At 45.5% G+C, this 72,089-nt stretch overlaps 1 protein-coding gene across 1 annotated transcript; it reads right to left on the bottom strand.

Moving 5' to 3' along the window:
- Positions 1 to 16,563: 16,563 nt before the first annotated feature.
- Positions 16,564 to 61,652, bottom strand: GEM (GTP binding protein overexpressed in skeletal muscle). The gene is made up of 5 exons (XM_078687032.1): positions 61,530 to 61,652; positions 50,270 to 50,596; positions 38,245 to 38,321; positions 25,619 to 25,823; positions 16,564 to 17,854 (listed from the first exon to the last, which is right to left on the bottom strand). Exons 2-5 carry the CDS (start codon positions 50,586 to 50,588, stop codon positions 17,577 to 17,579), a joined length of 879 nt encoding a protein of 292 aa, XP_078543158.1. The 5' UTR covers positions 50,589 to 50,596; positions 61,530 to 61,652; the 3' UTR covers positions 16,564 to 17,576.
- Positions 61,653 to 72,089: the final 10,437 nt, after the last annotated feature.

Below are 72,089 nucleotides of genomic sequence, written 5' to 3'. Positions count from 1 at the left end.
TCCAAATTAATACGGTCAATTTCCCGTATGTTTTCTGCTGTCTCAATTTGAGCTACTTTCCAAGCTTCATTGTAAGCTGCATATATAGAGGCCGCTATGAAATGTTTTTGACGCTGTTTGCGTGGTCCCATAATGAAATCACGCAAGTCAGCACCTTCTTGAAGTAAAGTTAGGTGTTGCTTAATTTCTGCCAGTGTGGATGTTTGTAGCCATTGAAGGCAGAGCTTGCCCACACTGTAAGTAGTTACTATCCCTGGATGTTGTCTTTGGGAATATCTAGGGTCTGGCCTGGTCAATTTGAACCCCTGTATTTTGTTCAGGAATCTGTCTTGACAGTTATTTGTGTCTGTGGGCCAGATCAACCATTGTTTCCAATCAGGATGTGTTCTGTTTTGGTTTAAAATATGGTTCACGTCTATCTCAACATCTATAGAGCTATTACTGTTCGTTGTTGGCTTTGGAATAGACGGTTTGTTTAAGTCTTTGATTTTGGCTAAGCCAAGACAGGTAGTTTGTTGAATAGTGTCATTCAAAAATATAATTTGTTCTGGGATCATACAGGCTCTGAACAATGATTCTATACCTTGTACTTGCCAATCTTTTGTACCCCAAACAGTTTTTGTTTCAATGTTATTGTTCCAGAAATCAAAACCAAATGTATTCATTTGCTCAAAAAATGAATCTGAATATATCAATTTCGTGTTTGTAAGCATGGTTTTCATACCTGTCTTATTCGACAATTTGAAATAAAATGTTTCTGCATTACTTGTGTTAAACCCTGAAAAATATGAATATTTATCATAAAATGTTTTAGAACTACCCTTTGGAGGAGTAGCACAATGTTCCCATTGGTTATAATTTAAAACATTTCTAGTTTGTGCAGATTTATGGAGCTAATGGTTACCATAGTGGTTGTAGCAGAACATTTGATCATAATTAGACGAACCCTGCAAATAATCATGTTCTGTAAATTTAGCAGACATTACTAGGTCAGACATCATATCATTTATACTTTCAAAGTCCCAATCATCAGCAAATGTGCTTGGTTTTACAAAGTCACTTAACGAGATCTTAAATTGATGTGGATACTTCAGGATTTCAACGGGGCCATAGATTTCATAATCAGTATTGTCCCATGCTACACCGCCTGGTATAGGATTGGCTGTGAAGTTCACTGAAGAAAGTTCTCTTTTCTTGACGTGTGAAGATATGTGTGGTTTAAGGATCAAGTTGATTTTCTGGCTTGCTGTGTCCATTTTAGCATATTTTCCCTCAATGAAATGTCCCAAGCATAGTACCATGATGAGCCAAAGTATGAGGATAAATGCACCTAATGTCACCCAAATTTCAATCCATGGAGAAGTCAGATAGGTTCCCTTTAGTTGATGAAAAAGTTCCTTTGCTTTGTCTTTAAAAGTTTTTGTTGATGGCTGTACTTCTGGTTCACTTGGATCTTCTGAAAAATCATCGAAGTTGATGAAGTAGCCGGATGCCGTTCTGTCAATTGTTCCAATTGCTTCTGGATTACTTTTTGCTTTTGGATTTTGCTTTGTTTCATTAGCAAAGTCTGTAGTTACATCATCGTAGGTTGTTGTTCCTTGATGAAAAGCTTTTATTTGGGTTATAAGAGGTTCAAGTTCCATTGCTTTGTTGCATAGTCCTTGTTGTTTCACTGTAGATTGTCCAAATGTGATCAGTCTTTCGGTTTGAACCTCTGTGGATGTAGCAAACTTTGGTGTTCTGCTACTTCTTGGGAGTCCACTTGGCCTACTATTTGTTATCGGCCACATGATTGTGGTTTAACCAGGTCGATGGATATGACTCGGTTCTCCTTTTTACCAGCAAGGGGCGGTAGTACTACTGATCTTGTCCCGTTGATAGACAAGACAGGAACTGCTTTTCTGTAAGAAGGCCCAAATTCCTTCTTTACCGCGATCTTCTCTCTGACCAGATCCCCGACTTTTGGAATCCAGACAGGCCTTGCTGGGACAGGTGGTTTTTCTTCAGTGGTTGTTGGCTGCTCTTTCAACTTTATGTTGCTCAGGTCTTTTCTTGTTTCATTTAAGTCCTGTAAAATAGCCAAGCGATCTTTGATATCAAAGCATTTTTCTTTAACCACTGAAGTCTGACTATCTAAGTCCTGGATTAACATTCTAGCCCCAAACAATAGTTCGTACGGACTGAGTCCTTTCAGAGAATTTCTTGGCAGGTTATTTAGACTACGTTGGACACTTATTAAATGTTTGACCCACCCAACTCCTGAACCTAATATCTTTGCTGTTATAGATTGCTTTATGCCTTGGTTTTTTCTTTACACCATCCCGTTTCACTCAGGAAGGAAGTGAGAAGAGTCCCGCAATGCAATGTTCATTCTGGCCAGGCACCCCCCATAAGCTGTTTTAGAGCCAAAGGAAAGATTTTGGTCAGAACGTAACATGCTTCTAGCGTATATGCCATTATAGACTCGCAAATCTTTGTATAACAGTTTCGACGTCAGCCGAAAGTTGGGGTCTACTATATAAGTGAAAATAGTCTTTACATGTTAATGTGACGCATTATTCATACTGGGTTTTTATTTTTTTGTTGATTTGATACATTCTGGAGTGAAACGCCATGGTATTAAACCGTTTCTCTCGCCACTGCAATCTCTATTGCAGTCTGGGCAGTTTTTTACAAAAATGTGATGATGCAGGCTCATGCCTGGCCACCAGTACACTGATTGTAATTCTTCCAGAGAATCTTTTAGCTTAAGGTGTCTGAGACCCTCACCCATATGTGAGTTTTTGGTAGTTCTTTCTGTAAAAGAACTACTTGTTCCCAAAGCACTTTTTGCTTTATTGTTGCACCTGTGTCATCTTTGTAACCGTTTTGAATCCATTTCTGTAAATCGTTATTGTATGATTTGACGCAGTAATACGAATCGCACACTATAAGTGTCGGGAATTCGCGATCGGCATTATCTAGCGCCATTTTTAACGCTATTATTTCAGTTTGTTGTTCTGAATTATTTTCCACTGAGTGTGTTTTTGTAAGTAGAGGTCTTAATTTACCTCCGCGCCACACTTCTTTTACAATTTCGCATGTGGCGTTGTAAGCCAGCTCTCCCCAAACTGAGGGTTGAGCATGACCGTCTGTATATATTACACAGGCGTACTGTCGTAAAGGCAGAATGTCGATTGGCAGAGGGTATTCTCTCTCATATTCTAGATATTTTAATTCTTTCATTTCCGGGTCAAACTAGTATTTTACTTTGTCTGTAGCAACAGAATTTACCCATTGTATCCATTCTGGATTCAGTGCAGTTATCGGTAAATTACATGGTGTTGTTAATGCCTCAAAAGCTGATTCTGCTGTTCTGACTGTAACCTGTCTACCGTCGGCTTGGTATTTTTCTTTTGCTACAGCTGTTTGAACCGCAAGAACAATGTTTTCCTTAATGCTGAACCTTTTTTCAGCTTCTGTGTACAAATTTGATTTGTATGCTATTGGTACCTTCTCTCCTTCATTAGAGGTCAGGTATGTGAATCCGCATCTTCCTGGGATGACTCGAATCACAAGGTTGCGTGTGTTGTCACGTGTTTGTAATTTTGTTTTAACTAACATATCTGTTTGTAAAGATCTCAAAATTTCTGACGATATGAATTGTCTGGTTTGGAGACAGGAAACAAAGGATTATTCATTTGTGAGGTGCAAGTTTCAATCACCCCCTGGTATTCAAGTTGATCTAGGATCTCTTTTACCCGTTTTCTAGCTTCTTGCTTAATTGGGTACTACCTCTGAGCAGTAGGTTGTGATTTTAACTGGATTTTGTGAGGAGGAGAGTCCTCATCCCATCCCACATGGTTTTTATATAATGCAGGAGCTTGGGCTACTGCCCACTGTCTTGCAAGTGTATATTTTTTATGAATTGGAATATGATTTGAGAAGGCAGGCATAATTATTTCTTCGCCATGAGGGCACTCCCTGACAAACTCTGGTGGCCAGTCTCTTTCAGCTAGAAGGATATCATAGCCCTTGGAGAGATTATCCCAAAAGAGACCCCTTATTTTCCTAGTCTTATCCCCCTCTATACGCAATGTTATTTCATATATTTTATGAGGTTTGCTAACTCTGGTATCTGCAGTTTCCACCTGAATGTATTCATTCGTGTCCACTGTCTCCAGATGATTCATAAGGATCTTGCGAGCTATGCTCACTTCTGCTGCGCTGTCTAGCATTGTCTGAGCCCATTCTCCGTTTTTCAGCTGTGTCCTCAGTATTCTCGGCATGGTTGATTACTTTAATACTGGCTACCTTCTTTTTTGGAAACTGTAATTTTTTATTTTGATGAGCAGGTTCCTTGTCTTTGGACTTGACGTGCTCTTCCCTGTGTTCTGATCGTCCTATTCTTTCCGATTTCTGCAAGGAAGTCTGAAAAGATTGAGAGGGACATGTATCAATATCTTGATATCTATCAGGTTTCTTTAGATTATCCCTATTTCTAAGGTTGTATTTTTTCTCAGAGGGCTCCCTCTGGGGAGACTTGTTTCCTTGGTCCGGAGATCTTTCTCTCCGCCGAGGAGACCTTCCTCTGGACTGGAATCTTTTTTCTTTAGTATTGGATTGTTTATTTCCATCCCAGCTCTTTTTTTGAGTGTTTAGATTATTTTTAATAAATACTTTTTCAGGTTTTTCAATAAGTTGGGGTTTCACCGGTTTTCTACCCAAACTATCTCTTCCTAGTTCTTCATAGGATTTTTCTATGATTCTGGCAATTTCAAATGGTTGGTCTGCTATATCTGTCTCTTTCAACCTCTGGCGGATCGCCACATTTGCTGCTTCTCCCTTTATATTGGCTAATAATATTGCCGAGACCTGCTTGAAGTCTTTTAGTAATTTCATACCAAGAGTTAAAGCAGGTTCTGGATCGTATTCATCTCGAATTTGTTTTAGCACATCTGGTATTACTGACATGGATGGAACACCATGTGTTTTTGTGTAAATGGAAGCAAAGACTGTACCCCAAGTGTCACAGTCCTCCACATGTGGTGCGATTCCCATTGGAAGACAGATAGTCAGAATCCTGTGTTTCTCAACCGGGGTGGTATCTGGAAATACCGCCTCTATTTGAGTGATTTTTTGTGCTAACCAGAATGGAATTTGTTCCCGTTTTGCGGGTACTTTACCTAGACAGGACTGTATGTTCTGTGGTGTAATTTTATTTGTGTTCCCCTGGTGAGGGATCAGCTGTGGAATTTTAATAGTTGGTTGGACTGTTGAAGTCCGCATTACATATTGGACTAATTGTCTATGTATTTTAATTAATTGTTTTAGCTGTGCTAAATGTTCTGGTGCAGACATTTCTTCAATGTCTGGATGTGGTGTGTATCCGGCTAGGACCGGCCACGTTGCTCCTGGTCTACCTAGTGGACCGAGCCTGGTGATGTGATTATTATGTTTTAGGGCGCCATTAAACCAGAGCAGGTGCTCTTGGTATTTGAGTGGTATTTCCACCTCCTCGAAAGGAGTGTACTCATTAGGAGTTTCCTCTATTTTGTAATAGTGGAAGTCCTTTATTACAGCGTTTGCTGCTGGAAAGTTTATCCATGAATAGAATACCTCTGTCTGCCGATATTCGTGTGCCTCAATTACGAATATGACTGTACCACCTCTTGGTGTCAGCCCATTTTCTATAAGTTTTAAAGTTATAGATTTCCTTATGTTGACCGGGATGAGTATTGCCTCCGGGTCTTGCTGTAGGAGACTATTGTCAGCCGCTAGGAGTTGAGCTGCTATTCTAGCTGTCTCCCTTTCTTCTTCAGCTTGTGACATTCTAATGTCAAGAAAGTTATTTTATTTATTTGCAGATCAGGTTTCTATGGAAACAAAGATTAGATGCACAATATTTTGGAACAGTGTATCCTTCAACGTTGAATAAACCAAGAACCATACATAGGAGTCTCCTCCTACTAAGTTTGGCGGATTTAACCTTTCACCCACTCCAGACGTCTTTGGAGTATTATGGGGAAAAGGGGTCTGTGTGAAAAAGCACGACTGAGTTACTCTAATGTCTTACGTTAGATTTATCGCCTATCCAAACAGTTGGGCGCCATATAGTGTAGTTCCTATTATCCCAATAGGCTCTGCGCATTGGAATAATATCTTCAATAGTATAGACGTAGGACAGAGGTTAACTAGGTCTTCTACTGATGATATTAGACTTAAAGTTTTGTGTTTGCCAGCTAGCTCAGAGTTCACTAGAAACTTTCTCGAATAGACAAGGAGGAGTTTAACCTCCCTGGATAGACAAGAAGGGATTTAGTTTCTGACAACCATAGAACATGACAACTTTGCTCTCCCCTAATCAAGAGTGTATCTCTAGAGTCGTGTGAAAACAAAAGACAACTTATTTTACTCAGTCAGTTCAGTGCATTCTTAGTTTCACCAGATTGTAGAGAAAAGGAAGAGACGGGCGTGTTCAATAAAAGATGTTATTTATTGATCAGTCTCTTTTCTCATACAAGAGAAATGAATCGCTATTATTGCAATACTTATCGTTAAGTAAAGTGCATACAGTAATAACAGAATTATAAAATAATACTGTAAAAGCATTGATATGGTTTCTTAGCCATATGATACTTAAAATGGATAAAATAGATACATACATATATACATTGACTAATCGTACTCAACTGGTGCTTCTAACTACGCCTACCCCAATGTACCTGACCTAAGCCTAATACGTGGGCGGGAGTAGATAAGTAGCAGTTTAAGTTAAGTTTGCTTTGCCAAGGGTCTGCTTCAAGAATTCTCTGCAAGGGGTTATTCAGTTCAGTACCTGGGATTTAGAAGGCTGGAGGGCTGGTATCTCTATCTCAGGGCTTGATATCCCAGCTGCCTGCAAGGGCGGCTGGAAGCGCCGGAGCTGGATTTCTCGGCAGGAGAAAAGGCAGCGTCTCTCTCTCAGCGCGTCAGAAAGGAGGGGCAGCATCTGTGGGCTTCGCTGTCAGCTGGGCTCCTCGGCAAGTCTCGCTGCTCCAATCTTGTCACCACCTCGTGTGTTTGCTTAAGGCAATGTCGGTATTATTTATACCTAAAAGGTGCCGAGATTGACGTAAGGATGGACATAAATACGTCAATAAGGATGTCATACGAACTGGTCGTTCGCACATTCTTTACTGAAGTTCTCGGCTAAATCAAAACAATGGCTGTGGGGATTTCCCAGGTCGTGGTAGGTTTGATTTGTTTAGAGAACACCGTATGCCTATTAGGGGGCTGGAGAAATAGTGCTTGCCTAATGAGATGGCATGCGCTATGACCTAATCAGATAACGGGCTTCTGTGCCGTTGTGTGGCTAATCAGATAACGGGTTTCTGTGCAGTTGAATGGCTGCTAGTTAATTATTAACCAGACAAGGGTCAGAAATAGGGGGATTGATACAGTACCCATAGTAAATACATCACACTTTAGCACTGGTTAGCAGTGGTAAAGTGCCCAGAATCCTAAAGCCAGCAAAAAGGAATTCAGCAAAAATGGGAGGAGGAAGTCAAAATGTTTGGGGGGTGACCCTGCAAAAAGGGCCATTTCCAACAAGTACCAGTGGTGCGATTAAGAGGAGCATGCCCTTAGTCCTTTGGGTATATTGTGGTGGGTAAGAGGAGAATGTCATTTTCTTCTGGTACACTGGGTTGGGTAAGCGGAGAGCATCATTGTCCTTTGAATACCATTAGTTTGGGGAAGCAGAGAACACGTTTGTCCTTTGGGTACATTGGGTTGGATAAGACACGAACAAGCTTGTCAGATTTTCACTCGACGCCATTGTTCCCTGTAGCATGTGCGCGTGCGCATCTTGGGCCTTATTTATGAAAAGTGACGCATCACTGCGTGAAAACAGCGATGCGTCACTTTTCACTGCGCTCTCCCTGCGACATGATTGATGCGTCATATTTATAATATGATGCATCATGTCGCAAGGAGTTACAGATACGTCAGTATTTCTGACGTATCTGTAGGCGCAAAAGTGACGCATTGCTGGAGTGTGTCACAAAAGTGACGCAACTCCAGCAATGCGTCCTTTCACATGGGGAAAGCCCCATGTGAAAGGGCTTGCGTCAGTCTTACGCCTGCTGTGAGGCAGGCGCAAGATTTTGACGCAACAGCGTCCTAAAAGTGACGCAGTGAAATCTCATAGATTTCACTGCGTCACTATTACGAGGCTTCTTGCGGGGGAACGCCCCCTCTGCATACATTATACCTGACGCAGGTATAATGTAGCGCAGGGGTTTACAAAGTGACGCATCTGCTTAGTTGCGTCACTTTGTAAATAGTGCGCAACAGGACGCATGTTTTACGCCGCAGATGCGTCACAAAAAGTGACGCATCGGAAACGCAAAACTGCGCAAGGCCTCATAAATGAGGCCCCTTGTCTTTTCCCAGCGCGGACTCACTCTCACAAAGCGCGTACATCACAGCTTCACGTGGGACCATTTAACAGCGCGCGGCTTCAAATCATGAGTGGCACAAAACATAAATGTCTTTTTCTTACAGTTGAATGTCGGGCGAAGAGCAGACCACTGTGCAAGGACTTGTAACAGGTCTCGTTTTCATTTGCCGCAGCTTTTGTACTTTGATGCACATCGCAGACCGCTGTTCAGGCGGCCGCTACACTGCTACACATGCTGCTTGCTCTCTATTAGTGTCGGAGGTGCGGACCTGCAAGGTGTGCAGCAGCAGCTTCCGGCCATGACGCATGAATGGGGCCTGTATTGGTGGTAGTGACACGGATCCTCACCTAGGATACCACAATATTTTGTATTTTACACTCATTTGAGGTTTATTGTCACGTTTAAGGGCCTGCTCAGCTGTTTATTAGGCCTGTTAGATGCAGATCCCCACTGTATTTTCGGGAGCTGGGCTCCAAATCCACGCACTGGCTGCTCGCATTCTTGTGAATCCCAACAATGTTAAGAAAAAAACATGTAATGTAGTCAAAGCTGTCAAGGTTTCAGATTGCCATGTGTGACATTTTCATAATTTTAGATTAATTATGAGTGACATTTCAACAACTATGAGTGACACTTTATTTTGAGAAAAATAAAGCAAGCAAGAAAAGAGAAATCTATATAAATATCAGAAACTACACCGATTTGTGCAACAAGAAACGCTAAAAAATATTTTGTAACTGCTTTAACGCACTAGAAATTAAAGAGCACTTGTACCCTGGTCATACTGTTAAAAGAATGTGTAACCATGATATTAAACATTAAACAAGTATTTTATTAAAGCTCTGTGCACATATGGTAGACACACACACAGATTGGGCAGGAGCACAGCCTGAGGCAGGAAAACATCAGAGCTGGGCGGCCAAAGCCTGGTTGGACGCATTGATGTGTCGTTGGAAGGATCGACAGAAAAGCTATTTAACAACAGATTGCCGTAGCCAGGCTATACCGACTAGGCCTCTGACTCCTCCCTGGCTATTAATGGTGCGCAGTTGCAGACCATCACAGTGTGGACTCCAGGGCCGCTCTGTCCCACCTGGGACCCGGCCCAAACAGGATGCGAGGCCCCAACAACATTCTCATCAGCCTTCCGTAGTGTTGCCGGGTGGGCTGGCAGAAAAACAAATTGATTTCTACCATAGCCAGCCTTTGCCCACTGGGCCCCTTGGATCCCCTCTAGGAATCAATTAAATCCAATAGGTCTCTCTTTTAGGCCTATTGGCGCTACCAAAGTTGAGGAAAATGCTTTTTAAAGTATAAAATTAAAAACAAATAATTAAACCTGGGGGGTGGGGCCAATGAAGGTGCAGTAGTGGGTGGGATGGGATGGGACGGGGGAGGGGAAAGAAAAGCAGCACACAAGGGAGAGAAATACTGAGAAGCATATAAATGAATGAGAGAAACACAGAGCGTGAGTGACAGATCACTGACTAAATATCGACAACAAAAATATAGAATGGACAGAATATCAACACCAATATATCGAAGAGCAGAATATCGACTCCCTATCTACAAACAAGTAAGTACAAAAATATCGAAGACAAAACATCGTTGTTTAAAATATAGTTTGTAAAAAATATCTAATTTTTTTAATATGTTAAAAGTAATATTAACTTAATTAAATAATCAATATAATTAAATAAAACATACTTAAAATTATTTATATATGTAATCTCTAAAAATAAATTTGCATCAGTGTTGGATAGCGGGAGGGTAAAATTTACTATTCCCACTCCAACAAGTGTAACAGTAGGGAAATTGTTGGATAGCGGTCGGGTAAAAATTACTATTCCCACTCCAGTGAGTGCAACAGTAGGGAAAGCATTGGATAGCGGTAGGGTAAAAATTACTATTCCCACTCCAGTGAGTGCAACAGTAGGGAAAGCATTGGATAGCGGGAGGGTAAAAATTACTATTCCCACTTTAGAGAGTGCAACAGTAGGGAAAGCGATGGATAGCAGGAGGGTAAAAATTACTATTCCCACTTCAGTGAGTGCAACAGTAGGGAAACCGTTGGATAGCGTAGGGGTAAACATGACTATTCCCACTCCGGAGAGTGCAACAGTAGGGAAAGCGTTGGATAGTGTAGGGGTGAAAATTACTATTCCCACTCCAGAGAGTGCAACAGTAGGGAAAGCGTTGGATAGCGTAGGGGTAAAAATTACTATTCCCACGCCAATGAGTGCAACAGTAGGGAAAGTAATGATTTGTTGTTTAAATAAAGATAAATTAACTATCAATACCAATAATACATTAATTAAAATGAATTACCAATTACAACATGTTTAATAAGCAATTAATTATAAATACAAATAAATATTATTTATTAAAAATGAATTACCTATTAATAATTAATAAACAACCACTTAATTTTTAATACCAAAAATGTAATAAGTAATAAAAAAAATACCAATTAATAATTAATTAGCCAATACTTAATTATCAATACACAAAAATAATTTCAATTATTACGTAAATACAATTCAATTACTTCTTACCCTATTCCCCTATAAACCCACAACCCGCACTGAATAATACATTATTAAAATTAACATACTCATCATGTAATCAATAAAAGTGTATTACCAATTAATAAAAATTAATTACCTCTTGATAATTAATTAACAATACATTAATGATCAATTACAATAAATAAAAATAAATATTTACTTAATTACAATTAAATCACTTCCCACCCTATTCCCCTATAAACCCACAACCCGCTACAGAACTAAAACGCAAAATTAAATTAAAAATAATTTAAAAAATCCTAAAAATTTATATTCAATATCCTATATTTAAATTACTTCCCACCCTATTTCCCTATAAACCCACAACCTGCTACGGAAGTAAAATACGCATAAGTTATTTTACATAAATTTCTTAACTTTAAAAAAAATTAAACATACATTACAAAAATAATATACACTTTAATATACTAACATACAAAACACTTAAAAATAATCGATATTATTAAAAATTCGATATATTTTAATGCCTATATTATGTACTTCGATATTTTGGCAGTTGATATTACTTACCTGCATTTCGATATTATTAACCACTATATTATGTCCATTCTATATTTTCAATTCGATATTCTGTCCATTCTATATTTTTGATTCGATATTGTGTCTAGTTACCGTGGGAGACGAAGAGAAGCTCTCAGGTGAGAGACAGCAACATGAAGCAGCTCCCATGCTATAGATTTGTATGCACAAGGATTATCAGTGCACGCTGCAAAATTGTGATACTTCCGTCAAGGAAGGTGGTGGTTTATTTGCAAGGAAGCTTGAATGGCACCTAAACATGTTGCATCTCTTCTATGGGAAACAGAGTTTTCAACGTTCCTAATTCCATGCAAGTGTGCATGCTCAACCAGTTGAGTTTTGTTTTTGTTTTTTCTAGTTGTGAATTTGTGTAAGGGGAAATATAGAACTACAATTCAAAGAAAAAAAATAAAGAGGAATTGGCGATGTGAGGCCACCCCAACCACACGGAACTCGTAATTTTAATTACGCACTGCAGCTGAGAAGACCAAGAGTTTTCTAAGCTGCAGCGCGTAATTAAAATTATGATTCAACAAAGTCATCTGACTCGACGCATATCCGCTGTCCGGCACTGGGCACTGGGCAAGGCAGAGGCACTCACAGTGACATAGGTGCGTCATGAATGTGCCCATGGAAAGCGCTTCAATACCTTCGGGTCGAGTTTGCGCTATAAAACTCTGCAAAAAAAAAAAAATCATTGCTACGAAGCGGTCGCGATCGGCCCACCGCTACCTTGCCAGCCCCGCAGGCATTGCAGCTAGCGGCACAGATGAGCTTAGCTCTCAGCTGCCTAACGTAGTATACAGTCAACACCCAACAGTCAGTACTAACCTTGCTGACTCGACAGCCGCCCCTCAGGGCATTGATAACACAAGCCTCATGCTGCTGAGGACTACAACAGGCAGCAGCAGGCGCCGTCGTTATTTCTGAAAGCGTTGGGCGGCTCATCGCTTATACTACACAGCCAAGACCTGTCCAGAGTCTCACTGTGTGTGTCTGACTCAAGAACTTTACTTTAGCTGTGTAACACAGCAGGGCAGGCTGAGTCAGAGCGATGCAGCGGGTGCGACCGCGCTCTAATATAAACCAAATGCATTTTATCAGAGTCATTGAGAATGATTAGACTATATGTCCGACACTCACAGTCACTTACTTATTTGCAGCTGCCTCCAGTCCTACCTGTAAAGACTCATCCCGCTGTGGCAAACCGAGCTGCCCGTGAAATAGCAACTTATACACAACTAAAGGCAACCTTTCCCATACTACGAAAAGCCACATATCAATCTAGGCCTTGTCCTTTTTTATGTTTTATGGCCTTTTGTATTAGCTTCCTATATAAAATTCACAATCATTCATTCCTCCCCCCAACCAGAATTACATTTTTTTGCCATTCAAACCCAAATTTACTTCGGCATTTTGGATGACTGAAGAACATGTTGTTGTGGTGTAGCGTTTTCACTGCACAATAAACTCTCTTCATCACAAGTGCATCCTTTGCCTCATGCAACAGAACCGGTTTGTTGATGATCCTCCTTTCAAAAGACTCCACCTTCCGGGGAACATCCTTTACGACGCAGATGTTATCCCGCGCTACCATTACAACGCGTCTCTTACAACGCAAGTCGTAACCACGACTTGCGCTGGAGGGCGCTCAAGGACAAGGAATAGTTAATTTACTATTCCAACACCTTCCCTACTTTCCACGGGGACTGGTGTTGGAATAGTAAATTAAACTATTTCTAATCTTGTGTTCTTACCTTTTAAGTGTTCCTCTCCATGTCTCGGTTTGTAAAATTGCTTTGAATATAAGTATTTGCTTTGAAAAGGGAGTATAATCTACAGGTATCTCCATAATGTTTATTTTCAACAGCTGTGCCCTGTATTACTTCATTAGCAGTGCAATGTCCTTGTCTTGATAAAACTTGAAGAACCATATAGCTCCTTGTCATTACTCAAAGCTTAGGCAATAAATATTCCTCTTCACTAACACTCAGCAATTCGATGATCACTCACAACAATGCCTCCTTACACCCACAGCTATACATCTCATCTACACCAAACCAGTGAGTTTTCACCTCTAATGAACTCTCAATCACTTTGGCTGTGTGGGCTCAATCTTTCATGAAATGTCCACACCACTGACTATTTTCATTCTCACAACCCCCACTCCATATCTGTGCCATCAAGAAATCTGGGTCAATTACAAGGATTCAGTCACAGTTACCAATATGAATAGAAACCTTGCCACATCAACAACTGCAAAGGTGGAGGAGTTGTATCCTCCTCAGTTTGATTCTTAAAACCTTCCCCTCTCTTCCAACCAAAACTTCCCATCTGCCTTTAAATATCATTCTATATTTTATTTCTAAGCACACATTATACATACCCGTCAGCATTCCCTTTCCCAGCACAATTCTATAAAATTCTCCATCTTGTCAAGTTCAATATTACACTCAATAATCAACTGCAATATAGCAATTTTTCATAACTTATCGCTGACCACTTGCTCATTAACTCTCACTAATGTTTTCCTGGAGAAACATCAATATCCCATACTGGTATCAATATGTGTGAAATACACCTGTTTTAACTCATGTTTTGAGTGGTAATTGGCACTGGTTTAGCTGAGCGCTGTGCTCACATTCATGATTAGTTCATTGGTGCACACGGCCTTTGCAGCAGCCCACAGAGATCTTTCACTGCCGCACACAAAGAAAAAAAATAGAGGCAACATTGCATGGCGCTGCAAAAACACATCCAAGTGATTATATTAAACATGATGTCGACGTTTTGGCCCATCTGTGGTAATCATTTCAGGATGAAGCAGGGTCTACTTTTTACCATATAGTGCCCCAGGCCCATTCTGTCCACATCTGAAGCATAAGAGTCTCAATTGCCCCTGCCAGCCCACAGACAGGGTTGTGTTAAAATTGTCCACACTGCCTTGAGCGTCTACAGAGGCAGTAGGCCCCATGCCCTCCTGTATACTCAGATGTATCTCTCCTATGACCTCTTCATGTACATCTTTCTGAACATCAAGTTGTAGCAATAATAGGATGCGTCTGTCATTTAGAACACAATTGGCTAAGAGTAAGAAGTGGGGGCCAACTGGGACTTTCCACAGCTTTAGAAATTACAAGTGACCTCTAACCTTTTATATTCTTCTGCTGTCCTATAAAACATTTCAGAGAAGTGACGCAAATCATTTTCGATAAATGTTCAATTTCATTATGATTTACGGTCAAACATCAAGTGACCTTTTGGTAAACGTTTGTAATGTAGTGTCACTTCTTTGTTCCTAATATTTCCAAGAAGTGGCCAAAGGTCTGCGGTCAATAGTTCCTCATTAAAAGAGTATAAAAGATCTGCTCTTCAGTCCATTCGACGGACTGCCTCGCACAAGTGATCCCATGGGTCATGACGCGTGCGTATTCCCCATTAGCCATCCTATCCAGCATCTTTGGCTGAGGCTGCAATGTATTTTGAAATTAATTTTCTCTCTCTTTCTCTTACTTTCCTTTGCATTGCTATAATTTGGAACTTACTAGGTAGCATGTTTGTACTCTTCATCTAAAATGAGTTTTGACACTTGTTACTTACTAAACTGCTTAGAGTTATTTTGATGGGTCTTTTTATTGTTTAAATTGTTTCTGAAATAAACGGTGCCACTCTGACTCAATTCCTGCATCTCACACATGTGTTTCCTTATTTTAGATAGCGAACCGTTGCTCAAATTATGGTGGTTAGCACCACCCTAAAATCACCCTCCAACCAGGGCCAATATCCTGAATGCACCCGAGGCAATTTGTATCACCAAATCACTGTGGTAATTGATGTAGAAAGTCATCCCCCAAACATGTAGTCAATATTTGACTGTATCTGCGTCATTGTAATGGCAAGTGTGGGCTGTAGTGTTGCCCAAGATGCAGCTAGGAAGCATCAGGGTCATCGATCCCCCACAGTACTCCTGCAAAGTGCAATCAGAAATGAATTGTGCTGAATCCAACAGTGAAGCATTGGGCAAAATGCTTTTTTGTGTATTACAAATTTGGGTAAAAATACTGAATATTGATGTAGATTTCTGTGTATATTAGATGCACCAAGCAGGACTGTTGCCATTTTCACATACATATATTTCTATCCCGTCACCATTTTTCACCTTTCACTTGAGCACTGCACCATACAACAGTGGCGGCTTGCATACGGCGTGCTGCAGGGCGGTGCGGCGGGACGGATAGGGGCAGGCTGGGGGTAGGTAACTCAGAAATACGACGGAACGGAATACTTTCCTCCGTTCTGTCATATGTCCGAGTTTACTATCCCCCCATCCTGGGCCTCCCTGTCCCGCCCCACCTCACCGCCCCGCAGCACGCCCTATGCGAGCCGCCTCTGCTGTGCAGATAGGACTTGCCTATGCCAAGCACCTGAACACTCTTTCTGATAAAAAGCAACCACTCAGCAGCATGTCTGCATCCTGACTGGGTCTACTCCTGCAATTGCCTTGCATCCAGTTATCTTGACAGTTCACATAATAGGCAGGTTCTCCAGCTGAGTGGTGGGAAAACCCTCCAATGCATGCCCTTCCTTCCTGCAAGGACCCAGGGAAGCTTAAAGCAGCGATTGGTGCATCCCGACTGAGGCTCTGCCTTCTCCCTCCAGTGGCCAGCTCCCGCCAGGCCACTAGCATGTTATGGAATGTTTGGCTCATTATGCCATGGATGATGGGGTGGCTGCCTCACCTGCTGTCCCTGATCATCTTTGGGAAGGCTTTTTCAGGGAAAGATGAATTTGTATTGTGATGCTCCCTGTAAACAACTGTGTCCCAAACTCGAAGAAGATTTTGTATGAGCTTCAGAAGTCGCCAGGTCAAACCACAGGCTCAAATTGTAATACAGCGACTTAAATACTGGGCTCTATCATAGGATAACTGCCTGGAATGGTGTATCAGTCAGAATGTTTCCAATTATTCTGTGGGGAAGTCTAATAACATAGGCTCTATTTAAAAGATGTAAGACAGGTTGACAAATTAGTTATCAAAGAGTTTTATGTGCTTTAAATAAAGCAAATATTTTATTCAAAGTTTTACAAGATATGAAAGTACAAACCTGCATAGTCTGAAAAAGATGTAAATTCAAAAATGTACATCACACTTTTTAACATATTTCAAAGTTGAAACTTTCTCAGCAGGAAACTTCTCTTTTCTCACATTTTGGCTTATGCAATGGGTTTCCCAAACATATAAATTACATTTTCAAATTGGTTGATTGTTTCCCCACTTAAAGTTGTAGTCTTCTTGGCAGACATTGGTCGACTGACAGACAGATTCACAGCTTTATAAGAAACTAAAAACTTATAGAGCAAATAGAAAGAAAAGACAACCAAGAGACCAAATGAGAAACAATGGTTTAGGAAAAACAGTATGCATGAAATATATATTCTTACAAAACGTTAGCCAAACAGCACCCAAGAGTGAGACTGCATGTAGACGTTTTACCAAGAGAGGCAACAATCCCTTCAAAGAGCGAGGGTGCATATGGTGAATATGATGGTCGTTCAAGAGTAGATAAAAAGAAAAATGGAGGAGTAAATTATCTGTCCTAAAAGGACTGAACATTCTGAGCTTGGATCTTTTGGTGACGTAAAATTGCCAACAACAAGTTGTTCCACGCTTGTCTCAATTTTCTCGATTTTGCCCAATGCTTTAGAAACTCTCTCATTTTCTGTTAGGAGATACAGATCATCTAGTTCATATAGTAATATTCAAAGAAATGAAACAATAGTTCCTTAAACGTCACTAGGAAGTATGCTTTAGGCATCCTGGTTTGGAAATTATACAGTTTGTCCCTCGACAAATAAATATTTACATTTAAAAGATTGTCCAAACATAAAAAGTATGCTTCTGGTCCTCTCTAATCACAACCATAAATGTAAAAAAAAGTAGACGCTGGTAGTACTCCAATCTAATATAGATTGATGATCAGTCATGAATCAGTCTCAAATGCCCAAATTGAGAATATCTCCTGGGGTTTTGTGATGGTCGACGCTTCTACAGAACGGAGAGATCATGACAGGACTTGGATTTGAGCTTGAACGCCATATTTTTGTTGTTTCTAGCCGCTATTTTGCCCCAGAACCTCCTTGCTTTCTTCGGGATGCTCTCTCTCCGTTTCTGGTGAGCCATCCTTTCCTCGTTCTTTTCCTTGCTGTCCCTCCTCAGACGGACCTGTCGAACAATCCCTTCGAACAGCTCTGTCACATTGTGCTGGACCGCGGCAGATGTCTCAATCAACTTACAGTCAAACACGACTGCGCATGCTCTGCCTTCTGCAAAAGAAACAATGACAACCATGGGTGAGTCTAAGGCTAGTTGTAAATAATACTGCATGATAAATTATAAAGTAACTTTGGAATTATGCACTAGTTTCAAAGTGCTCATAACATAAAAGTGAGATTGAAGCAAACGATAATTCGACCTTCATTGGATAGAAATGTACTTCTTCGCACGTGCAAGGAATCTTTGCACATATTTTATCGCTTTGGATGCCACAATAATAAATGAATGAATGAAAAGGCATTTCTAGAGCGCATGGCTACCCTAGGGCATCCCAGCGCTGCAGCTTCAGCTCCGAACAGTTTTTAGGGAAACAGATATGTTTTTCATTGTTTACGAAAAGTCAGGTAATTTGGCTTGAGGCGGATACGAAGGGGAAGGAGGTTCCACAACTTTGCTGAAATAGAGGTAAGAAGGCTCAGTGAGCACAATATTTGTCGCCCACATCTGTAGTGATCTCCACATTTTGACAAGGTCCTCTCAGTTTCCATCCCAGCAAGGTTGGTAAAGCAATTACCATTAAATTGGACAATGGTGAAACCTGTTTTTGACAGCAGAGGCGTTTTATGAAGGATGCGGAACACAATCAAGTATTCATTGCTGATACTAGAAGTAGTAGTAGCAGATGGAGTAGTAGCAGTAGTAGTGTTGTTGTTGTTATTATTGTTCTGTCAGTACATTTACATTATTTGTTCAGTAAACATAATCAAAGACCCAGTAGTTGTATTTCGCTCTCACCTCAGCACTAAGGGCCTGATTGAGATCTGGGCAGATGGGATAGTCCGTCACAAACGTTACGGACATCCCGTCCGCCGTATTACACATACATTCCAACACAGTGCACACATTTCCCAGAGCCAGTGTGTGAATGTGTTTCTGCTCAATCCAGTGCTTGATTGTTCAGTAGTTGAGGGCATTAATAGGATGTGTCTACAATAGCATTTTGCATACTTGTTGCTGTTGTGTGTATTAACATTAGGTTCTTTTTAATATATCTCAATAATCACAATCACTAGAAGAGCTCTTGTTTAAAATGTATTCCTCTGAGTAAGAACACTTTCACCTGGGCCTTTACGTTTTGTAAAAAAAACTGGAGCGGCATGTGCAGGTAAGAGCGGTGGGGCCGGGTTGAGGGGGGATTCGACAGACGACCAAGAGGGAAAATGAAATAAATAATTCATTTACCCTCGTCGTCATCTGTTGAAATCCTCCCCCACCCCGCTTCACCGCTCTTACCTGCACGGCCGCAGATAAAAAAAACAATACAAGAGGAAAAAGACTCCCATTCTTGTAACTTTTTGTGGTGCATCCAACTGGCTTGACTCTGTTAATATATATGCTGTAACTGTGTGTCATTACAGGCCTGAAGAAGTCATCCTGCTGCAACACGTTGGTTGCATCGGCTGTGTTCATTGTGATCACAAAATATTATCAAGTCCTGACGTGATAACAAGCAGCCTATCTTTGGAAAGCTTTAACACATGCTATCTCTGTTTTTTTATGTTGTTCTCTAGGTAGGACAAAAGTTGTTATGCTGTTGTCAAAGTTATTGTACTTTTAAATGTGTTCCATTCATTAAATACCGAGTGTGAGGACATTCACTTGATGTGGTGCTGTAATTTTTATTCTGGTATTAGAATAAAAACCTCTTATATTTATCCAACTATATATACAATATCTTTTTTTTTTTTTAAACTGATGTGGTTCCGGACTATCTGGGAGATATATATACATCTCAAACACAACAAAATGATGGCTGGAGTGCTGAAACGTTTCAAACACTCACCCCCAGTCAAGAGATCTGGGTTAAATCCATAATTTATTTGTCTGCCATGCCACTCTAGTTTGGACCCAGTCATATGCAAATCAGCCTTGACCCTGCTCTCCATGGGGAACAGTCCATCTCGAACTGCCATGCCCTCCCTGTCCGCTATCCACGCGGACTTCAGCAGGCGCAGACCTCTTTCCCCCACAAACAAATCCAAAGTCTCAGTAAGACGCCATCACACCAAAATCGTGTCAGCAGTGGTAGAAAGTTTATTCAGCAATCATGGAGCGAGTGCTCTCCTCGACGCGTTTCGCTCCGCGAACGGAGCTTAGTCACATGACGCGCCAGAAGCAGGTGAACCAATTTAAAGTGTGCTAAAAGACCTATCACCCCAAGAAAAAGGGATGAAAGGTTGACAGTGAAAGAAAGGCATTGTAGCGCAAAATATAACGATTGCAGGGGGATATATAAAAAACACATTATAAAAGTGTATTTTGAACAATGAGAGCATAGTGCTCCTATCCCCAACTGATATTGTGGCCAAAAGATATCTTAACAAATGATGGCAAGTGCCTCATACTTATGAAATTCAGCAATATAATCATAAATGAATAACTAATAGCAGTACACATGAAATATAAAGAATAAAGTGCTAATGCAATATTCCATAGGAGTATAAATCAGGTACGCTAAAAACAGAATACATTTTGTGAAGTGCTGATACATTAAATATGGCTACAAAATATCCTACAAGTACATCGTTTCAATCCAAAGTGATAAATTAATTTTTAAATCACAATCAGCTGCATGCCATATCCTCTAAAGTGCTGGTGCTTAATAAGTGAAAGAGTAAACTAAATATAAGAAAAAACGACGGTTTCTGGGGCTCAAAATTACTATCCTACACAATAAAAAAGGTCAAATGGACTCTCATGAAAGTAATTTCTAAAGACATAGATGACTTTAAATAAGCAGTTGAAGGACCAACACTACAGAAACAGATTAATAAATACAAAAATGCCATATTTACAAAACGTTATGCAATTCATCAATGATGTTTAACCCATTTGGTGCTCTTGTATCTAACAGTAGAATGAAATAAGTCTCTCTTTGCCTAAGCAATTTTTCACGGTCACCCCCCCCGTCCGGGGTTAGGGACCGAACCCAAAAGCGTGTATTGCAAATTTTTGAGTTTGTTATCATGGACAGCTTTAAAGTGGCGAGCCACTGGATAATTACTATCCGAGTTTACTATGGCTTGCACGTCTTGCAGGATGCGTTGGTTCGTCGGCAATTTAGTGCTGCCGATGTAAGAAAGATTGCATGTACAAGATAGTTGATAGATAAACTCACTGCGACAGGTCAAATACTCTTTGATGGCAATAGGTTTTTCGCTAAAAGCTGATTTATAATGTGTGCCGTTCTTAGCGAAAATGCATGTGCGATATGACTTGCACTTAAAAAAACCTGTTTTGGACAGCCAATTGCGTTTGGGTGTTAACTCAGGCAAAGTTCTATCCAGTGCATCTTTCATGGAGCGTGACCTCCTGAAGGTTATGGCCGGTAATTTGGGTATTATGGGGCCTAGAATGATATCCGTAAGAACAATTGGCCATTCTGCATTGATGATCCGTCTAATTTTTCGTTCCTGTGAACAAAAAGTGGTGATAAGACGGACAGGGCCAATAGAGGTCAAGTCAGTAATGTCCCTACTTTTGGGTACTAGCAATTCTTCTCTCGATCGCAATGAAGCTTTCGAGAGAGCACAGTTCAATAGATCTAGCTTGTAACCGCGCAGAAGAAACCTCTGAACTGACTCAGCTAGGCACTGCTTAGAAGTGGTTGTGTCACTGCAGATTCTTTTGATGCGAATAAATTCGCCAAAAGTTATGCTTTTAATGGTGTGGGCCGGGTGAGCACTGCGGGCGTGGAGAATAGAATCCTATGGAGCTTGGTGTGCAACTTGCCTTGCTCAATATATTAATACACATCTAAAAACTCAGCCGAGCTAGATGTGATTGAGGCAGTGAATCTTAAGTTGCGATTGTTGATATTAATTTCATCCACAAAAGCTTGTGCCTGTTCCTGCGAACCTTTCCAAATGACAAAAATGTCGTCTATGAAGCGCCAGTAGTAAGCTAAATGTGGTAACCAGTGCCGATGGACTTTGTGCAGCACGTGCTCCTCCCACCAGCCAACATGTAAACATCAATAGCTAGGGGAGAAGCACGAGCCCATAGCGACACCTCGTTGTCGATTGTAAATGTCATTTTGGAATTGGAATGATTGTTGGTTAAACAAATGTTTATCATTTCTAGCAGCATGATGTTGTGGTCTCGCAGGACTGCATCACGAGTATCTAAAAAGTGTTTAGTGGCCTCTAGACCCTGGCAGTGATGAATACTTGTGTATAAAGATTCAATGTCCATCACCAAAAAACAACAAGCATTTACAATGCAATAGGTCTCGCAGCATTAAAGTTTGAGTTATTGGCATTGTGTATGACAATGCCAATAGTTATAACTTTCGTAAATATGACACCTATTGCATTTGGACTGCAATATGTGTTGAGAGTGAGTGAGTCAGTGAGTGAGAATGAGTGGGCGAGTTAGTTAGTGAGTGAGAGAGTCAGTTAGTGAGTGAGAGAGAGTGGGTGAGTCGGTCAGTGAGAGTCTGGACAGTGAGTGAGTGAGTTAGTGAGTGGGAGAGTCAGTCAGTGAGAGTCTGGTAATGACAGTGAGTGAGTGGGAGAGTCTGTCAGTGATAGTGAGTGTGAGTGAGTCAGTGTGAGTGAGAGAGTCAGTGTCAGTGAGAGTTAGTGTAAGTGAGTGTCAGTGAGAGTTTGTGAGAGTGTTAGAGAGAGTGTGAGAGTGGGAGAGTCTGTGAGAGTGTGATAGTTAGTCAGTACCTAATTGAAGTTCTGGGTAGAAAGTGTATTCTAAATTGAGAAAGTCAACTAGACAGAACTTTGTTTATGAGAACTGTATGAGGGAAGCACAAAATGGAGTTTTCAAGGACATTAGCGCCTGTTGATGGTGCATACCCTGGATAGAAAATCCCAGGATGGTGACGCTACCTTGACGAGGTATCCCAAGATGGCAGTATAGCCTGTGTACGGTTACTCCCAAGATGGTGCTAATAGGGATGCCGTACCAAGGCGGCACTTCTGTGTTGGGATAACACAGGATTGGGGCAGCTCCTGGTTGTTGTACCCCAAGACTGTAACACTTACTGGTTCTGGTGCCTCGTATGGCCTTTAAAATACACTGCTTAATTAAAGTGCATTTCAAAGTGCAGCACACACATTCAAAGGGTCGTTTGGCGCTAGAAAAGTGGAGGGTGACAAGAAACCAATCACACCAATAGAACTCTTTTACCATCCTATGTGCAGCTATGATGTAAAGATTTGCCCAAGATGGCACGGTATTTAGCACTTGAATGGGAGAAAGATGCAAACACCCGCCTCTACTCTGAAGCACAGTGCACCCCCGCCTAAAGCTGGTGGAACATTCTGGACTTGCGCAGAGTTCCACGTGGCCTGCCCTGGCCTGTTTTTTCACAGTTGGATTCCACGTGCAGATAGTCATACAAGAGAACACAAGGAACATAAAATTCAAAGTTTGCAATAGAAAACTCAGACAACAGATCTTTTGTACGTATTCTTCTTCCTTTATTAATTTCTTAAAACCAGTAACTGTATGATATGCTGAGTAAAACTGTGCAGTACTACCAAGAATACAAACAAGCCCATTTTTGAAAGCGCCCCATCCGCCTTACACTTGGGAATACTTGTAAGGGGCGCGCGACCGGCTCCGATCGCTTTCGCTATCCCCACCGGAAGTCAGGCAATGTCGCCTGTGACAGGGGCGGGGCCGCGTCAGGACCGGAAGAGGAGGCATGCGTATCGCGGCCCGGGACTCCTGTGAGCAGTGGAGAACCCCTGGCCCGCCAGCAGGAGGTTACGCTACTGTTGCGGGGCTCCCTTGACCAAGAGGGAGCCCCGTGAAAGGAGCTGGCAAGAGCTGCAGCGGCGGAGTCCCCCGAGATTGCCCCGGTAAGTTAGAAAGGGCTGGGGGGTGCGGTGTGCGGTGTGCGGTGTGCGGTGCGGTGTGGGGGGGGGCGGGCGGGCGAGGGGGGCAGCACTCGTGTGTCTGTGTGCGTGTGTATGTGTGTGTGGGAGGCTGTATGTGCGTGCGTGCGTGCGTGCATGGGCGCTTTTGTGTGTGTGTGTGTGTGAGAGTGCGCGAGAATGCGCGTGCTCGTTTCAAATCGCCTCCAAGGCGATGCGCGCGGCAAGCAGTGTCTCCTGGAAAGGAGACACGGCAACAATAGGCTGTCGGCGGACACGCGCTTCCGCGCGTGCAGCCGAGACCTAAAAATCAGTACACCAATTGACATCTTTGATTTTAACTAAAAAGTCTGTAGTGTCCTTAAGGTAAGAAGGAAGTGAGGTCATATGGGGTTGGAGAAAGAAATCAACATATTTGGACACATTTTCATTCATACTCCCACGTGCCGAAATAATAGGACGTCCAGGGACAGGGGTAACAAGTTTATGAATTTTGGGAAGATATATATATGTTGGTGGCAGTCTCCACTTAGTTATAGTTAGGTCTAATTTTCCATAAATAGCTTTGGCCACGTTTGACATATTTTCACAAAACTTTCCACAAAAAAATATTTTCATCCACTTCAGCTTTTCCCCCAAAAGTTTTGGGGTGACCTGTCAAGCGAGAATAAAGGGTGGTCTCAAAATGCACAATCCCCATGCGTTTTCCATAGACTTCTTTAAGATGGTCTACAGCAAAAACTGCTGAATGGAATTACACCAAATTCGACAAGAGGCTAGATCTTGGTCCACAGATTGTGCTTTTTGTGATTTGGTGTAAATACATTCAGTAGTTTTTGAGATAATAAGGGTAAATAAATATATAACATTCGGATGGTTGGGTTAACAAGAGGCTGCAACACTCTCACAGGAGTGCCAATTTAAAGAATAGAGCGTTCGGATTGGCACGGAAGCTATATTTTCCTTGGGCTAGCACGCTCCTGCAGGAGTCAGATTCCTGTGAGGGTGAGCCATTACAGGACTCTGGGACTTAGCACCCTGACCTGACGTTCCAACATATATATATATCTATGGGGGCTGGGTAGGGACCCTCTGACCTCCTAGGCCCCTAGAGGGGGACCTTGAAGGACCCTCCCCTGAGCCAAAAAAAACCCACAAATGCCCCAAAAAATGCTGCAATGCCACAAGACTCTTGTTGGATTGAAAACCAAAATAGCGTATGGGCCACATTTATTTATTACAAGCCCCAGGGAGCCTACCTACGTGGCCCCCATCCCCATGCCTGATGAGGTCACGGGGAGCCCACCCCCAGGGCCAACATTAATTTTTATGGGGAGTTGGGCCAAACGGCCCTCCTCTCCGAGCCTCTTACGGTCCCATGGAGTCAATCCCCAGGAACAGCTCAGCAGCTATGTGCCAGGGTGCCCACCCCTAGAACACAGCAGATTCCCTGCCACAGCAGTGCGGGCAGGGAAGCATGTGTTTGCTCTCCTGCCAAGCGGGAGCAAACACCAAGCTCGCTCCCAGCAGACGGGAACTTAAAAAAAGCTCCCGCCCACTGGGAGTGGGCTTTAGATCTGTTTTGCTGCCCTCAGGGATGCTCAAATATACTCCATTCTCTGCTAAATTATCTGCACTCTCTTGTGGTAGTTCCAGTCCTCATGTTAAAAAAGGTTCCTTACTTTTTCCATTGGCCCATGGCAGCTACACCTCATTTCAAGGGCCAGTGCCCAGATGTTGCCCATTTGTTCCCCTGTCACATTTAAAGCAATTCTTGGATAACACTATCCTCATGTTGTACAAGCCTGATATTTTAATCGTAAATATGGGCAAAGAACACAACTAATGCCATTACAAGATTGTGGCTGTAATTTCATGATGTTGGGACTTTCCGATTTAAACAAAGACAGTTGGACTCACCTGACACTGATACTTCTCGGCATCGAACTAGGTCGCTTTTGTTGCCCACTAGTATAATAGGTATGTCTTCGGTCTGGCGGGCTCGGCGTAGCTGTATTCGGAGTTCAGAAGCTCTCTCAAAGCTTGCCTTGTCGGTAATGGAATACACTATCAAATATGCGTCACCAACTTGCATGCAGTGATCTTGGATCCACTTGTCATCACCCTGATGAAAAAGATGCAGAAGAGAAGAGTTACTATACTAATTAAATTCAGAAGTAAAATCACTGTTTAAAAGTTTGACTGTTACAAGCAAAGTTGCTTAGTAATATCTGTTTCTCTTTGAGATGCAAAGAAGCTGTCAGGAGGCGCATTGCCAGTGCGCCACCTTCCTGAAGGCGGCCCTCTGGAGAGGGGAAAGGGGGTTCTATGGACCCCCCTGACATCCCCTTTCAGATGGGTGCCATCACTCACTGCACCCGCCTTCAAGGGGATCTCTAAACCTTTAAAAGTGCAGGCAGGTTGCCGCCTGCATAGTGAAACACAGAGCAGCTGCTTCAAACCTGCTTCATATTTCACTTGAATGCACTTCCCTCCAGGGCAGCAGAAGTTCACGGCTCCCCTGGGGACAGCGCTTTTAATATAATACACTGTATTTTCCTTGCTAGCGCCGCGTGCACCTTTTGAAAGGTGTGCCTGGGGCTCACAAGGAAATTGCACCGCATTCCATAACACGGCCCCTGATCTCGTTTAGGTAGACTAACATGATTTAACTACAAGCGTAAGAAGACTATCCACAAGCCAGGGAAGGCTATAAGAAGGACCCACATGGTCAGAAACTGCTTAAAAAAAGCACAAACATTGGGGCGTGGCCATCGAGGTCAAGATTGAGCCTTAGTGAGGCTCCCATCACCCGATTGTCAATCGCCTTACATCCTGCCTGACAACAGCCACACTCACCCCCATTACTCTCTACCTGTGGGGCCCCTGGCACACTGTACACCCCCTTCAATGATGATGGGGCTTTGGGGAGCCTTGTGGTAGACTGGTGCAGGCGGTGAGCTCTGGAAAAATGGTGGCCCTGAGTGCTGCCCTGGACGGGTCGGAAGCCCGCCGTAACCACATCTCGAGAATTGAGGTGCCCGACGTTGCTGTGGTGTAAGCCTTCTCCATGCGGTGTAGCACATCGGGCAGAGGTTAGGCGGTGTGCATTTCTGGGACAACCCCAGCCTGGATGGGGCACGATTTGACTGACTGCGCACTCTGCTGTGATTCAAGCAGCATGGGAGCTCCCAGATTGAGGGGTTGATAAGACCTCCAGTACCTCCCCGGGAGCCCTGCTTTCAATATTATTAGGAGGGCTTTGCCCATCTATGGCAGTGGGCATGTCTGCACAGGGCCGGTGCCACTAGCGGATTGCTCCCACACCTCGAGGTGTTTGGCCTAGGCAATCGGGGGCACACATGCGGGGGCCTTTGAAGGGCTCTGACAATGACCAGCCCTCAGGTGAGGGGGGCTAGGTAGATTGGGGATGTAAGCTCTGGCGTCCCATAAAACATGAAGAAGCCTTAATTGTGGCCAAGCCCTAACCACCTGCTGGTCCTCCACGGAGGGCCTCACGACACTGGCTGCATTGCACCGGAAAGGCGCCAGAGTCTGGCCCTCCACTTTACTGGCCCGTTAGCCGTACAGGGATTGAACCAGATGCGTAAATATATAGGGGGCCACAGGATTCGGAGATACAGTGCTAAAGAAAAACTCAGTGGCAGCACACTTTCAGTGAACCCTTCCACTGTTGGAGGCGCTAGGGGGCGCACAGCGAGATGGCTGCCTGAGCAGCAGCTCCGCCGGGCGATCGTCCACTTAGCGTGATTTCGCCAGTGTCGCCCCGGCCTGCCGCTCCCTGAGCACATCACCAGATGGGGGAAGACCTGCTGCGCTACATGTGAGGCGGCGGGCGCCCCACAGAGCGAGGATTGCCGACGTACTCGCCGTGAAAAGCGGAGACGCTTTGGAGTGCCTGACAAAATGGCCGACACTATGGGACAAGCGCACACCTAACGGGATGCCGGCGAGATGCGATCGACCCTCCACACCGCCTACAACGCGGCTGGGGTAAGACTGTGCACTGCAAGACATTCCGGGGCCCTTATCATGCGCCCCCAGGCTGCGGGGCGCCTAGACCCTTTGAAATGGCGCAATTGACTTTGCCTGACAAGATGGCGGCGGTCAGCGCGAATCGGCGCGAATATTAGCAGCCCATTACACAGCGCACTTGGGCCCAAACCCTGCGGGACTGCCGGTTTCCTTGCCAAACTACGCTGAGACCTGTAGGGCGACTGTGCTGGCGTGCACGGTTTGCATACCGCGTTGGAGGAGCAGTGCAGGTTGTGCACAGCAAGCAGACGTGTAGCCCACTGCACACTCGTGCCACCCTGGTGTGCGGTGAGAACTGGGAGCCAACGGCCATAGTGCACTGCCGCAGGTCGTCGCAAATACACTACGACCGCGTGGCCAATTGCTGGACGTGCTAAGAAGCGCTTGTGGGTGGCTGGGCCTCTTGCGAGTAACCACGTTCCCACTGATTCTCTCCCCTTCGTGGCTCTGTGGAGAAGCTTAGCGCAAGGTTGTCATACACCTTGTGGGGATCACCACGGCGACGGCGGCAAGAGTCACGAGGGCATCGGGGCCCGCAAGTAAGAAGACAGTGTGCCCGGCCGCCGCCATGGGTAAACCGGACAAGCAACAACAGAAACTGCCGTTCGAGGCCAGAAAAGCGCAGAAGCCCACAGAGGATGGGATGGAAGATGGCGAGAATACAGGGCCCAGCACCAACATCGAAAAGATTTTATTGGCTATCCAGTCCAATTTGCAGGACATAAATGGGAAGCTGGATAATCTAACATGCAGAATGGACAACATGGCGGCGCGGCAGGAGAAGCATGGCGAGCGACTGGACGAGGCCGAAACGAGAATCTCTGCGGTCGAAGATGAGGCGCGTGCCTCCACCTCCAAGTGCGCTGGTATGGAACGACTCCTGGAAGTGATCAAGGCGAAGGAGGAGGATTTGGAAGCGCGTTCAAGGCGCAACAACGTCCGAATCACGGGCCTGCCGGAGTCCACCAACACAGGGCGGATGGAGTCCTACGTGGAAACGCTCTGTAAAGACCTGTTCGGAGCTGAGGCCTTATCACCACTTTTCATCGTGGAGCGGGCACATAGGTCACTGGCCCCAAGGCCACCTCCTGGCGCCCGGCCGAGGCCAATTGTGGCGCGCATCCTCAACTACCGCGACAGGGACACGATCCTTCGACTAGCAAGAGAAAAAGGAGAGATACAGCATCAAGGAAACTCATTAGAGTTTTATCCAGATCACACGGTCGCGGTCCAGCAGGCGCGGAAAGAATACACCAACGTCAAGGCCAAACTACGAGACCTGAACATTGTGTACTCAATGATGTATCCGGCACGCCTCAGGGTGGTGTGGAAGGAGAAAGCGATTATCCTGGCGACTCCGAAGGCAGCACAAGAATTTGTTAAGAAGGTGCAGCGCGAAATGAGAGACGACGTGCAAAATGAACGGCAGCATGAATCGGACTGAAGACATCGGGTTGCCCCATGTCGACCAGCGGTGAGTTCCTTTCCTGTCAACTTATGAGCGTTCTAGCATGGCGACTGTTGTCTGCATTGGTAGGCCCAGCCTGGCGCAAATCTCCTGAGTGAGGAGCCGAGATACTGGTGCAGTAAGACTTGCATGGCTGGCTGGCAAGGACCCGTTGGGGCACTGATACTGCTGCTCAACTGTGTGGGGTGATACGGACTATGGATTGTAGACACTCTGCGCTGCCAGCCCCCCCCATTGTGCTGCACTAACTAACGTTGGCGAGGACAATTGGAGCATTGGGGAGGTCTGTACTGTGAAGCATGGTTCGCACATTGTGGACCACAGGACCTCGTGTATGTAAGCTGCCTACTAGGCTCCCACTCTTGGGCGCATCAAACTGCCGCTGTCTTTGCTGTTTCCGATATGCGGTGCATGGGGGTCGGCGGCCGGGGGGGGGCGGAGGACTGTATTGTTTACTGTTGGCCTTATGACATCACGGTGTGAAGGGCTTTTCCTGGGAATGTGTCTGTTCTACAGCGCTGTTGATGTGACGTTGGGGGGCGGTGGGGGGGTGGCGGCGGTTGAACACTTGCATTGCATTCATTATAGTTTGTCTAGTGTCGCCCACACCCGTCCATCGGGTGGAGAGTTGTGCCTCCAGCGGACCTCCGTGAGGGTATAACCCAATCAGAGTTCAGAGCTGAGCACTGTAGTTATGGTTCTGAGTTTAAGGGAATGGTGCACTGCAAGGGTAAGGCTTCGGCAGGTTGGGGTTGCTGGAGTGGGTGGGATAAGGGGTGGGGGGTTGCCTACATGTATGAATGGACCGTCAGGGTACGATATACATCTCCTGTTTTGTGGTTCCCCGATGGTTCAGACTGCTGTTGTACAATTCGGTGCTCCTAAGAAGGGGACGCTGGTACTTCCAACACAGCTGACAAAGGTGGCGCTGTCATGTATTGTATTGATCAAACTTGATGGGTTCGAGGGTGGCGGGTAGGAGCAGCTTGAACGTTATTACTTGGAATATTAGAGGGTTCTCACAGCCTCGTAAAATTAGACAGATCTTTGCAAGCCTGACTAGATGGAATGTGGACATAGCGTTTCTACAAGAGTCACACCTAGCACCACATTCACACGCTCAGTTGGGGTCGAAGTGGGCGGAGGCAGTCCACAGAGCTTCATACTCTTCCTACTCCAGGGGGGTGGTCATATTGATTAAGCGTGGGGTGGGTTTTGAGACTCAGACAGTGACACAAGATCCAGCTGGGAGATATGTGTTAGTATCAGGTACACTAAGAGGCCAGCGAGTGACGTTGTTGAATGTATACGGTCCAAACACGGACGCCCCGGAGTTCTTTAGGGAAGTATGGGATCACTTGCAGAAACACAATAGCGAACACATACTATGCGGGGGTGACTGGAACTTGACCCTCCGAGATGGGTTGGACCGTTCTTCTAACTCATTGGAACAACACAAACAGTCACGCCTAATGGTGGGTCACATGATGAAAGACATGGGTTTAGCAGATCTCTGGAGGCTGAAACATGAGAATGCATCTGGGGCCACGCACATAACAGCTTCACATAATAGCTGGTCCAGACTGGATTACTGGCTGGGCACCAAGGATCTAGCGCTGTGGGTACGTCACTTGCAGGTGTTGCCCCGCACACTTTCTGATCACAATCCCGTCCTGCTACAGTTGGATATCCCACGTTATGCACCCCCCCCCTTCCAATGGCGTTTCAATTCACGAGCCCTCACTGACACGGTATATGCGGATACCGTACGAACAGCGATAAGGGATTATTTTGCAATTAATGAGCATTCGACTGATGACCCATGCCTCCTTTGGGAGGCTTTCAAAGCCACGATCAGAGGGGTCTGTATTAGCACCACTGTAGGGGTTCTCAAGGATATCAGGGGCCAAATCCGCAGATGCGAGCAGCGGATGAGAGACCTGGAGTCCCTATATGAGGCCACTAACGATGTCTCGCATCTGGCTGAACTGCGTGTCATCCACACTGAGCACGCAGAATTTCTTGAATCTGAAATGAAGTACCTGAATCGCACGCATGTGGCTAGAGCCTTTGGGGAGGGGGGTAGGCCTGGGGCAGTGCTGGCTCGGAAGATATGTGAGGGCCGTGGTCCGGCTGCTATACTCAGGGTGAAGTCCAGAGAGGGGGAGCCACAAACGCATGCTGCGGATATATTGAAATGTTTTGTGGACTCATTTGGGTCACTCTACCAATCCCAACCTACGGCCTCAGCAGAAGACACGTATGACTACTTGCACGATGTAGCCATTGGCTGGCTGTCGGATGCGCATAGGGAGTACTTAGCCAGGCCTATCACGGCGGAAGAGGTGACCGAGGTAATAGGCTCGCTGCCAAATGGTAAAGCGCCAGGCCCGGATGGGTATACCTCGGAATTTTATAAACAATATGCAGATATTGTCGCACCGCACCTGGTGGAAATGTACGGCACCTCCTTTGAAAAGGAGCTGCTTCCCCCCACACTGCGCGAAGCAATGATCATCGCTCTCCTTAAACCATCTAAAGATCCGGAGGAGTGCGACTCATACCGACCACTGTCACTGATCAATGTGGACTCTAAAATACTAGCGAAGCTTATAGCGCAACGGCTATCTCCTCTGATGACCAGTCTGGTCCTGCCGGACCAGTCTGGCTTCATACCCTCCAGATCGACCACGCACAACACTAGATCCCTGTTTGCACTCTCACACTACCTGCAGCCCTCGGTCAAGGCGGTGGCGGTCATGCTTGACGCTGCAAAAGCGTTTGACTCCATCGAGTGGCGATATATGCTCACCGTCCTGAATAGAATGGGGTTTCCTAGGAGATTTGTGCAATGGGTCTCCTTACTGTACACGAAGCCTTGTGCAAGGATTAGAATCAATGGTTATGTCTCGGATCAATTTGCTATTGAGCGAGGGACGAGGCAAGGCTGCCCGCTCTCGCCCCTATTATTCGCTCTGGCGCTGGAGCCTTTGGCTTGTCTGATAAGACAGAACTATAAAGAATCGGCGTTAAACTTCATAGCCAGGCCGCTTCACATATCGTTGTATGCGGACGATATGTTACTCTATGTCCGTGACCCTGAGACTCATCTGAACTCACTACTCAGGGAATACATCAGATTCGGAGGTCACTCAGGGCTGGCTATAAATTGGGCCAAATCCTCTATAATACCCCTCACTGACACTACATCCCAGTTTACGGTGGACTTCCCGCTAGAATGGCAACAAGACCCGGTCAGATACCTGGGAATAATGTACCATAGAGACCCAGAAGAGGTACTGCGGGCAAACTACGGTGTGGTACTCTCCAGGCTGGAGGATAGTGTCCAGAGATGGATACATTTGCCCCTCTCGCTGGCTGACAGGATAGCTATTGTAAAGATGAACGTGCTGCCCAAATTATTATACCTCTTTAATAACGTCCCGATTACACCACCACAGGCTATATTCCGCCGCATTAACTCCTTGGTTAGGACCCTGATATGGGCTGGCAAACAGGCACGTGTGGATCTGCAAACTCTTACACTCCCCTTTGCACAGGGTGGTTTCAGCGTGCCCGACTTTCTCCTATACTACCTCTGTGCACAGGCGCAATACGCGGCGTATTGGTACCATGCGGTCCCGTACATCACACATGCGGCTATTGAGGAGAGTGATGCGCATCCTATTCCCCTTTCAGCGATTATTTCACACACACGTCCACCGCTGCATACTAGGGATATTAACACAGTGGACACCACGGTCAAAGCATGGCACAGGCTGGGACAGCTGGCTCATAAAACCCCACTGTACGCGCCGGCCATGTCATTACACCATCATCAGGAGCTGTCAGTCACTAGGGAGAGTGTCGGAATGTCCCTGCTAAGTAGGGCTGGCATTGACAAGATGGGGGATGTGTTTCAGGGGGGCACGTTTGTGGGCCTAGACCAGTTAGGTTACATCCAGAACCAGACTCCCATGTTTCACTTTACATATTACAGGCTCACAAGGGCTTTGAGGGAACACTATCCGACGTTCCCATTGGAACCCGAATGCCTTACACCACTACAACTATTGATCACAACTACCGATTTATCGCACCTGGTTTCTAGACTCTATTCAGCCGCACAGGCCGAGTTAGCGGGACACGCATTGAAAGCCAAGGGGCGATGGGATACACTGTTAGACACCCCATTGACTGACGACGAATGGGCTGGCACCTGTGCACTGACTCAACTTCTGACACCCAATGGTAATTTGAGAATCATACATTTTAAATTCCTTCACCAACTCTACTACACGCCGACAAAACTGCTTAGATATGGGTTGCAGGAGGAAGATAGGTGCAAAAGGTGCAACAGAGAGGGAGCGGGCTTCGCTCACCTGGCATGGGACTGCGCCACAATAGCGAGTTACTGGGTGGAGGTCACCGCAACGTTGTCTATCATTTTGGAGGAAGAGGTGAGATGCACACCCAAAGTCTGTCTGCTAGGGATAGTGCCGCAGTTCAGGGCGTTGAAACGCAAGTTCTGTGTCATAGCCTTGTTGTTGGCGAAGCGACAGGTGGCGCAATGCTGGCACAGTCGCAAGGTGCCGAAGGTAAAAACATGGTTGCATGACATGTCCACTTGCCGGGATAAGCTACAAACATACGAGGAGCTACTACCGGCGAAATCTAGGCCCAAGAGTATTTGGGGTTATTTAGAGGAGTACCTCGCTTCCATACAGGATGAGGAAGAGAACCGACCATTGGATTGAATTGATTGGGGTACTGTGTAGGTAAACAACACATACACGAGTCATGTACCGGCCGGAACCTAAGGGGAACTGTGACTACCATACTAACGGAAGTTTGATATGTACGGATAGCACTTTACGGTCTAAGTTGGGGAAAGTTGTTCTTTTGTTCACTGTTGAAAACGAATGTGAAAAAAAAGTGAGACTCATTTCATTTACCAGCTAGTAGCCATATGTGGGTCGTACGTAAGAACTCTGATTCACACTGTAACGCTGATTATACACGACGTACTATCCTATGTTGGCTGCAGATATTTACGTAGCGAGCCGGCCCCAGGGTTGTAGGCTCATGCTGTGTCAACTGCTATGTGTTAATAAAGGTCTTGCGAAAAAAAAAAAAAAAAAAAAAAAAAAACCCTTCCACTGTTGGATTAACCCAAGTAGAAGTGTGCTGAAAACACTGGGGGCTAGATGGATTTGTTGCACTGCAGAGATCAATCAGATACATTGGCAGGGCTTGGGCTGCAATCTATAGGGGCACTGACTGTGCTTTATTGACTTTATGCTTCCCTGCTGCTTCATCAGGCTGTGCTCCGGGGGTGTTTCCTGTGTACTGGGGATAGCGGCAACTTCACCTACAATGCCAACCTTCCTGCAAAGGGGCCCTGGTGCGGCTCGTACTGTATGCTACCTCTGACACCAGGGATCGGGCGACAGCTGTTCCCCGAGGATGGTGGTGAAACCATCAGTGTGCTGGGAGCCCTCCTGTCCTGTGCCTGAACGTGCTCTTGTCTGAGTCCATCCTTCTGCACCGGCTAGGCGCCCCCCTACATTTGAGAAGATCTTGGATGAATGCCTCCGGTTGCTCATGCAGCCTGCAAGCAGAGCAGATCCATAATTACAGGGCTCCGCAAGTAGACTTACTCACGAACCTCCATTGTTCGGATTATGGCCTGTGGACAGCAGTGACCCCTCCCAGCTGATCTGTACTTGGTCAAACCCCACAATTTTGACAGACAGCCTTGCAGCAAATCCGGATTCCAGGCAAGCAGTGGAATCCAGAGTAGATGGAATCCACATTGACTTCTCCCTCCTGTGTCAGGAACTGTGCAAGGCAGAGAGAGTGATTGAAACCAAGACCCAGATTTTGACTATTGGAGATTATGTAGTGACCGCCAAATGCTAGGTTCCCAAACTGATGGAAGAAAGGGCGAAAGAGACCAAAAATAGCTCCAGAAGGAACAACCTGTGCCTTATCAGATTTCCGGAGGGGGTGGAGGTCTCCAGGATGGACACCCTCCTGGATGAATGGTTCGGGTCCTGGGTTCTGTCAGATAAAATGTCTCACTGTTTTGTGGTAGAGTGGGAGCACCATGCCCTTTCTAGAAGAGCCTCGCTGGAGGACCCCCCTCGCCCACTAATAAAGCGCATCCTCAACCACTGCAATGCTATCCTCCAGGAAGCTCAGAATCAACCAGGCCCGTGGTACCTTAATGTCAAAATCCTACATTTTCCAGACTATACCAGAGCAGTCCAGCAGCGCCACCGCCCATTTGAAGACTTTACGCAGAAACTCCAGGTACTGAAGATGGAGTACATGCTCCTGTTTCCAGCCTGTCTCAACGTGATCTTTGACTCATCAACCTACTTCTTTGAGACCCCCGACCAAGCACAGGAGTGAGTGACAGAGCAGCGGCCGCTGCAACTAGCGAGCTCTGAGGGCCTGGAGGAGCGAGGGCTGACACCGCATCCTCTGTCCCTCCCCACCTGAGCACCCTGGAGAAAACATACCCACTCCCGAAGTGGATAACGAGGGCCTACATGGAATATGAAAATCAGTGCGCCCACCTCCTGTGGAGGAGGCTGTACACGCAGCTGATCTGAGCCAACCCTCTCTGACACCCCGATTCTTTTTAAGAGCCTTGTGGGTGCTCTGGATTTATTGACATGACCCCCCCAGGCCACTGAACAGCATGTTATTTGACCCATGAACCGTTGTGCCCCCCAACCCCCTGGGGACTATCTATGATGTGGGGTGATGTACCTCCAACAGTCTTTGTATGGAGGGATGTGAAAGGGAGCTGGAATGGTCTTCATACAGTTGTCTAGTATCAGAGGTTGTACTGTAAATATTAGTTGCTACTGTCAATCACTGTTATCCTTCCCACGGGCGACTGGAACCCTCAAATGAGTTTCCTCCTGATTTTGTCCTGTCTTTCTTATGGGAGAGAGATGCTTCCAAACTAGAAGTATGGGTGGAGAGCATTGGAAGAGGGTATGTTATTTTGAGTTGGGTTGCTGCTTTGCAATCTTTCTTACAGGTACACATCACAGGGGTTCTCCACCGTCTATATCCCAAATTTGGATAAGACTCAATGGTGCCCAACGCCAACTTACCCTGCCTCCATTAGGCTATAGATTGAACCGCCATTATTAGGTCCCTCCCTCCAGATGGTTATAGTCGTCTCCTGGAATGTGAACTTTCTCTTAGACCATATCAAGAGATTGGTGGTGCTGCGCTATATCAAAAGATATAGACCTGATGTGGGCCTCCTCCATTAGACACACCTCTTCGGAACGTAGGGCCAGATGTACAACCCTTACAGTTTGCGAGTCGCATATTGTATCGTTTTGCGACTTGCAAAATGTAATTTATCACAGTGTCTCCGACAGTTTGCTATTCCTAATGGGGTTGCAAATTGCCTGCCTCATTAATATTCATGAGGAAGGTGCAATTTGCAACCCCATTGGGAATGGCTATCACTCCCAGGGATGGTGGCCTGTTGGGATCAGCAGACCACCATGTCTGTGACTGCTTTTTAAATAAAGCAGTTTTTTTTTTAATGCAGCCCATTTCCGTAAAGTAAAATGGGATGCATTTAAACAAGAAAAATTAAACGTTTCTGTTTCCTTTTTTAAGAGTAGGCAGTGATCCCTGGGACCTCTGCATGCTCTTAAAAATTTTTTTCACATACATTCACAGAGGGGAAGTGGGGGAAGCGTCAGTAGGCATGGTGAAAAAAACAATGAATGTACCTGGCAACCCTGAAGAGGCATGTGAATGGGCCGCCCTGATGAGGAAGACCTAATAGCTCATTATATGGATATAATTTTTCATGTGGTGACAGGCCCTTGCAAGAGACTGTATTGACACAGGAAAGAAGTGCAGACAGGAGCTTGAATTAGAGATAAGGCGATAGGTCATTGTAAGGTTGTTTTTGGACCTTTTGTAGATTCAGGATACTAGAAGCTCTATGAATTAGAAGTTGGCATAATAAATGTTGGAATTGATGGGAACGCCAACAAGGTTTATGTTTCCTCAATGGGGGTGAAGTGTGTGCCAACTTCAGGAAACTTTATTAATCCTACGTTTTAGAGACGTACAGTGGTCCCTAAAACAACCTGGATTATTGACCAGATTGTCAGCAACTGGCAGGATAGACAAGGGAGGCAGTGGTTGACAGCTAAACAGATTTTGTATGAGGCTGCCAAGGAGGAGTGATGGGACTGTATTTCCCTGAATCTCCTCAGGGGGAACAATTTCCACCCAGTGTCCCAGTGATGGAAACTGGGTGATGGAAAATCAGTCAGGCAACAGCTGGACATCTTGTTTGTTTATTCCTATCTCAAACAGGGCCATCCAACAATCTGTGGCTAGTGTAGAAAAAAAGAACAAGCTTGTCTAACTCAGTCCGTTGCCATTGTTTGAGAGTTGCATGTCAGAATATAGTAAAGGAAATACTGACCTGCCAAAACATTTTAACCCCTTCACTGCGGTGGGTATTCCGCCGCAGTGCTAAGGGGGCGGGGCGGCCGCGCGGCAGGCGCATGCTGGTGATGGAATCGCTCCGTCACCAGCCACGGTTGCGCTGTGCTCATGACGGAGCGGTTCCGTCACGGCCCCGCCCGCTCAATAGAACGCTTAGCGCAGGCGCAGAATCCGCGCCGCGCAGCGTGCCGAGCGGGCCGTGACGGAACCGCTCCGTCATCAGCACAGCGCGACCGCGGCTGATGACGGAGTGGTTCCGTCACCAGCAGGGGAGGGGTTAAATATTGTGGACCAGATGGTCAAAAAGGTGAAACTATATAAGTGGGTATAGATTTACTATTCTTAATTTCACTTCTACACACATGTAGTCATGGTACGGATAAGTGGAGCTGAGTATATAGTCAAACATACATAACTTCTTTGCATTTTGGTCTTCGATATTTAGGCTACAATATTATGGTACACTGATATAGCTTGCAACACACGAGTATACACTACACAGAATGCAAATGGATACCTTATTTTCCCACATGTCGATCAGAATAATGGTGGCGCTTTCTCCGTCTACCGTCAAGGTTCTCTCGTATGTGTTCTCTGCAAAGGAAATAGAGCATAAGTGAATACTATGTGAATTCAATACCACAAAACACATGTAAACAGATCCAAGTACATTCATATCGATTTCAATCTCTGCAGTCTTTTTTTACTAATCCCAACACTGCATTCACAGTGATATACCGGTGTGTTGTTCACATCCTGGCTCACTTTCCATGGATGCCATAACAGGCACAACAGTGAAAGTGACAAGAGTAAGTGTGGACCCTCCAGAACCCATTAAAGCAGCAGACAAACAGACTCCAGCCAGTCCTGGTCATGGAAAATAATGTTTTCCCCTCCAGTGATGTGTTGTGGTTCGCATTACTACTGCTTCAAGTATGTTGGCTGGAGATCAGCTGCAATATTTGGCTTTGTTGGGGAAGTCTGTAAATCTGCCAAGACTGAAATAGTCGCAGAAACGTCAGGATATATCAATCTTCAACTTTCTAGGGTTCCTCAAGGGCAACTCGCAGGGGTAATTCTAATCTGTTCCTGGGATTCCTGGGATGCGCTCAGCAGGGGCAAGGCATCTTCAGAGCCCTCATCCTATTGGTCTAAATACCATGCATCCTTTGTGGGTGCACAAAATTGACATACTTTTTTTTCTCCCCTCATTTTTTTTAAGCTTAAATGTGTAAAAATCCCTTTGCGATCACAATCCGCACATTCTCAATCACAGAATGAGGTTTTCAGGAATTTGACAGTCGGAGACCTAGGTTTAGGGCGGGAGAGCGGTGCTTCAGAGTAGGGACCATCCAACAGAGGTAAGTGAACAAGCACAAACGTGCATGTCTGTGGGTACTTAGATCCGTCTGCCAGGTACATTGCCAGTCTGGAAACGTGTGTGAATGCACTCCAGTGAAGGACCGAAATAAGCCCCTGCTCATTGAGAGAAAGGTAAGAGAACAGCCATATGATAAATGGAAGAGGGGGAAAGGGTTTCTCTATAGGAAAAATATCCCACTCTAGATTTTTTTTAAAGTTATTTGGGCAAATTCACAACTTTGCAAGATTTGCTCACCTCGCTTTTCATCAAGTGAGGACAGGGCTTTCGCTCCTTACACATTTTAAGTCCTGTAAACAAACTGGGTGTTGCACCTTCAAGTGCAACAACACCATCTCTCTCTTTGCTTTAAGTGATTCATCCGTATAAAACAAAGCACCACATCACAGTAACTTCTTGGCAAGTTTACGGAGTGCCCTCCCACGCAGCTACTCTACATGAAGGTTATTGGCCCTTGATATTGTGTAAGCTTTGACTGTTTCTACGTTACATATAGTGGTTATTTGTACATCAGTAATTGAGGTCCAATTCAGAAGTGTAATAACGTTAACTTGCTTTTTACATAGTCTTGCATACCGCACTTCTGTCATTTTTAAGGGCTGTAAATACGGGTGTTTCTTTTACTCAAATTATTGCCGCATGAACTGCTGGTAACGTCAGATGTCAGTGGTAAACGTGAACTCATTTGGGGGGTCAGTTACACATAGCAGGCAGCACACTATCCCATCGGGTCAGCAGAGGCTCTGGTTTCTGCTTCTCTGGCAGAGGACCGCAAGCTGGAGCGGCCCATGCAGGTAAGAGCGGCGGGGTGGGTGGTGGGGGAGATTCGACAGACGACCACGAGAGAAAAATAATTATTTATTTAATTTTCCCTCTACATCGTCTGTCGAATCCCCCTCACTCCTCAGCCCTGCCACTCCTACCTGCACGGGCCGCTCTGACCGCACGCCACATTCATCCCTTCGCCTCGGGGGTAATTGCCCCGCTGTGCTGGGGGGGCGCGCACAGCGCCCGCATGCTCATGACGAGCTCAGCTCATCATGAGGCACGGCGCTCCTGTGCTCATGACGAGCTTAGCTCATCACAGGTGCACCGGCTCCGGTGGAACGCTCAGCAGGGGAATTCTCCCCGCACCTGAGCGGTCCACGGCTCATGACGAGCTCAGCTCGTCATGAGCACCGGAGCACCGTGCCTCATGACGGGCTCAGCTCGTCATGAGCATGGTAAAGGTTAAGAGAACCTAACCTGCCTGGCAGGGTTCTCACTGTATTCAGAAATAATGAAAGCAGAGTGCTTTGGTGAGCAGGAGCCAGTGTGGATTCTTTAGGGTAGTTACGCATTGTGTCAACCCTTTCCCAGGCTCACCTATTTAGTGTTCAACTTACAAATGTGAAACAATCAACCTTTTCTCAATAGGGAAAATAAAGAAAATCATAACCTACATCGGCAACAACAAACAAGAACTGATGCCCCCTCTAAGGACCCACCGCTATACCCCAATATGGACCACCTTTAGCCTCCTCTTTTGCGCTGAACTCACAACATAAAAGGGTAAAAGTGCTCTCAAGGGAATTTGTTTAGGCAGAATTTAGTAAATTGCAAACTTATTTGGTAGGATTAGTTAATGTATCCCATGTGAATTCAAATCATCAGTATTGAATCAGACAAACGATATATATATAACACATGAAACATAAAACATAAACACAAAGGTGTAATGAAAAAGCGTTTTATCAAAATCAATGGTCAAGAAAATAATATACAGGTAAGGTTCATTCAAAACGTTTAGGTTTTGAAGGTATACAGACAAATTAATTGAAAAAAAGACTCAACAAAACCTAAATACACCTATCTAAAATCAATATGAAACAAAACAAGATAAAGATGAGGTGAAAGTCGACGTTTCGGTCTCTTAGAAGCTACTTGAGGAGACCATCTTCAGGACAGAAGTCATATATATACTGTATAAAAAGACCAGCGTAATCTCATTCAACTTAGGAACGCTTTCTCTTGGCAAAGTGGCGCCTAGCGCAGAGAGGACGGTCGAAGTAGTACCGCTCCTACTTATTCTGATAGAGTAGATTTGTGCAGTATGTCCGGTGAGTCTGGTTGAGTATATTAAAAAGCCTCCGCACGACGAGTGAATCACGGTAAGCAACAGGCATCAAGTGCTACAAGGCATGGATCAATCCAGTTGTAATAGGCTATCTTCAGCAAGTACCAGCGGACTAGTGATCGTATTACCGCAGGAAGTTACACTGTAATCCCAGCAAAAAGTCACGGGCACAGAGATTCAGGACTGATTTTTAATCTGGAGGGTTAGAGCACAGCGGTCTTAAGGAGTAATTTATTTTTCTATGAAGACACGAGATATCAACGGAGTCACAGCAAGAGTCACGGACCCGATGGTTTCAGAAGTGATGTACACTCTGAAGTATCTACGCCAAGGGTCATAGAACGAGGGTCGAGCCTCGTTCTATAACCCTTGGCGTAGATACTTCAGAGTGTACATCACTTCTGAAACCATCGGGTCCGTGACTCTTGCTGTGACTCCGTTGATATCTCGTGTCTTCATAGAAAAATAAATTACTCCTTAAGACCGCTGTGCTCTAACCCTCCAGATTAAAAATCAGTCCTGAATCTCTGTGCCCGTGACTTTTTGCTGGGATTACAGTGTAACTTCCTGCGGTAATACGATCACTAGTCCGCTGGTACTTGCTGAAGATAGCCTATTACAACTGGATTGATCCATGCCTTGTAGCACTTGATGCCTGTTGCTTACCGTGATTCACTCGTCGTGCGGAGGCTTTTTAATATACTCAACCAGACTCACCGGACATACTGCACAAATCTACTCTATCAGAATAAGTAGGAGCGGTACTACTTCGACCGTCCTCTCTGCGCTAGGCGCCACTTTGCCAAGAGAAAGCGTTCCTAAGTTGAATGAGATTACGCTGGTCTTTTTATACAGTATATATATGACTTCTGTCCTGAAGATGGTCTCCTCAAGTAGCTTCTAAGAGACCGAAACGTCGACTTTCACCTCATCTTTATCTTGTTTTGTTTCATATTGATTTTAGATAGGTGTATTTAGGTTTTGTTGAGTCTTTTTTTCAATTAATTTGTCTGTATACCTTCAAAACCTAAACGTTTTGAATGAACCTTACCTGTATATTATTTTCTTGACCATTGATTTTGATAAAACGCTTTTTCATTACACCTTTGTGTTTATGTTTTATGTTTCATGTGTTATATATATATCGTTTGTCTGATTCAATACTGATGATTTGAATTCACATGGGATACATTAACTAATCCTACCAAATAAGTTTGCAATTTACTAAATTCTGCCTAAACAAATTCCCTTGAGAGCACTTTTACCCTTTTATCTAATTACCCAAGCCCTCAAGGGTTGATTGGGTTGCTCACTGTTTGTTTATCATGAACTCACAACATAACATCTAAAAAGATAACATTCTACCATCATCCATCCTTTAATTCCTCCATGGTGATGACCTCACACCTTTCTTTAATATCATCGACACCTCCCTCAGCCAAGGAGCCTTCCCAGTCACTCTCAATACAGGACTAAATATTCCATCCTGAAAACGTTTCCCTGGGACCCGGAAGATCATGGCAACTATTGCTCCATCACCCACCTGTCTATCTTTGGTAAAATCACTGAGAAAGCAGTCTCCATACAACTACAAGAGCAAATGAGCAATAATGCCCCAGACAGACCTATTAATCCATCTTCAGACCTCTCGGCAGCAAAGAGAACACCACTCTTTAAATTGTTGACAACACCCTCCTGCTCTATCTTTCTTCAGTCCTTGACACAGCCAACCACCGAATACTGATCCACCCGCTGCAAACACACTGGGGCTCTCTGATGTGGCCCAGCAATGTTTATGTTTGTCCAGATGCTAAGTCACTACCCATCTCATGTGAAGTGTCCCGTGCCCCAGCCTGTACCCCATCATCTACAACCTCTACATGGCACCCCTTGGATTCCTACTTGCCAGCAACAGCATCATGATCCATCCATAGACCAATGACACAGATCTCTGGCTGAGAAACTTGCCTCGATCTAATTTAGAATTTCATATCCACCGCCTACCTAAAACTCTACCTGGACAAGACAGAATTCCTCAAGTTTGCGAACTGACGCAAACAATCACAAATTGAAGTCCGTCTCTCCGAAAAGAACGTGTGGGTTTATTCTCCAGGTGACATAGAAAGCAAAATCACTTGGTTTCATTCTTGATAGTGACCTCGCCTTCAAAGAACATATTGGTAACAAACGAATATAACATGGTAACATTTCTAAAACCTGAAGAAAGTGAATCTGTACCTTCCTGAAACTGACTTCTGGACAGTGATCCAGTTCCGCATCTTGTCAATGCCCTGCTATGTTATCCCCCTGGCATTACATTGTCTCTTCTGAAAGGCTGCATGTCTCATCAAAGCTCCAACAAACCATGAAGAAACTAGACTAACACCCCCATCAAGCCCACATCCTCTTCATGAGAAGCTACATTATATACACGACTAACAGAATTTGCACAACTCTATAAGTGGCACAGACTCGAACTACCTCAGGTGTACAGGGTCACACAAAAAAACAGGGCATCTCTAGACTGGAAACAAAAAAAAGAATCCAAAACAAGAAGAGAAGCCAACACCACAAAGGAGCTGAAGACTAAACTCTTCGGACAACACTACATCTCCACTTCAGAGGATTCACCACCCGCTTCATTCAAGAGGATCCTGATATGTTACTTAAGACTCCGGCCTTTGTTCAGTGCTCTGTTTCTAGCTAGTTAGAGTTGCCCTCTGCAAACACCTATGCTTACATAGGCGGCGGTAGCAAGACAGAAATATCTAACAGAGCATAGGAATCGTGACAAAAGATGGTTGAACCTCTCTTTAGAGAAGGTGAGGAGAAGAACTGGGAATTTGTGAACATGAACTTTCGCGAAGTGTACACAGTCGAAACAATAAATTCTATATTCACAGGGGCAAGGCAAATGTATAGGAAACTAATGGTAGGAAGGGACTGGTGCCTGATTCAATATGTTATCAGGATACATTGGTAGCCTGTGAAAATATTCCCAGCACCACTAAAATGTGTGCTGGAAGTAGAATGCAGAGAGGGAAATGTGATTTTATTTTATCAAAGTCAAACAAAAACAGACTGCTAATGGCAGGTATATAGGCCTCAACTCAGTTATGCAGAAATTAATTAAAATGCTTAAGACAGATTGGAAGTATACCTGATGCTGGAGGACTGTAGCATTCACTGCATTATGTTTCACCAGGGGGCGGTCATTATTAACAATTCTGATAGATCCTTAACGAGGTGACTGAAACCCGGAATAAGAAATAGATGTGGCCAGGTTGGATTATTTGGAGGTTGATTAGACGTTGTTGCACAGATGACTCATAAACAACATAAGTGGCTTTAGCTTGGGCCCCCACTGTGGGTGGGTTACACCCTACATAAGAAATAAGAGACACATTCTTGCAAGTGGTGTGATCAGTGGGAACCCTCAAGGATCCACATATAGGTCCATGTTTGGTAATGCATTTATCAGCACCTCTGCAGATGTACTGGAGGGGAACATTTCCCTCGTTCTAGATAAAGCTTGGATCTGCAGCAGAAATGATACCCCAACCTGGGTAAATAAATAAGGAACAGTTTAGGAAAAGTCAAAATGGGTTCATAATGTGTCCGACTGACATTAAATGGAGCTCTGTGGATCTGCATTGTGTCGCATTCTAGGGATCAGACCTCCAGAAGGATAGATGGGTTAAAGGTAGCCCACCAGAAATAAATAGCGCCAAAAAGAATGGAAGTACAGGGTAGAGATCAGTGGTTTTACCAAGAGCAAGAATAGTATCAGAGACTTACGTAAGAGCAGGTTTTGTCCAAAGTAGGTCCAGAGGGAGACAGAGCAGGGCCGGATTTTCAAGATATCCACCTATGGTTAATTGTATAGCAGCAGGGACATATTGAACATGGGGTGCTGTAAATAGAACATGATATGTGTAATCCAGTTGACAACAAAATGAGCTGGATTAAATTTGGACAGAGCTAGACAGCATACTTTACAGTTACAGTAAAGGTAGTGGGGTCAAATGGCATATAAAGGTAAGCAATGCAACAAGGACGTTAATCTCTAAGATTATCCGGGAACCATGGACCCTGGGCAATCCCAGGATCCCACTGTCTCTCCTCTGCGTGCATACCTGTCGATGGCGGGAATGCTGGGGTTGGGGGTGTTATTTGGAGAATGTGACTGCAGAGACAGAGGTCTGTTGTCCCTTACCAGCACACGTGTTTGCTTGCACAGGTACTCGCAATGATTATCAGGAGAATTCGGCTTTAGGAATACTAGTAAGGCAAGAATTTTGAAAACACATGCACATCCCATTCTTGGATTATAGTGGATTATCCGTCCAGAACAGCACAACCAATGGTCTGGTCACTATATGGAATCCTTGTGAAAAAAATTTGTTGGCTTTAGTCCCAATTTATCCTCTAGTGATCCTGGGGACGGCAATCATAAATAAATGCAGCTCTGCTCCCCCTAAAGGAGGCTCATACTGTCACCGCTTTCAAACTGAGCGTTCACTCCTCAGCCCAGGTCTCTGAACAGTGCACTTAGGAGTGCACACCTGGAAACCTGGCTCAGGGGACATGCTTGCTGGGCCAAAAATATTTCCACTGATTTAAAGTGTTTTTTCCAATAAACAAAATGAAAAACATAGAAATAATGGATTAATGCTCTTCCCTATGCAAGGCCCAATTTCCTAAGTAAAGTCCCATCTCTGTGCAACTGGTAAAAAAAGCTATGTTCCGTTTGACTTCATTATCCAGAATGTCCCACTTCAATAGGGTGATTAAGTTGACCAACATCCACTCAAGCATGCTCAGAAAGAGGGCCATGTTCCAATCCAACTTCCTGGTACAACTAACCAGGTAACTGTGGTCATCAAGCTTAGACTGATGAACCACCCAGTACATGGCATTACCCTAAACACAAGTGCAAACACTAGAGGGGTGCAAAACAAGGCTGAACATACACAACATACACAAGTATAACACAAGCACCTGTAAATCACTCCACTGATCTACCTGCCGCTGCTTCGCTGATTCCTCCCTAATGTCAGACGGTAATTTAGGGTTCTACCACTTCTTAACCTTTCATGTCTCTTTCCTTCTAATTTGGGCCCCAGACAAATGATATTAGTGACTGCAAACTCAGTGCTGAGGAGTAGGGGGGGGGGGAGACCTTTTTCAACAGGATTGTTATCTCTATCTGTTTTAAAATTGCTTGTATACCGCTGCCGGCCTTCAGGATTGTAGGCAAATAGCGGTGTCATGTATGCCATACTCCCTTCACGCTGCCAGTCAATGGTTGTGGGCGGATAGATGTGTAGCAAGCACTACAGGCTTCAAGAATTTGAAATGTTCCACAAATCACCCCACTGGCTTCCAGTGGTTTCAAGAACACAACTCAAATCACTGGGCACCATATACAGTGTCTTCTGGATCAGGGATCGAACTACTTATGTTCCTACCAGGAATCTGCACCCCAGGCACATCTACAATCTGCAAATTCAAATTTGAGTGGAAGAAACACAGAGCGGGAACACAGACAACACAAGGCCCTTACGTCTAGTATTACTTGGACCAAGAAATATCTAAACTGGCAACAATATAAGGGAAACTCCTCTGTGTGAGCAATGCTTTGTCTACTAAGACCTCGCCATATGAGCACACTCACACTCCTTTTTGCAGCAACCAGACCTGGCCCTTTACAGTGCTAATCCACCTTCGACAAGTGTACATTTTAACTAAATCCACTAATCATACCATTAAGCCGGGATTATCCTGGTTTTTCATCGGGTGGTTTTCGGTCTGACGACAAATTCCAAGACTGATTTACATGGAGATTATCCACCGAAGATGCCCAACCTTTGCTAACCTCACCATGAACAGATGGATATATAGCAACATATTGGCACTCTACAAAACCCTTAAATCAATGAATAGTAGTGGGGAAGGTCACGAAGCAAGGAACTTGCCATTATTATACAGACTTTTGATAAAAGCACTTGGTGGTGTGTGGGGAATCAAAGAGTTTAATTTTTTTTTTTAGAAACAGCTACTCAATTGTGAAAGAGTTGGGAATTGTAGCATGGATATGTGAATTTAATAGTGCGTTGTCTTCTAAGGATACACATCAACTAAGGTAACAGTGAAACACAAACTTCTCTTTGAAGCAATTTCTGGCCTTTACCCCTTGGCCGCGGCGGTAATTCCGCCGTGGCGCTAGGGGGGAGGGGGGGGGAGTGCGGCACCGCCATGCTCGTGACGGAACCACTCCGTCAGGAGATGCGGTGGCGCTGTGCTTGTGACAGAATGGTTCGGTCACGGCCCGCCCAATAGAACGCTCAGCGCAGGCGCGGCGAAATCAGCACCGCGCAGGCGCGGCGGCCGAGCCGTGACGGAACCATTCCGTCACCAGCACAGCACCACCGTGGCTCGTGACGGAATGGTTCCGTCACGAGCATGCAAGGGGTTAAACAATTAGTAGATTCAGATTATGGGCCTAATTACAAACTATGCATCTTTTCAAAGGCAAAAATACATCCACTAATTGATGGCAAGGGTAGATGGAGAGAGATTAGGGGCACCGCGGGACCTTGGCAGGCACAAGCAGGCGCACTGCTCCTTTTGGCAGATGGTTCCACTTTGAATCTCATAGAAGCAGTAACCACCACAAACCGAAGCCCATATTTTCTATATATTTGCATAGGCACTCAGACAAAGTAGTGTGCCAAAAGCATTTTTGCGCCAAAAATGACGCAAACACACCTCCGAAATTGCTTTGCGGATCTCCAAACCCAGCCCCCCTCCTCTTATTATCAATGCAAAAGGGGTGTAAAAGGGCAGGCAAAGTGCAAACACTCATAGATTTTCAAACATGCAAGATCCGCTAAAATATCATGACACAGCATTGAGGATAATCCTAACATAATTTGCAGGGCCGTACTAGGCATTGGGCGTTTCCCCGGGAGGCTGCCAGGGTGAGGCTGGTTTTCCAGCGGTGGAGGCCGGTTTTGTTACTGGGTGCAGGTTTTGCAGTGGTGCTGCTATATCGGCCCCATAGTAACAAAAGCAGCAAGTGTTTCGAGCCTCCTGGGGCCAGGCAGTGCTTCCCCAGGGGCTGGTCTGAGAAAATTGCCAGGTCTTCTTTGGGGTCCCAGACCGGCCATGATCGTTTGAAACGAGGAAAAAACAAGGGGCACGCTGCATAACATTTGATAGCCTTACACGTAAGATGCTTATTTTACGTGAAATTACACATTTTATGCAACTTACACTTGGGCGGTTACCATCGCACTGCAATTTGTACTGGAGGTTGTACGTGGAGGACAAATCTCAGGCTGGAGACTGCTGCCTTCCAATTACGCCGTAGAGCAACACTTAGGAATATATTTACTAAAATGCCTTGAAACGCAGCAACTAAAGTTGCGGAGCTGCTTTGCATGAAAGTGAAAGAGAGCAGGAAAGTGCCCCATCTACAGAGATTAGCAGCCTGATTCATCAAGCCGAAATCGGCTCGCAAAGGGCCAGATTCTGAGAATCGGGCCCTTTGCGAGCGCTATTTTTGCATTTGGGATTCATCATCCCAAATGCAAAAATCGGTAAAAGCGATTTCGCTATTTTGCGAGGAATTACATTTAAGGAATCTATATTTGAGATTCCTTAAATGCAATTCATCATCCATTTAAAAATTGCGAATTCGCAATTTCGGCCCGCTATTTACCGCGAGGTCAAACCTCGTGGTAAATAGCGAAAACTTAGAAAAATGCTTTTAAAAGCATTTTTCTAAGTTGCATGTTGCACACACACATGTCCTTTGGACATGTGTGTGCGCAACACCTGTTTCAATTTGCATTTAAGGGGTGCTACAGGGTGTCCTTTGGACACCCCTGGCACCCTTTAAATCGCTATCTTATTTGCGATTAGCTAATTGCTAATCGCAAATAAGGAATACTCCCCATTCATTCCTATGGGCCTTTTAGCCCATAGGAATGAATGGGGAGTTATTCCTTATTTGCGATTAGCAATTTGCTACTCGCAAATAATGAACATGTAGGAATCGCAATATTTATTGCAATTCCTACATGAATCCCGTTTTGCAAGTCCTTAATAGCGATTCGTTATGAATCGCTATTAGGGGCTCGCAAAACGGGAGAATGATGAATCAGGCTGATAGTGCAGTACTGCCCTCTCCCCAGCTCTTGCAGGCAGCCAGGTTGCCTCGCCTAGCATCCTGCACACATCTTAGCATCATCGTGCAAATGAGTGCATAGGTTTTGTACTGGAAAGCTACCATGCCAGTACAAAATTACTATGCTCAGACTAACTTTTAAAAGTTTCCTACTTTGTATGTATACTGTGCAGCACACATGCAAACAGGGCACAAGTCCTATAAAAATAGGTGGAGGGACTGACAATATGCAAATGACCTCATGACGTCACGTGCGCAACGTGTCCCGGTGTCTGAAAATTACACAGGGACAGAAGGTTCAGCTTATTTCTGTGGGGCCCATCTTCTTGGCAGGGGGGGCGGCGTCCACCTTGTTAAAAGAGTGGGGGGACACCGTCCACCCGCGTGTACCCCCGACTCGATCCCTGCATGCAAAGTCAGAAAAGACTGGAATTTCAGATTTTCCGACAATCGCGCAGGCATATCATGTCAATCATTATATGAGAAAGTGCATGAGGGGCTATAAGGGCCCGTGGAAAGGGAAAGGAGAGATAGTGTGAGGGGATACTGAAACTACAGTATGTAAAATTACAATGTTTTAAGTCCTTCAAAACATAAACAAGAGTGTGTGTGTGTCTTTGTCTGAGTATTTAAAAATCCCAGGTGAAATCCAAGACACACCTTACCATATCGGATTGAAAGCTCTGGTACCCAACCATTTATTATAAAATACATTTGTTGGGGGGTGTAACACCACAAACACCCCCCCCCCCCCCCCACCCCTGAAACTACGCCCCTGGCATTAGTGTGGGAAGGGCTGTCATTTACCACCTGCCGAAATTTACAATGTTATTTGGGCACTGGCATCTTACCTCCCAGAGTTTCACACTCCCCATCTGTATTATCATGAACACCTGCGAAGATATTAGCGAGGGTAGTCTTTCCTACTCCGTGCTCCCCTATCAGCACCACCCGGTAGTAGGTGTTCCCAGACTCCGAGGAGATAACGGAATCAGAGGAGTCGGAGGACCAGCTGCCCCTGTAGTAGTCTTCGGGGTTGATGGTGTACTTCCGGGTCAGGTGTGGATGCTTCTGGACCAGAAGGTGCCTCGCGTCCGCCGGGATGCTCCAGCGTTGCTGCTGCGGCGTCAGAGAGGTGTTACTGCGACGCATCCTCACGTTCAGAGTCATGTTTGCCCCTGCAACAAAAAGTATTACATTGGTATTAGATCAGAGTGCAAAAACCTTCTTTGTATGTCTTCTGTTAAAAACTAGGCCCCAAAAAACGCACCGGCTAAAAAGTTGCATCTCTATCTGCAAATCAGGTATCTTGATTCGCAAAATTACAATTGGTAGGCCACATTTACAAAGTTTAGGGATAGCAATTTCGTAATTACTATTTTGTGCATGTCGGAATTAAGAAATTGCAAATCCTAATGTACAAAAATTCACAAGTTAGTAATAGCGATTCTTAATGGGGTCACAAAAGACCTACTGCATAAATGTTTTTTTTTTGCACTTTTATATAGCGCTAACTTGACCCGAAAGTATTGGAGCGCTTTACGTGAGCACCAGTTATATTACACAAGGACCCATTTATTTTTTGGTAGGCACAGGGAGATTAAGTGATTTGCCCAGAATCACAGGATGAGGAGCCGACTCCGAGACTCGAACCTGGTTCCCCATCTCCAAAGTTGATGAGGTAGATCACAATTAGCGACCCTATAGTAATTGCTGCCATCACAGAAATGGTGGCCTGCTGGGGCAGTAGACCATGATGCCTGTGACTTCTTTTTTACTAAAGATTTTTTTTAATGCAGCCTATTTTCTTTAAAAAAAAAGTGATGTATTTTAAAAAAATGAAACGTTTCAGTTTCATTTTCCCTTGGACCACTGCCTTTTCTTAAAATATATTTGTTTCAACATTCACAAGGGGAAAGGGGTCCACTGGGGGCACCTTCCCGTTTGCAAATGGTTACCACCACCCTTGAGATGTTGGTAAAAAACGAATGTTTTGCGACCGCAATACAGTCGCAAATTATTCATACATAGCACTGCAATACCGTATTTGGAAGGGAAGCCCTAAACAAGCCCCTTCCAAATACGAATCGCTTAACACAAATTGCGATTCAGAAACATGTTACCGAATCGCAATTTGTGCTATGTACATATGTAAAAGTATTTTGGCGGTCGCTAACGCCCCGATTCTGCAAAACAGGCCATTTCCAAATGCAAAAATGCTTCTGACATATGCCCCTTTGTATTGTACATGTGCATGGGACACACTGCTGCCACACTCTCTGGTGAATGCATTTTCAGCAGTCATAAGTATGAGTTAGGGGGCTGGGGAAATTGAAAGGTTCTATGTGGTAACTCTTTGCTAATGTAGTGAGTACTGTATAGTACTGGATACTGAACATCATTGACAATGCCTTTTGTCCCACTTACTGCATTTCTGATGTCACTTCCAACTCCATATTTGTCAGCATTCTATGACCAAAAAGAAGAGGGATTTACAGTTTTCTGACTTTCTAATTAGCATAAATTGACATCAAAGGAAATGAAATCACAAAAAGTTTCCTAAATTAGAAAACAGGAAATCAGTGTGTGGCCTTTGATACAGAGGATATCACCTCACGGGGTGGACATTAGGATGAAAAGATATATATTCTACGAAGTATAAAAACAAGACTACAGGCCTTTTCCATCTACGCACCCAGGATCTGGAACAACGTCCATGTATGCATCCGACAGTCCTAGTGCTGTTCATATTTAGGAAAGAGTTGAGACTTGCCTCTTTAAGAACACTACATTACAATGAATTAACCATCCACAACTCAGCTTCCTCTCCTACTACTCGCCGACTTTAATCTTGTTTTTGGCCATGCATAGTGCTCTGCTGCCTTTTGGCTAGGTTTGCTCTCGAGAAATGCCATGTACATACATACGTACATACATGAGAGAAAAGCAGAGAAAAGGATACGAGTAATGTAAGTCAGAGTAAAGAAAAAAATGGAGGGATAAATCATGGGAAAGAAAGATGAAGGAAGCAAGAATTGGGTAGGAAGAATGAGAGAACAATAGTAAGAAGTGGGAAGCCAAAAAAGAAGGGTGAGAGGAAGGAAGAGAAAATCTGAGATGATATGGTGAGAGCAAAGAGAGGGGTTGAGAGACAGACTGAGAGGGCATATAAAAACTGAGTGAAGGGAAAAAGAGATGAGGAATGGAAAGCACAGAAATATAGGGTATGTTGGAAGGGAAGAGAGAAGTAGGACAAGAAGAGGAGAAACTGTAGAACTATGTAATGGGGATAATAGAACAACGGATGAGCATGGATGAGGAGAAAGGAAAGAAGACATAAGTGGTTGAAGGTAGAGAGGGAAGGGAATCAGGATGACTTGTGTAAAAAAACTGAAAAAGAGACAGCGAGGTGGAATCTTGAGAAGAGAAGAGTGAGAGGAAAAGACATGAAGAGGTAGTGGAAGAGAGAGCTATGCAAAAGTAGGTGAGCGAATGAGAGTTAAAAATAGGAGATTGAGGTAGAGGCAGGAAGGGCTGTTGAACTGAGGAAGAGAAAAATGGAAAAGGGTTATAGAGAGATACAACAAAGAGAGTAGAAATGAAAAAAGGTAAGGCAACTATTTGTGGGAGATAGAAGGTAAAGATGAAGTGTACACTGCAAATAGGTATCATTTTGCACCGAGTCAGCATGAGATTCACTCCAAATGTACTCCAACACGTGTGTGTTGTCCCTGGTACCAAAACTCCACCTCCCACTTCTCACCATATAAGCACCCGGAAGCACATAGTAAACACCAGACTCTAAGGATAACTTTCTGCACAGATGTAGCAGGCATAGTTTTCATATGAAGTACCCTGGAGTATTTTAAGTTTCCATCCCTTTTTTCGGTCTTGCACCTAGCGTTGCAGCGCGCAGCATGGCTCGCGCAGCGAGAGATTTCTTGGGGTAGAGGGCGTTTAGGAGAGGGACTTTTGCTCCCGCTCATGCTTTCTATTGGGCAACGTCAATATTTATGTTAAACCCTGGCTTCTTATTGCTGTGCAGGGGTTTTCGTTACCGCCCTATAGCTTTTTTGGACACGCCCTTGGGACACCGAGTCTACGGCGTCTCTGCCCGTGACTACACTTCTTATCAGTCACTCTGTTTACACGCACCAGTCGGCTCTCTGATTGGGCCTCTATTACAATCACGCCTCCCTTCACGCCAACGTTACTGTCCCTCCTCCCCGCTGCAGCAGCAGTGAGGCAGCGCTATACGAGGGGGACTCCCGGGAACAGGGGGCCGTGCGTGTGCCCTCCTGTCTCGCGTGTTTATTTTGTAATTAATTAGCCAGGAATATGAGGGGGATCAAACCCATAATGTCGGCATATTCACTGGATGCCTACTTCATTTTTTTACCTTCTTGTATGTGTTTACAGTGATACACCCACATGGGTATGACCCGTGCTAACACAGTTTGCTCCGTCTGTTTTTTGCAGACACTCGTATTGACAGGCATGGTAGGTGCAGGTAAGAACGGTGAGGCGGGGCAGGGGCAGGGGGGAGGGGGAGTTGACAGACGACGGAATAGGGAAAATAGCATTAAAAAAAATAAAAACATTTACCATGCGCTCGCCGTATTGCTGAATCAGCGATGCGGCGAGTGCAAGGTAAGTGTTTTTCATTTTTTATCAATTTTGTTTCTCCTATTCCGTCGTCTGTCAACTCCCTCTCCGCCCGCCCCGCCCCACTGCTCTTACCTGCACAGGCCACGCCTGAGTATTAAATTCACGCTCTGGCTGTCCAGGGGCCCAGACAGTGCCCCTACAGAGAGGCCAGGTGTGCAATACAGCTGTTTGGTCATCCTGTCATGGTGCTGCCTTCCTCTCAACCCTGCTCTGCACATTGAGACAGGGACATCCAAATGCCAGCTGAGCAAGGGCTACAGTGTTGACATGTACAACTTGTTGGCTGTGAAATGGATAAATTCTCATGCCTTCAAATGGGAGGGTCCCTTTTCAGTTTTGGACTCAGAAAAATACACCTGTTTGACATCTAATACAGAATTTTGCAGAGGCCGCCCCCGAAGGGGGCCTCGAGGGCCGGCACCATAACGGATGCCAGAGCCCTGGAAGGATCCGGTTATAGCCACCGGGAAGCGCCCCGAACCAAAAGGGGGCACTTTCATCGCTGCAAAGAACTCGCGCCAGGATGGCGCCTAGGCACCTGGCCAATGGAGGGGGCCAGGTGAGGTTTGACCCTCCCCCAAATGGCTGAACTGCCCGTTCATGGCGGGAAAATTGTGGGGGTAGTATAAGACGCTGCTCCCCATACTTCAGCTCGTCACTACATCGTGGAGCTGGGGAGCGGCGCAGAAGTATTTTCGAGTCCCACCCACCCACACCTACGTGCCAGCAGTGTCACAGTGCTGGCGAATAAGAGAGGTACAGCGGATGGTTATGGAGGCACACCGACAGGGCGGTGTGTAGAAGGAGGGCCATTCACACTGGGATGCCGAACGGCAGGGTGAGTAGGCCGGACAAAAGGGGGTAGCAGACAGAGACGGCGCTCGCAGCCCAGACCCAGCCGGACGGCAGGGCACAAAAAGAGACTAGCAAGGTAGCGAGTTGGGGCTTAACTCTGGGGAGAGGCTACCCCCCCCCACACACACAGAGGGGCGTGGAAACCAACAGAACAAGTTGAACCACAAAAGTGCCAAGAAAGGAGATAATCCTATAAGAGAGCGGAATAACGAACTGTCATGGTGATTCACGATTCTAGGATATGCAGAGGAGGCATGACAAGCAAATGATTTATGACCAAGAATGATGGATGACAAATGAGTGACAACAATGTAACACAAATGAGTTATGATGTCCAAATTATGGCGGTCCATGACACACATGATTTATGGTACACAAATGATTTTTGACACATGATGTATGATCCTCTGATATGCAAATAAGTGATGACAGACAAATGATTTATGACAGACAAAATGATTTATGACCCAACAAAATGATTTATGACAAATGATTTATGACAGGTGACGCTAATCAGTTATGACGTCCGATTTATCATGACACCAATGAGTTATGACATACGGATGATGTATGACACATGATTTATGATATGCCATGATAATGATTTATGACCCTGGCCATAAAAGTGATGCCCAGGGGATAGAAACATGAGTTGGTATATAATGGTAATAAGACTGCGGCCAACAACGACCACAACAAACTACAACTTGTGTTGGCTGTGATTTTGGTAAAATGTCTGTTTCCGGAGTGGGCCCTGTGCGGGGGTTATGACCTGTACCTTGTGTAAAATATTCTGTACTCCGAAGCATGGACAAACTGCATACCTTTTGTTTTGTTTTGGTCTATAAATATAACTTGTAATTAAGACAAGAAAAGTATATCTATAAGTTCGCACAACGTTACTTTTTTTAATGAATAAATATATGGAAATAAACCTATTGTAACAATTTTTTCGTTGTGTAATGATTGAATTATGAATCAAGTTGCAATGTGCTGTTGAAATTACAGTGTCAGCACGAATCACATTTTCTCACATTATGGAAAGCTGACAAGAGGCCCCATGACATGTGTGGCACTTTCATTCATACTCTCCTGTGTTATCAACGAGAAATTTGCATTGTGGGACTTGTTGTTTTGCGTTATTAGTACTATATGTTTGAAAATTGTGTTATATTAAGACTGGCTAAAGATGATACAAATGACAGAAGCCACAAATGGCAAAAAACAACGTACTGACCCTGAACACAGTCAAGAAAGCACATTGGTTGTATGTCTTTCACTTACTGAAATTTCAACACACGATCATGTTCCCCCATGTCATGATTAACAGTGTTAGAGTTTTTGTGTATATTATATATCTATGTTGTACATTATTGATAACGTACAGACTGTGTATTCAAATTTTAATGTGCATGCTGACCTGATGTTATTGCACTTGAAACAGATTTCCTATGACATGTAAAAGCTTGTTTTCCTGGCTCTTGTTAACTAGGGCTCAGTATAGCCCCCAAACACCATCTTCTCTAAAATGAATATCTTTGTCCTGCATGTATACTGTTCATCATTTCTGCAGTACACAGTCAAGCAGTGCCATGTTTGTTAATTTTATTGATGTTATTTCTGATCTTGATTAAGCTTTGCAGCATGGTCACAATAATATTTTTTTCTTCAAGGACCACTAGCTCACTGTACCCTACTCATTCATAATAGTTTGCTGTTGCGCGTGTAGCTAGTTTGTCCTGCCATCTCTGGATAACATTAGCATAAAGTGGGCAGAATCAATATTCGTGTATAAGGCTAGCATTTAGATGCTAAGGCATTGTGATTTTTCATAAAACTGTGCTCTGATTATGAGAGTGTAATTTTTTTGTCACACCATGATGATTCTGCACAATTAATGTTAGTCTAGGAGTCTTTTCTTACAGAAACTCCTGATTTTGGAGTTAGACAGAACATTTTTCGATGCTACTAGGAATGCTCTCGCTGCTATATTGATATCCCTGCTCACTTGGGACTTACATTTTTTTCTGATTAGCACATTCTTCTGTAATTCCCCATTCTGCGAGCCTTCATAACAATGACTTTGTACTTTTTCCATTTGGTGATTTCTGTCCAGTACCTTTTGAATTTTTGTAATAAATCATTTAATTTTTATTCCTGATCTAGAATTCAATTATTGAGTGGACCCTTACTTAATTGACTGTATTTTGATGTGCTGTGGGGTGCCTTATCTCAGGGACACATTGCCTCATGAAACTGATGTTTAACACTATCTCTGTTTCAGCAACTCCTGGGCGCGCTGTGGCGGTAAATTTGGGGGTTTTCAAATGTAGTGGTTCCACATGCCCATCGCAGCATCAGCCAGTCCAGGCTTTTTAGGCAAATTTTGTCTACTGGAATTTAAATGCATACTGGTAATGGTAAGGTGAATGTTAAGGCCCTTGTTAAGATCTGGAAATGGTAAGGTGAACGTTAAGGCCCTTGTTAAGATCTGGAAGTCAAATTCTGGTATGTGTAGTAACTTTTGTTACTGCACATATAAGAATTATGAGAACTGCAACAGAAATCAAACCCATAGATAAGTTTCATAAGACGAAGTCTGCCGATATTTATCAGGGGACATAAGAGAGACATGCAGATTCTGCATGTTATTCCCCATTATTGGCAAAAAATTGCAGCAATTTGGTGGCATTTATCACACTCAATAAGTTCAGACTATAGCAAGTTGTCAATATATGACAAATTAATATTTTAGAGGTATGTGCTTCTCTGTAACATGTTTTGTTCCTAATTTGAATCAGTTGTGCGCTCAGCACCGGCACTTTACCATCAACACCGGCGCTTTTCATGAGCACCAGTTAAGGGCACATTCATTTACAGGGAGATTAAGTGATTTGCCCAGAATCACAGGATGTTGAGCCAACGCCGAGACTCGAACCTGGTTCCCCAGCTCCGAAGTCGGCAGCTCTGGCCATTATTCCACGTCTTCTCCAAACTTTCATGGTTAGTAGTTGATTTTGCCTTAGACGGTGCTACAGGAGAAATGGGCTGGTGCAAACTGCCTCCTGACGAGAGCCTCAAGCACGTATTTGTTTTACAAATTAACCACTGCTCCTATTTGAGCCACCGAAGCTAAGTCTGGCGGAGGGGCAGGGGAGCTTGCCTCTCTAGGCACACCTTTCAATCACACTTGGTGTGCAGAGCATCGGGCTGGCCACACTGAAGTAAGCCTGGCCTGCCTCACGTACAGCGCACCCTACAGCTACCATGTTTAGTAAGGTTAGTTTGATGCTGTGCAGCAGCAGCATCAGTGACACTTGTTTGGGCAACTACTCTGGAAACTTAGGCCTTGTGTTTCTCTTCTGCAAGCAGTGGGAACTGCAACTCAAAATGAATGACTACTGGCAAGACATCAGAAAGAAGGGGGTCTCTGCAACTTAAACATGGCTGTCAACTGGCCCCGGGCCAAAAGGACAGCCTTCAGTCAATCCCGTTTTTTAATCAATACTTAGCATGCTGGAGCTTGTAGGCTTATCCTCATAACGGGAGAAGAGAAACTGTCAAGTCCCTGCATGTTTCATGCTATTGGCAGGCCAGGATTAAGAAGATCCCCATCGTGGAAAGAGTTCGGGTGAGAGCTCTACCACTAGCATTTCTTTCTGCGAAAGATGCACAACTACATATGGACTTCCACAGTGTAAACCTACCTTAGGTGCAACAGAAGCTGAACATCGGTAGGTAAAGTGTAGGCTGCTAGGTGATGATTCAAGATAGTATACATGAAGTGGGGTTTCACATATTTTCATAACACATTTTTTGACATTACATTATCAAAGCAAGAACCAGCAACCTGCAAGGTGGGGTTTTCTTGGATGTCAACATGTTTTAAAAATAAATCCCTAGGTAGCTTTCTTTGAGGCAAAATGAACACATTTGATGAAACTGTCCCCGGGTAGTCTAATTAATCACAAAGATAACCTTGTTAGAAAGTCTTGCGCTGTAATAAGTCTATTTATGTTATGCGACAATGATGAATCAAATTATACATCACAGATGGCTAGAATATGCAAAATTAAAAGTGAATTACTTAAATTATGATGCAATCAAAAGTAAATTATGTGCCGAATTCTAATCATTATCTCTCTATTTTGATATGTTACCTCCCAAAGTTACAGACACAAAGCAGATCTCAAAGCTGCAAAAACATAAAGAGGTTCCTTACAAAACTATACACCTTCAGCAGATCCTATTCGTAGTGCTAATCAGCAACAATTCGTGATTTTGTCTTGCAGGAAAGCACAGGCATTGGACTTTAGTACCACTGCCCCATTTTACCTCCAAGCACTAAAAGTGGGCTGTCTCTGTCGCTCAGTCTGGGACTTCCAGCAACATTTCGAAACCTGCCTTTCAGAGCTGTGGTGGGTTTATTCTGTATGCACAGTGAAGGACCGCTTCCTGACAAGAAATACCAGAGACTTATTGCACATTACAACAATTCTTTCATTAGATTTAAGTAGGTGTGATATGGTTTTCTTCTGGATATAAAAGCCTTTGCACCAGTCCATCAATTAGGGATATTAACACCATCTGGTAAAAATATTAAAGTCTGACTGCAACAATGAGTAGATGGAAGGTGACAGGCTAATATTTGTAAATGGTCAGAATCTGCGCTTCTTCCCGCATGGTATGTTTTAGAAACGTTTGACCTGTTTCGACTAGAAACATTATTTGTTCAGATCTACAATGTATGCAGCAGATTATGTCTAGTGCAGCAAATGCAAACTGATCCAAAATGCAGAATTGCTTCATTCCAGGGGCCTTGTTTCAAATAAAAGGAACCTGCCAGATTTGTATTCATTCACCCACATGTAAAGGTTGCAATTATATTGACAGTGGTGGTACATACCTTTACAACGCATACCTTTACCACATATCTTTTACCACTTAATGCCTTTACCACGCTTTTATTTACCATGTGTATATAACTTTTCCACACACGCTTTTACAAAGCTAGGTAAGTATACATAAGATAGGCGAATCCATATATTTATACTTATTAATTAAAGATAATTGTATTGATTTTTTTATTGGGGGAACCCCCCTTTCTTTGTAACCTTACAGCCCTTTTACCTTACCCACCCTTAAACCCTAAAAAATACCCTTAACACCCCATACCCCTACCCACCCCTAAACCATAAAAACACCCTAACTACCCTATACCTTTACCCACCCCTAAAAAAAACCTTACTTTCCCATACCCTTACCCACCCCAACATCAAAAAACACCCCACCCTATGCCCTTACCCACCCCTAATCCCTAAAAATATCCTTACCACCATATACCCGTACCCACCCATAAACCCTAAAACCAACCTTGCCATGCTAAACCCCTACCCTCCCCATAAACCATAAAACACCCTTACCACCCTATACCCTATACCCCTACCTACCCCTAAACTCTAAAAACACACCTACCACCCATCCCTACACCCTAATTTATTTATTTTCATATATATACATACATATATACACACACACATGTATACACAGATATATACATATACATATACATATATATAATGCACCTACACATCTTAAATGTAATTACCTTTCATTGTCAAGGCATGCGTGGTGAAGGTATTGTGTGGTAAAGGTATCGCGTGGTAAAGGTATCCCATGGTAAAGGATGCATGGTAAAGGCATTCCGTTGTAAAGACAGCGTTGTAAATGCTGTCTACCTTGAAGTTAGCTGTCAGTAGTTAACAGAGACATTTTACCATGCCTTGTGTGAGCAGGTACCCATGTTCTGTATTTCTTCCCATCATGTGAATTATGCGGTAGGGGAGGACTATATTGTGTGCCAGTGTTGACTAAGCTATGCGGCAAAAAATACAAATTATTTGGCATAATGCTGCAGATTTTGTGGCCATATTGCCTCCTTATTTTTACATTTTTACACGTTAACATTTTCTGGGCAATAGTTTCACCTCATGAGTACCACTTTGACACTAAACTTCAGAAATAAGCAACAGTAAGGTGCCCAGTCAGCCTTTGCGAATGGCCTTCCGTTGCACGACAACACGTGTTGCAGTGTTTTTTATAACTTTTGGTCCATTTGAGCTAGAGACATTTTTTTTCCAGAAATCTGCAGATTAATTAGCAGATGATGAATTGTGTGGAAACAGCGGCAAATGCATAATTATGCTTAAAGCGCCGTGGCTGTAAAATCGCATAATTCCAGTGGCCTTGTCTTTAGGCCTGTTTCAGACGCTGTTAATGTAGAGCCACATGCGTCAGAGTGCACAGAAAAGTTTCAGCGCTGTGAACAACTGCTCTGCTCCTACATGGCGCAGCATACCGCGGGATCGCTTCACTATGCACGCTTCTGCTATAAATGGACTTTTCAAAGTGTGCAAAAATCACGGCCCAATCAAAGAGGACTATTTAAAAATAAAGAAGTGCAGCTATGCTTGCCTTAAGCCTCGCCACTGCTTGAAGCCTTTGGCAGAAAACAAGAGTTTTATTGGGAATTCCTCTCTGAAGGAAAAGAGTGCAGATCGCGGTTAGTTTTGCCTCTGCAGGACTTACCTTGGTGCGACCCCCGTGCGCCGGCGCTGCCCGCTCCGCTCCGCTGCTGCCCGAGGACTCCTGTAAATACCAGAGACGGAGCCCGGCTGCTGGAGTAAATCCTCTCCCGTTCCCCGACTGCCTCTTTCTAAGTCTTTCTTGGCACCGCGCGTTTATATGAAGCAGAAGTGATGGGAGACAGGGCTTTTCCGTGATGTCACTGGGCTCTGCGCCGAGCAGGGAAAGCGAGGAGCACACGGCGCTGCGCACTCAGGAATCACAAAACCATTACCGTGCAAGGGGCACACGATCCGCTTAAAACATTCAGCCAAGGATTGAATCCACACCAGGCTGCTGCCAAAACCCATGAAAAGTAGACGAGGCATCACACACAGGCGTTAATTAAGACATCTGTGCCCCGTACACATACTCTGGTACTGGTAGGTATAAAAGTAATTTATACTAGGCACAGCAATGGGAAATTAACTAAATCATATGAGGTCAAATACCCCCCCTGTTCACGTGCTCATCTTATAGATGAGCGAGCCACTGAGCTCGAGCCGAGCCATACCCCTGGCTCTGGTTCACCTGGGGTCCCGTCTCGAGCCCAAACCATTCGGTCATTTCTATGGCTTCTGCCTGCCGACCATATTCTTAACCTAGAGATCCCAGTTCACCCTCTACCAAACTGTGTGACAGCCTGCAATTACTTTATTTTACTGCGTCTTCTTGCCTTCGTCGTCGCAGTCACCAGTTTAGGATTTGGACTGTATAGAAACCATTCGGGAAACATCCTTTACGACGCAACTTTTACCACGCAGTGCCTTTACAACGCAGGTTTTTCAACACAAGTCATTACAACGAATTGCGCTGGGGGGCGCTCTAGGATAGGTAATAGTTTAATTTACTATCCAACACCTTCCCTACTATCCACGGGGACTGGAGTTGGAATAGTAAATTAAACTATTCACTATCCAGCACCCCCCAACGCAAGTCGTTGTAACGACTTGCGTTGAAAAACCTGCGTTGTAAAGGCATGCGTAGTAAAAGCATGCGTTGTAAAAACGTACATCCAACCATTCATGTGTGGTTTAATACGCAATAATTGGCTGTAATCTACCACGGCACTCTACGCACTAATGGGGTCACATGACATCCGATTTGCCTCTTGTCGACTAATTGCACCGTTGTCGGGGCATTCAGGAGGCATGAATGTTTGGGAGCTATCACTTCTAATAAACGTCACCCAATGCAGTGCTATAGGTTAATGTTATAATGCAAACCACTACACATTAGAGAAATCCACGTGTTTGAATTAGCCAAGCAAGAGAGCATTGGGTCGGCTGTCACTGTTCATTTGCTGGCATGCGCACCTCTAGTTCATGCTGTATTATTTTATCTGGCATGTGTAAAGCATGCAGCTGTCACTAGCGCAGCATCGCAGTACTCCACTTTGTGCAGGCATATATAAATATGGAGTTTATTAGGATGGCGGTCGGATGACCGCTGCCGGGCGGCGGTGGCAACTGCCGGGCAGGCGGCGGTCTTCCGCCCACGATCACAACCCAGAAAACCGCCGGTCCCATTAGCATGGCGGTAACGACTGCATCGGTGAGATTTTCGGCCCACCACTTTTCCGCCGGTAGCAGTCGGCACACTTGCCTGGGGGGTGGAGCTGGACCGCTAAAATGGGGCCAGTGCAGGGCCAGGCTCCACCGGCATGATAATAATGCCAGCGGTAGCCAGCCTTTCCACGGCGGTGGGACCGCCATGGAAAGGCATGCAGAGAATGTGTTTGGGGGGCGTGCACTGGGGCGGACCCATGGTACCCCCTACATTTCCCTGTACCAGGGGTGCCTGTCACGCAGTGCAGAGATATGCAGGACATGCTTTTTTGGACATCGCGGCGGTGCTGCTGAGGCGCCCTGCCGGGAGCAACGTTTCCTCGCTATTTTAAAGTGTAACTTTGAACTTTGTGCACACCTCCTGCTGCTGCTTTTAACTTCCTTACCTGCCCGCACTTCAGAGCGCCTGCTCGCTGATCGCTCCCCTTCACTGCCGTCCTGGTTGCTGGAGCGGGGACGGGCGAGGTCTTGCCGCCATCTTCAGGGTGCTCTGGGGTTACTGGTGCAGTCTCTCGGCCCCTCCCCCCTGACAAGTACTTCTGGCACATGACTGTTATCGCGCCTGTTTGACTATCGCTTGCAGATCTCCTGAGGCGCCCTGCCGGGAGCAACGTTTCCTCGCTATTTTAAAGTGTAACTTTGGACTTTGTGCACACCTCCTGCTGCTGCTTTTAACTTCCTTACCTGCCCGCACTTCAGAGCGCCTGCTCGCTGATCGCTCCCCTTCACTGCCGTCCTGGTTGCTGGAGCGGGGACGGGCAAGGTCTTGCCGCCATCTTCAGGGTGCTCTGGGGTTACCGGTGCAGTCTCTCGGCCCCTCCCCCCCTGACAAGTACTTCTGGCGCATGACTGCTATCGCGCCTGTTTGACTATCGCTTGCAGATCTTCTGAGGCGCCCTGCCGGGAGCAACGTTTCCTCGCTATTTTAAAGTGTAACTTTGGACTTTGTGCACACCTCCTGCTGCTGCTTTTAACTTCCTTACCTGCCCGCACTTCAGAGCGCCTGCTCGCTGATCGCTCCCCTTCACTGCCGTCCTGGTTGCTGGAGGGGGGACGGGCGAGGTCTTGCCGCCATCTTCAGGGTGCTCTGGGGTTACCAGTGCAGTCTCTCGGCCACTCCCGCCCTGCCACGCCCCCTCCGACCCTTACATAATGACGCCATCCTCCCTGCCGTGCAGCGGACGTGCGCAGCGGGCGCGACGGAGGCGCGCCGAAGTTGCGCCTAAGTTAAGCCCGTCCGCGACCGGTCGGGACCCGGGGCCACTGACCCTGCCCCTCCTGTGACTTACTCCCCTGCTCAACTTCTCGCTCATTTTGGTAACTGGCCCCTCAGCACTTCCCTGCTTAAACGTATTGCCGCATTAGATCTCTCTGCCCCTCTTCCCCCCCAGCCTGCTCTCACCCTGTGCATGCCCCCGTTAGCTGTCCCTCTGGTTTCCCCTCCTTCTCCTCCCCCCTTCCACCTACTGTTGCCTCTGCTTATCTCCTTAACACCCGCTCGGCAGGCAGGCATCAGCTGGAACTCTTTAATCTCCTGGATACTGAAATCCCGGATTTCTTGTTTCTTACAGAAACTTGGTTCTCCGCAGATTCTCTGCCTGATGTCCTATCCACTCTCCCCGACTCTTATTATGCCCTCCGGGCGGATCGACCGGATGGGAAAGCCGGAGGGGGTGTGGCTATGATCATCCGGTCTAATCTTCAGTTCCAGCTCCTTCCTCACCCCCCCATCTCCAGTGTGGACTTTCTAGTTGCCCGTTCGGTGAATCTTCTGGTTCCTCTGACTATAGTCCTACTCGACCGTCCCCCTCAAAACATGCCCTTCTTTGTGTCTACTCTACAGGAACTCCTGGCTATTCTGGTGGTCAATAACTCGTCGGTCCTTCTCCTGGGCGACTTCAATTACTGGCCTGGGGACCCCAGGGAAGACCAGACCTCTAAAGACTTTTCGGCTACTCTTCATTGCCTTAATTTTTCTCCCCATATTCTTGCCCCCACCCACGTTCATGGACACACTCTGGACCAAATCTGGTCGGCCAGTCGTGCCATTTTTTCTCCCACTATTCTCCCATGCACCTGGTCGGATCACTCGCTGATCTCTTTTTCCATCGACCTTGGCGCAATAGATAAACCCCTTTCACCCAAGAATATTCTAGCCCGGAACTGGAACTGGGTCGACCTCAATTCTCTTTGCACCTCTCTTGCCTCTTCCCTTCCTGATCTATCTGACCTCTCCCTCGATCTCCAAGTGAACGCCGTAAACTCCTGGTTGTCCGCCTCTTGCAACTTGGTCGCCCCCCTCATGAAAGTTAAGGCATGTCGCCCCCATGAAGCTAACAAATGGTTCTCTAATGAACTTAAAATCCTTAAATTGGACCTTAGACGGTCAGAACGCCAGTGGAGACGCAATTATTGCCCCACCTTGCGGGCCAAATATAAATCTCTTCTCAACAGCTATAAGGGAGCTGTCCTCTCAGCCAAAACCAAATACTTTTCTGAGAAGATTACATTGGCGGCCAATAAATCTAAAGAGATCTTCTCCATTGTTTATAATTTGGTTGCTTCTGACAGAGTCAACCCTAATCTGGTTCCTTCCCAAGCTCTTTGCTCTTCTCTCAATGATTTTTTCATAGAGAAGATCGCTAATATCAAACGTAACATTCCTCTGGTACCTTCTCCTCCCTCCCCCTCTCTCCTTCCCTTGCCCTCTTCCCTTCTTGATCACTTTCCTCCTATCTCAAAGGAATCTTTCCTTGCCCTTCTTAGGAAAGTCAAGTCTGGTTCCCCCGCAGACTGTGGGCCGGCTCGCATCCTAAGGGAGCTGTTCCTTAGTTGCCCTGATCCTCCCCTCTCTCTTCTCAACGCCTCTATATCTCAAGGATCAGTTCCATCATTCTTTAAATCGGCCATAGTCATCCCCATCTTAAAAAAACCCGGTTCAGACCCCACCCTCCCCACTCATTTTAGGCCCATTTCTCTTCTCCCCTACCTAGGGAAGATCCTGGAGAGTCATATTACCACCTGCCTCTCTGCTTACATCGAGGACAACCACCTCCTGGCCTCCCACCAAGCGGGATTCCGTCCGGTCCACTCGACTGAATCAGTGGTCCTTTCCGTCCTGGACGAGCTGAAGAGCAAGGCTGACTCCAACTTACCACAAGCCTTGGTGCTCCTTGATCTGTCCGCTGCGTTTGACACGGTCGACCATTCCATTCTTCTCGACCGTGTCAGGGCAGCGGGCGTTCAGGGCACCGCCCTCTCTTGGCTCGCCTCCTTTCTCCAAGGGCGGTCCCAGGCGGTCCACCTTTCAGGCTTCTCTGCCCCCACCCGCTTGGTACCCTGCGGGGTTCCCCAAGGCTCTTCCCTGTCCCCCCTCCTTTTTAATCTTTACATTCACCCCCTTATTGTTTCTCTGCTTGACATGAAGGTCTCCGTGTATAACTACGCGGATGACCTTCAGCTTGTATTTGACCTTTCCCCTTCCCCTGACTCCCTCTTGAAATTCCACACCACCCTTACTTTTATTTCTGACTGGATGAATCATAACCATCCTAAGCTAAATCCGGATAAGACGGAGTTGGTCCTGACATGTGGTTCTTCCAGCCCCTGGTCTCCTGCCTTTTGGCCCTCCACCTTTCGTCCTCCCCCGGTCCCCTCTGCTTCAGTTAGGACTCTGGGTATTAAAGTTAGCCAGGACCTACCCATGCATCCCCAGATTAGCTCAGTCGTTTCATCCTGCTTCTTATCCCTCCGTATTTTCCGTGAAATCTCTCGCTTTTTTCCCCCTGATGCCCTTAAACTTATTGTTTTGGCTATGATTCTCCCATCTAGATTACGGGAACAGCCTGTACGTGGGCATTCCTGCCTACCAACTGCGCCGTCTTTAGGCCATCCAGAATCAAGCCGCCCGTCTCATTTACCATCTTCCCAAGTCTCATCACATCACTCCCCTACTCAAGTCCCTTCATTGGCTCCCCATTCCTCAGAGAACCCTCTTCAAGATGGGTTACCTAGTCTTCATGGCCCATGCCCGCACTGCACCGGTTTTTATAAATTCCCTGATCAGTCTCTACACTCCCAGTCGCACCCTCCGATCCTCCAATCAGGTCCTTCTCAATGTCCCTCGCTTCCGCAAGTCCAGAGTTGGTGGTACTAGGTTCTCCATTCTAGCCCCCCGCTTCTGGAACAGTCTCCCTCTGACCATCAGGTCCATCACTGTTACCCCCAGTTCCGCAAAGCGCTTAAGACCCACCTATTTGCCCAAGCTTATCCTTTTTAAAATTTCCCTAGATCCGCCTCTGTGTGCTTCTGTCAAACCCCAGCGCCAGGAAGCCGCTTGGTCGCAGTGCGCTTTATCAAGAACTTTCAACTTCAACTTCAATGTTAAATGCTGCGATCCGACCGCCACGGTCGGATTTCGACTGCGGAGCATACTAAATGTACTAAATGCATTGTATACTAATTGGTTATGCAGCGGTCCTAGCGGGCAGTGTTTCCCGCTACCATGGCGGTCGGAGTAATTTTCCGACCTCCATCCTAATAGACCCCTATGTCTGCGATGTGTCAGTCTAGCACGTCCGGGGTCTCCTGGGTGTGGTGTGAGGCCCTGATGTAATCCTGTGGTGTCTCAGCAGTCAAGTTACTGCTGGTATTAATGCTGACGAGGGGAAGCAATGAATACTCTGGGCTTTAAAAAGGCAATAACAAATGTCAAGTTCAGGGCATTGCGTTGTGTCGGGCGTTTTTTTTTTAATGTTTTGCACTTTCTTCCTAAAACCACCGATTGGTCAAGAAGTCCAGTATGAACGTCTTTTTCGTGCCACAGACCTCACTTGCCAGACAAGAAGGAATGCCCATTGGTTTCCAGTATCCAAGACAACTGTGTTTAAAGTTGGTTATTGAAGATATGCTCAGATCACATAGAAGCTCTGGTCTCTAAGCATTTGTTCACTGCATCTAGTGTGCAGTGGGTATATGGTCCGGGGGGGGGGAGGGGGGTGCAGGATGCAAAGTTGAACGTAAGTTATTGGGGGAGAGGGGGGGCACAGTATGAGAGGGGAACACAGGAAGTAAAGGAGGTGCACAGGAAAGGAGTGAGGTGCTAGATGGAAATGTAAGAGGGTGCTAGCTTCTCACACTCACTAGCCAGCTGTAACTAAGGGAGCAGCTATGCAAGCTCCTGCCACACATGCACAAAATAGACGCTGCATGAGCATCAGTGGAAACATCCGTTGAAACCACCTTTGCTCACACAGAACAGCTTTTATATATACATCAGCTGTGCAGGCTTCCCTTACACATACAGATAAAAGGTACAGTATGGACAGAGACAGTGCCAGCCACACAAACACACTGGCAGAGTGGATGGGAGACGCTTATCCCATAGACTGCAGGGTTCACAGCCTCTCTTGCAAGGCAGCAGTTTGCGCTCTCGCACAAGTAGCTCACCAAGGTCCGCCTGACCCCAGTGCCCACACAAGAGCCACGCCAGCTGAGACACCGGCAGCGGCCTGAGGCTATATGGCCAAGGACTACCGAACAACCCCCTTCCCGCCTTGTGCTTAACCAATATTTATTAAAGATGGACATGAGCGAGATTTCTTTGGAGGCGGGGGTCGTACAACCCCCGGCCGTATTTATTAAAACATAAAATCAAATAAAAATTGAAATAAACAATATTTACACATTTTTACGCAGAAAACGAAGCATGACATTTGATTACAATTAATATATACAGATATCAGATGGCTAACCTTAACATACTTCTAATACAAGGTATTTCCTATCCGAATCTAACATCTGAATCATAATCATACATTAATTACTTTTCTGCGTATCCTATTTGGGCCTACGGCAAGGCCGCTAACTGTTGTCAGATCCTTATCAATTAGCCACGCCCTCCCGTAGGAGTGCGCATGAGCAGAGGGCCTGTTTACCGTGAGGGTACTCCCCCCCGGTTACCCCCGTACGCTCTATTAACTCCATTAAAGGGGGCCCTTGCACTCTGCGCCGTTTAGTGGCGTCATTGTGCACGTGCGGGGTGGCCAACCAGCCTAAAAAAAGTGTGACACCCCCCTCCCCCGCACCCATCCAGCCAACCGGCTGTACCGCCCCTGGAGTTCTAGGAGAGACCACTTGTCTCTCCCCTTGGGCGACCCCATTCAAGAATGGCGCCGCCCTCTAAGGACCTTAAATTTACTGCTCACCAATCATGACCTTACCGCCACAGGCCAGCGTAGTTGACTGACTATCTGGCCCCTCCCCTTCCCTCCTACACTGAAAGGTCATGCCCTGCCCTTAAAACTAATTAGTCAAGCCATTACATTTTCCAACAGTACAAATGGGGGTGGTGTTGCACACTACTCACACACCGGCGGTATCGCCCCTAAGAACTCTGGTTAATGTAGTTACGTGTTCCGCGATGCATCTTCTTTCGATTCTCTGCTATCTTCGCTGTCTTCGCCATCCCTGGACACGTGTTTCGGGGTATCACCCCTCGTCAGCAGGGATAGGCCGTGTTCTGGGGTTGCCGGTGGCTGACAAATATCTGCCAGGTTTAGTACCACTCAGGCGCGCAGGTGCGGGGTCCCAGGCTCGTCAGCCAATTGCTCAAGGGAGCTTTAACATTACAAATGGGGGTGGGGTCGCACACTACTCACACACCGGCGGTATCGCCCCTAAGGACTCTGGTTAATGTAGTTACGTGTTCCGCGATGCATCTTCTTTCGATTCTCTGCTATCTTCGCTGTCTTCGCCATCCCTGGACAAGTGTTTCGGGGTATCACCCCTCGTCAGCAGGGATAGGCCGTGTTCTGGGGTTGCCGGTGGCTGCCAAATATCTGCCAGGTTTAGTACCACTCAGGCGCGCAGGTGCGGGGTCCCAGGCTCATCAGCCAATTGCTCAAGGGAGCTTTAACATTACAAATGGGGGTAGGGTCGCACACTACTCACACACCGGCGGTATCGCCCCTAAGGACTCTGGTTAATGTAGTTACGTGTTCCGCGATGCATCTTCTTTCGATTCTCTGCTATCTTCACTGTCTTCGCCATCCCTGGACACGTGTTTCGGGGTATCACCCCTCATCAGCAGGGATAGGCCGTGTTCTGGGGTTGCCGGTGGCTGCCAAATATCTGCCAGGTTTAGTACCACTCAGGCGCGCAGGTGCGGGGTCCCAGGCTCGTCAGCCAATTGCTCAAGGGAGCTTTAACCTTATAAATGGGGGTGGGGTCGCACACTACTCACACACCGGCAGTATCGCCCCTAAGGACTCTGGTTAATGTAGTTACGTGTTCCGCGATGCATCTTCTTTCGATTCTCTGCTATCTTCGCTGACTTCGCCATCCCTGGACACGTGTTTCGGGGTATCACCTCTCGTCAGCAGGGATAGGCCTTGTTCTGGGGTTGCCGGTGGCTGCCAAATATCTGCCAGGTTTAGTACCACTCAGGCGCGCAGGTGCGGGGTCCCAGGCTCGTCAGCCAATTGCTCAAGGGAGCTTTAACATTACAAATGGGGGTGCTGCTGACGAGGGGTGATACCCCGAAACACGTGTCCAGGGATGGCGAAGACAGCGAAGATAGCAGAGAATCGAAAGAAGATGCATCGCGGAACACGTAACTACATTAACCATAGTCCTTAGGGGCGATACCGCCGGTGTGTGAGTAGTGTGCAACCCCACCCCATTTGTAATGTTAAATCTCCCTTGAGCAGTTGGCTGACGAGCCTGGGACCCCGCACCTGCGCGCCTGAGTGGTACTAAACCTGGCAGATATTTGACAGCCACCGGCAACCCCAGAACACGGCCTATCCCTGCTGACGAGGGGTGATACCCCGAAACACGTGTCCAGGGATGGCGAAGACAGCGAAGATAGCAGAGAATCGAAAGAAGATGCATCGCGGAACACGTAACTACATTAACCATAGTCCTTAGGGGTGATACCGCCGGTGTGTGAGTAGTGTGCGACCCCACCCCCATTTGTAATATTTTCCAACAGGATTTCGTTACCTAACCTAGTCAGGTGGATCCCGTCTTTTAAGAAGCACAGTTCCCCCCTGACACACCCATGTGCTATGTTTTGTAGCTGAGGAGACCTGAACAATTCCCTTATTTTATTGTTGATCCTCCTTACCGAGTGATTCAACGCTTTCACAGAGTCTCCCCCCCTCCATTTAAATCTGGGTACCATCTGAGACCAAACTATGGTGCAGCCCTGGCATGCCTTAGCTAACCAGCCCACTTCAGAGATTATGTCATCCATCAAGCCCCTTCTACCCAGATTCACCAGATCGTTCCCACCCGAATGCAAGATAACTATTGTGGGTGGAGGACTATGTCTACTCAACAGCTCTGTAACGAAAACCCTAAACTGACTGAGGCAGAGACCCTCTTCACCATGGAAAGAAACCTTGAAACCATCCTGCTCAGCTCTTTGTCTGTAATTACCTGAAAGAAAAACAGATTTCATACGCCGTACATAGGAATGACCAATGACCCAAACAACATGTTCTCCCTTGTCCGGTGGATGTGCCTGTCATCGTGAAGTGTCTTGCTGGTGATGCGCTGACGGCAGTGTCCAGAGTAGCCCAGTGGAGGCGCCTCCACCCCTTCAGTGCCTTCCTCACAATGAAACTTTTAGTGGGGTCCCTGGTGTCCTTGATTTGCGCGATGAAAGAAACCGCTGCCACATGTCGCCTGGCTGTTGCCGCTGAGCGCCCTTCCTTATTCAAAGTGTCTAAATAACGGAGGAATGCCCCTGACTCATGCCAGCTATCATCTCAATCCTGCCCCAGAAAAGCGCAGTAAGACCAAAACGCCCCTTCATAAGCCTTCCTGGTCCTGGGTGCTAGGCTAGCTGCCACAAGGTTCTACAGCTGGGGGCACCAATCTGCCAGAGTACTTCCGGGAAGAGTTTTGGTATCGCTTCTGCAGAGGGTAGGTGTTCCCTGAAAACTGTGTG

The sequence above is a fragment of the Lissotriton helveticus genome, chromosome 4_1 (assembly GCF_964261635.1).
Source record: "Lissotriton helveticus chromosome 4_1, aLisHel1.1, whole genome shotgun sequence".
NCBI lineage: Eukaryota > Metazoa > Chordata > Amphibia > Caudata > Salamandridae > Lissotriton > Lissotriton helveticus.
The sequence above is the reverse complement of the archived record's forward strand: the minus strand, read 5'-3'. Positions and strand labels throughout refer to the sequence as shown.

Coding starts and splice junctions, on each gene's coding strand:
- GEM (XM_078687032.1), bottom strand. CDS start 50,588: ATGACTCTGAACGTGAGGATGCGTCGCAGTAACACCTCTCTGACGCCG. Junction 38,322..50,269: donor GGAGTGTGAAACTCTGGGAG/GTAAGATGCCAG, acceptor TTTCCTTTGCAG/AGAACACATACGAGAGAACC. Junction 25,824..38,244: donor TCGACATGTGGGAAAATAAG/GTATCCATTTGC, acceptor CTTTTTCATCAG/GGTGATGACAAGTGGATCCA.